The 61072-nt window shown below is 45.2% G+C and overlaps 1 protein-coding gene across 1 annotated transcript; it reads right to left on the bottom strand.

Annotated features, from left to right (window-relative positions):
• Nucleotides 1–28167: 28167 nt before the first annotated feature.
• Nucleotides 28168–54674, bottom strand: LOC144149157 (peptidase M20 domain-containing protein 2-like). Its single transcript, XM_077680696.1, has 6 exons — nucleotides 54346–54674; nucleotides 51679–51824; nucleotides 50034–50183; nucleotides 39264–39405; nucleotides 35565–35807; nucleotides 28168–28570 (listed from the first exon to the last, which is right to left on the bottom strand). Exons 1-6 carry the CDS (start codon nucleotides 54578–54580, stop codon nucleotides 28239–28241), a joined length of 1248 nt encoding a protein of 415 aa, XP_077536822.1. The 5' UTR covers nucleotides 54581–54674; the 3' UTR covers nucleotides 28168–28238.
• Nucleotides 54675–61072: the final 6398 nt, after the last annotated feature.

The following is a 61072-nucleotide window of genomic DNA, read 5'->3' as shown; positions in this document are numbered from 1 at the left end:
AGGAGGAGAGTGGCGCATGCGCAGTGAGCGTGTGGACGGAGCCGCCATCAACTACGCAGGACAAGGCGAGCCTAAGAAATGCTCCACATTTCAAACTTGAGTTCCTCGTACGCGAAGCGGCACTTTCCAGGCTTCAGCGTTAACCCCGACGTACGGGTGGGCTCGAGTACAGACTGCAACCTTGCAAGGTGTTCGTCGAAAGTCCGGGAGAATACCACAACATCGTCGCGGTATACGAGGCAGGTGTACCACTTCAGGCCAGCTAGCACCGTGTCCATGACTCGTTGAAACGTTGCTGGCGCCATGCACAACCCGAACGGCATCACCTTGAACTCGTATAGGCCGTCCGGGGATATAAATGCAGTCTTCTCTCGGTCTTTGTCGTCTACTTCAATTTGCCAGTAGCCGATCTTCAGATCCATCGATGAAAAGTACTTCGCGTGGCAGAAGCGGTCGAGGGCGTCGTCGATTCGGGGGAGGGGGTACACGTCCTTTTTGGTTATTTTGTTCAGTCGCCGGTAGTCAACGTAAAACCCTAATGTGCAGTCTTCTTTCTTCACGAGTACGACCGGAGCAGCCCAGGGGCTTTTCGACGGCTGCATAATGTCGTCGCTGAGCATATCGTCGACTTGGGTCGGGATGGCTCCCCGCTCGTGTGAAGAGACGCGGTAGGGTGACTATCGGGTAGGTCCGGCTCCGCCTTCAATTATAATTCGGTGCTTCGGCAGAGGTGTCTGAAGTAGTTTTGAGTTCGACGAAAAACACTCTCTGTAGCGATGCAGCAAATGAAATAATTTGTTCTCGTTCTTCTTGCGGTAACGCCGGATTCACGTCGAAGGGATTCTGAAGCTTGAAGGTCTCTTCGCGTGCGCGTTCAAAGTCGGCAACCGCGATCACGTCACTTGCTTCTTGCGTTTCTTCGATGTACGCAATTGCAGCGCCCTGTTTAAATGCTGGTATTCATCGCAGAAATTAGTGACCAAAACTTGGGATTGGCGTTGCGCAAAGCGCGCAATGCCTCTTCCAACAGAGACACCGCGGTCGAGGAACAACCTTTGGTCACTCTCCACGATAGCGTCGACGTCAGGAACAGCATTTTCACAGTAGACGGTGATCATCAAGCTTGCGCGGGGTGGCAGTGTGACATGATCATCGGCGATCCTTAAAGCAGCACAGTGTTCGTGGTTCGGTTCTGGCGTCATAGAGTGATCGGAAGAAAAAGTTATGGACTTTGTCTGTAGATCAATTATTGCACCGTTGTCATCAAAAAGTCCATTCCAAGAATTACGTCGCGGGAACACTTAGGCAAATTCACGAACGTCGCAGGGTACGTTGTGCCGTCTATGGTGACGCGCGATGTGCACGTTCCACTTGCCGTCACCAGGTGGTCTCCTGCTGTGCGAATGTCCTTACCGTCCCATCTGGTAATAACTTTCTTCAACTTAGACGCAAAAGGTCCGCTCATGACCGAGTAGTCGGCGCCCGTGTCTATGAGGGCGACTACTTCAAAGCCGTCGATGGACAGTTGAACGTCTCACGCTGCCTTCTTCGAGTTCCGGGTGCGTCGTGGCGTCGTATCTCGGCTTCTGCGTGTTGACGGTCGGGCACTGTGCGTCATGGTCTTCGTTGTATTCTCATAGGCAGGTTCGGTCATGTCGGGTACACGTCGCGCCGTTTTGCTGTCGTCGTGGTCGGGAGTCACGTCAGGGTTAGAGTGGGTCGTCGGGGTCGGGGCATGTCTTGAATCATGGTCTTCAGCGAGTCGCTGCGTCGTTGGAGGGTTTTCATTTTTCCACCGTTGTACAACTTCACCTCCCGAAGTTGCTGCTTTTAGTTTCCCCCGCGTGGGCTGGGGGACCTTCCACGTGAGAAGTCAGCAGTGCTGTGGCGGTTCGGTGACTGATACGGGTAGGGCGACGGTGAACGGTTGAAGCGGGCTGGTCCTCGGTTCGTGTTGGAGAGGTATTCTTCGATCTGAGCAGGGCGCTAGCAGTATCGGGGGCGTGGGGCGCCGATGGAGAACCCTCGCAAACCGAGCCTCTTGTAGGGACAGCGACTGGAGATGTGGTAGGCCTCTCCGCAGTGGTAGCACAGCGGGCGATAATCGTTCGTTCGGCACACGTCGGTCTTCCTTGGCGTCTGGTATTGGTCTACAGGGCGTTGGGAGGGCGGCATTGGACGGCAGTATGGCTCGGCCTCTTGATGACGGGTTGGAGCAGGGCGAGGTTGACGAACAGCCGAGGAGTAGGTCATGGCTTGTGGTTCGCGGGGTGCTTCCGACGGCGTAGAAGTTCCCAGTGCGTTTTGGACTTCTCGGATTACGTCGGTCAGGGAAGCCACTTGAGGTTGCGGCGTTGTTGGAAAAAGCTTCCGAAGCTGCTCCCTGACTACTGCTCGGATGGTCTCTCGCAATGTATCGGAGCTTCCATTTGCTGCACCGATGGTCTCCGAGAACAGCGCGTTGACAGGGCGGTCGTACTGCCTTGTTCGAATTTCTAGCGTCTTCTCCATCGCGGCCGCCTTATCTGAATGTGATAGCCCGTGAGACATAAAAGTAAAGAATGTTAGACGCGCTTTGTTTGGAACGCAGATAACACAGCCGGGCGTGGCCGGCAGTTTAAACAAACAATAAATAAACACACCCATACATGGTTCCCCGCAATATACTCAATATTCATCGTTGGCCTTTGTTAGTTTTTCTCAGATGTATTTGCGCTCCTAGATAATATTCCTAATTTGGTAAGCTTAGCATGCAATAATATCACAGCGTATTTTTTTAGGTATCAAGATGAACGTGTGTTTTTTAGAACGTTGTAACTGGAACTGTTTTCGTTTTATGGGGTTTCACATCTTTCGAGTGTGTTTTACACTGAATAATGAACCTGCCAATGGTTTACAAAACTCGGTACCTTTGCTCTCCTATAAAACAAGCTTGAATTGTTGTACGCTGGTTATAGCGAACAATTGGATCTTAAGCGCGAACTTGTGTCTTTTCCTAATAAGATGGGTTTTGTAGTGAAGTCAAGATAATTTACGGCGGTCAGCCACAGATTCTTCACCAAGTTTTTTTATGTTCGCTTTCTTTTTAAGAGTTTTGAGCTATGGTTGTTTTTGTACTTCAAAATCTTTATGGGTGAATGTTACAATATATTGGTACAAAGAGCATCCGTATTTATTCGGTACAGGATTCGTCCACAGAGCTTTGTGAACCAAGGCACTGCACTGCTGAGCCCATCGATGCGGGATCGATCCCTGTCGCGGCGGCCAGTTTTCTGAGGGTGGGGGGGGGGGGGAAGGGAAAACACCTATATGTTGTAGATTTCTGCGCACGTTAGAGATCCCCAATTGATCATATTAATAACGACCCCTCGACAACGGCGCCCCTCAGCGCCTGTGTTGTCGGAGCGTTACACACCAGAATCAATCAATCAATCAATCAATCAATCAATCAATCAATCAATCAATCAATCAATCAATCAATCAATCAATCAATCAATCAATCAATCAATCAATCAATCAATCAATCAATCAATGAATCAATCAATCAATCAATCAATCAATTGCTTTTTAAAGCATTCGAAATGTACACTTGCTCCGGAACCGCTATAGTCAGTAGCTTTGAAATGCCACGCCAGTCTCACCACGGTAATTGATAATCTGCCCAAGGTATTTTCAGGTTCTTTGCTGCTGGGGTTGTCTGTTGAAGTATACTTATGACTGTGTTAATACTCTTTAGCTTTAACGGGTGATTGCAATTCAACCTTAAGTTTACAGAACTATGCGAAGCTAAATGAAAAAATGTATAATATTTAGGTTTTGACGCATTTGGCAACATTTACCCGTAAGTTCTTTTCATTTTTACTTGTTTTCTGAATTAGACCCTTTTGTAATTGAACAACATGCTCTATTTGAAATTGTTTATTTATCTTTCATGGTATGCTTAATTTTCCCGTAGTTGCATTAACGTTGCGAAAAATATCCGTAATAAATGTTTGCGACAGTAGGCGCTGCCCATGAAATAATGATGATGATGGTTGGGTTTTTATGGCGCAAGGCCGACTAAGGGCCAAGAGCGCCAGAGGAAAGTTTATTTAATGAAGTGGTTACAAAAAAAATGTCAACCGAACATAGTAAAATCAATTACAGATAATGGTAATGGCTGGTGTATAGGGACATATTTGATTATGCGTGATAGGAAATGAGGTTTAAAAACTTAACGTCTGACAAATACTCAAACACACGTTTAACAGAAACAATGGCTTCGTCACCTAGAAACTGCGATGGATGTAGTGGGATATGTTGTCTGTAGAGTTCCCTGAAGTGTTTGTGTCGTGTTGTGTGAAGTGCCTTGCATGTGAGTAGTATGTGCACTACGAATAGGGCCTCTCCGCACCTGCTGCACTGGGGTCTAGAAGATCCCGTCAGCAGATACGAGTGCGTTGCATGGGTGTGCCCTATCCGTAATCTCGCCAAGGCGACTTCAGAGTATCTATTGCGTGTGTCGGTGGTGTATGGTCCCTATTGAGGTTTTATTACGTGTAACTTGTCTGTTTGTTCACTCCAGTGTGTTTGCCATGTTTTGCGAAGGTGTTGTCTGATGTGTGGTTTCACGTCGGTGTAGGGTAATGTGGTTATGTCTACTCTATTCGAGAGTGTAGCAACAGCAGCCATTCGGTCCGCTGCTTCGTTCCCGGCAATACCACAGTGGCCAGGGACCCAGCAAAGAACCAGTTCAAATTTGCGTACATACACAGACATAATACCCTTGACAATCAGATTGACAACGTGGTTTTTCGAAGGCACTGTTGACGACAGTGCCCGCACAACACTTAGGGAATCTGTATTGATAATGGATTGTGGGATGTGGTTTTGAAGTATATGATTGACAACAAGAAGTACACCATAAGCCTCTGCCGTAAAGATACTAGTATGACTATTCAGAGTTCGAGTGACACTAAGGCCGGGCCCATGCGCCGCGCAGGACACAGAGGTGGCAGATCTAGAAGCGTCCATATAAAATTCAGAGCACTCATACTACTGCTGCAAATACAAGAAATGCTGCAGAATTGCACATGTGGGAGCTCGGTTTTTATCTAGATGTGTAAAAGATGTGTCGCATGATACAGGGTGGAGATGCCATGGTGCTATAAAATCCGTTAGAGAACTTTGGATTGTATCTAAAAAGGAGACAGCAAGCTCTGACGCCTCCTCTCTAACTCTGTAAGAGAAGGGCCCAGAGAACTATGGTCGATTTAAAAGGAGTTCAGTCAAGGACGTATCATGAAAAACTGATTTAAAAGGATGGTGAGGCATGGAAGAAATTTTAAAAGCATGAAGGACATCTGTGTAAGCTCGCTGACGTTGTAGGTTCCATTTGTTGCACTCCACATAGAGGCTTTCGACCGGTCTAGTGCGGAAGGCGCCACACGCCAGGCGGAGCCCGAAATGGAGCACTGGGTCCAGCATTTTGAGGGATGTTTTACTTGCTGACCCATAAACAATGCTACCATAGTCCAATCGTGAACCTATCAAGCTGGTAAAAACACGTAAGAGAAGTTGTTTGTCAGCACCAAAAGAGATGTGCGACAGAACCTTCAGGATATTCATTGTTTTTAAGCATTTATGTTTCAGTTGTTTTATGTGTGGGATGAATGTCAGCTTTTCGTCAAAGATAATACCCAAGAACTTGTGTTCCTTTTTTACAGGAATAGAGACACCGTGGAGTTGAATGTCTGGATTCGGCCGGATACCACGCCTCTTGGAAAACAAAATACAAGTGCACTTCGCGGGATTAAATTTAAAACCATTGCTATCTGCCCAGCCAGCTAGCTTGTTAACACCAAGCTGGACCTGGCGCTCACAGACAGACAAGTTACAGGATTTAAAGGAGAGTTGAATGTCGTCTACATAGACTGAACAGGAAATCGACGGTGGCAGCGCGTTCCTAAGGGAATTCATTTTCACAATAAAAAGGGTGCAACTTAAAACTCCACCTTGCGGCACTCCATTTTCCTGCACATGAACCCTAGAGAGTGCAGTTCCAACTCGCACAAGAAAGGTTCTTTGAGACAAGTAGCTGGCAAGTGTGTTTATCATGTTACCTAACATGCCGAAGGACTTGAGGTCGCTTAGGATGCCATACCGCCACGCGGCATCGTACGCTTTTTCCAGATCAAAGAATACCGTCATACAATATTGTTTGTGGAGGAAAGCATCCTTTATATAGGACTCGAGCGCGACGAGTTGGTCGTTCGTGGACCGCCCCGCCCTGAAGCCTGCCTGGCAGCCCTCGAGAAGACCATTGTACTCAAGAAAGTACACGAGTCTCCTGTTTATCATCTTCTCGAGGAGCTTGTGAGGGCGATGGGCCGATAGCTAGCAGGAGAGGAAGGGTCGTTTCCTTCCTTCAGGAAAGCCACTACTATGGCCTCCCTCCAAAAGCGAGGAATGTGACCCGAAAGCCATATGTTGTTGTATAGATGTAGGAGTGTTTCCAGAGTGTCTGGCTGTAGGTGTGGTATCATGGTGTATGTGATTTTGTCTGCACCTGGAGCTGAAGGCTTACATGTGCTCAGAGCAACCTTCAGCTCATGAATAGAAAAAGGAGAATTGTAAGCAGTGTGCGACTTGTTGTTATCAAGAAGGGACTTTTTTTCTACAGATGTTTTGTGTTTCATGAAAGTGTTTGTGTATTGTGCTGAACTGGACACGTGTTCGAAGTGTTGTGCAAGTGTGTTAGCCTGGTCTTCCAGTGTGTCCCCTGTCGTACTAACCAGGGGCAGGCTGTGTGTCTGTTGTCTTTTTAGTTTTCGTATTCGTGTCCAGACTTTGTGTGCGTCAGTGTATGAGTTGATGGAAGTGAGGAAGGTGCGCCAACTCTCCCTTTTCGCCTCACGACGCACTCGCTTCCCAAAAGCCTTTGCCCGTTTAAAAGAAATAAGGTTATCTGACGTGGGGTACCGGCGAAGGACACCCCACGCCTTGTTCTGGGCCTCTCGCGCCCGCTTGCAGTCCTCGTTCCACCAGGGCCTCCTTGTGGTGCGGGACCCACTGGAGGCCTGGGGAATGGACTTTTCGGCAGCGTCGAGGATGTGCGCCGTGACGAGTTGGGCGGCTTCCTCACCGTCTAGGTGTTTTACGGATGTGTGGTGTACTTTAGATGTTTCTGTGAATGTACTCCAGTTTGCTTTTGATTCATTAAACCTGTTATGGGAATGATGGACTGCATGGGCCTTCACCTATGTACGTTAGGGAAGTGGGGAAATGGTGACTACCATATGGGTCTGTGCCCACACCCCACTCAAGACATGGAAAGAGAACTGCGGAACCAACCGCCAAGTCAAGATGCGAGTATGTATTGTGTCCTAAGTTATGGTATGTAGGCTGTTTTTTGTTGAAAAGGCATGCTCCGGAGGATGTAAGAAACTTCTCTATCAGGCGACCTCGGGCATCCATGCGAGAAGAGCCCCAAAGAGAGTTGTGAGCATTAAGGTCGCCTGTTAGTATGTATGGTTCGGGCAGCTGGTCGACCAGCGCCTCGAAATCAGAGCTCGAAAGTGCATGCTCAGGAGGAATGTAGATGGAGCATACCGTTATCAACCTATTAAATAATATTGTTCGCATTGCTACAGCCTCAAGGGCAGTGTTCAGAGTGACAGGGTGGCAGGCTAAGGATTTCCGGGCAATTATGGCCACACCGCCAGAAGAGTGTGTGCAGCCATCCCTGTCCTTTCTGAAGACTATTCAAGAAATTTGTGTGCTTGGAATTCAAATGTGTTTCCTGAACACACATTACACTTGTCTGATTAGCATGCAGTATTTCGTATACATCGTCAAGATTTTTAAGAAGGCCTCTACAGTTCCATTGAATTATGTTTTCTCTTCCCATTATTTAGTGTGAGAGCTACTGGAGTGTGTGTGTTTGTTTATGTGTCGTCTTTCGGGGCTGTGACTCTCTTCTTTTTTGGCTCGTCGGGAGGCTTTGGCGTCGGGACGCGTTCCTTGCGCTGCGTTGCAGGCAGGAACGGCCCGACATTCATCTCTTCGTCGGATGTCCGAGGGGTGCCCGACTTACCGGGCCCCCCCGGACTTGGCCCCCCTCGGGAGCCCTTCGTTTGAGCCGCCACCGCCGAGGGCGTCCGGGGCGCCAGAGGTGGCACGGGCGATGCGGTGGCGGTGGGAACCGGTGCGGGGCCCGTGGTGTCCATCACCTCGGTACCCTCCAACACACTGGAGGACGGGGAGACAGAGGCAGGAGCGGCACCGGTCCCGACGGAAGAGGTTGCCACCACAACCGCTGCTGCCTCAGCAAGCGGCGTGGTGGTGGGTTGGGCTGCCAGAGGCAACCCAGGGGGGGGGGGCGGAGGAAGGACCAGGTCAGACTCGCTGAACTGGGTCCCTGTGGAAACGAGACGCCGCTCCGCCCCCCGGCGAGCTGCGTCGGCGTACCTCCCCAGGGGGAAAGGTGATGTTCTCCGTTACCTTGATGTTTCTTATCTTTTTTTCAGTTTGAAATTTTTCGCACTTGCGGGAGTAGGCTGCATGCGCCCCCCCGCAGTTCACAGAAGAGAGGGGGTCGGATGTATAGTTGTCACTCAGGTGGTCATGCGACGCGCATTTTGCACACGTCGTTCGGCCACGGCAGGAGTTTGTACCGTGCCCGAACCGCTGGTACTTAAAACAGCGCGGCGGGTTCGGGATGTAGGCACGGATGGAGCAACGGATAAAACCTGGGTTGATGTGTTGTGGAAGAACTGCGCGGTCAAACGTCAAGATAATGTGCTTGGTGGGAATCTCCTTGTCGTCTCTGCGGATAGTGATGCGTCTCACGGCAGTGACGCCCTGATCCTTCAAGCCGGCAAGGAGATCCACATCTGTTTCGTTCAAGAGATCCGTCTCGGATATCACACCTTGCGAGCTGTTGAGGCTCCGATGTGGTGTGACCCTGATGTATATATCAGCCAGTCTCGTCTGAGCTAGAAGCTTCGTGGACTGCAGTTTTTCATTTACCTCGATTAGCAGTTCACCAGTCCTTTGTTTTTTGCACTTATATGATTTTCCTATTATGGCTTCAAGAGATTTTGCGATCAAGAAGACTGACTGCGATAGAAGAGGTTGGGTTGGATTGAGCGATTCCATCACAAGAAATCGAGAAAAATTATCTGGTTCAGGAAATGTTAAAGATGGCAATGAAGGAAAAGATACTTCGGTGCGGCCCCTTTTCAGGGACCGATCACGTTTGGGGGGGTTGTTTGTAAGTACCATAGGGCATACTATAACAGCAGGGAGACTGGGGTACTTTCTCCTTTGACCTTGCCCTGTTAGTCAAAGAGGTCCCGGAGCTCCGTGCCTGGTAGACAGGCAGGGAGTCCATCGGCCGGAGCTTGACCAAGGCTCCGACGGCCACCGTTCGTGGTTTCTAACCCTCCACCTATAAACACATCGCCACGGTTGGATCCAGCTTATGTTTGGGGGCTCGGGGTCCGCGGTATCGCCAGTACCGTCACCAAGAGTGCTCAAGGTGCCCCGTGCGGGGGCCCATAGAATATGTCTCAATGCTATGGTAAAACAATTGACGAATACTTTATACTTTGCTTTGTAGCCGAAGGAAGCAATTTTTGTCTGCACCGAATCAACTTAAAAAAAACTTTTTTTTTTGTAAAAGTACGCAGATTGGGCACTAATTGTTTGAAGTGATGTTGTGGCTGCACTTTTATTTTACGTCAGCCAGAAACTTATATCTGTCGCACCGTTGCATATGCTTCTAAATTAGTCCTCGAGGAACCGTTTTCCATATTACTTGTACCGACGGTGTTCTGTCTTGTGCTTTATATGAATGACGCGGGTACATTACGGACGCTGGCATTTCGGGCTACAGGCGCGAAGAGCATACTGCTTTATAGTTTGCGCACTTTTCTTCCCTTTTAAGGTTTACCTTTCTCGATTTTATGCCTCGTTATTCTTCATTATCTGAGAAAGATATTTTGCTGTCATAAAGTTCTGTGTCAGCGCTTTACATTTGGGTGGTTATTCTCAATTGAGCTTTTCATGTAGCGAAGTTCCCTGGTTGCAGTGAACCTCCACCTTTCTTCTTCTTTCGTGAGTAATTGCTGGTAGAAACCGCAGCACTTTGTGCCTCTTTCAGGTGTTTATGTCGCAGAAAACTGCATCTCTCGTCCTCAGCATTTCTTCGTATTAGTGAAGGGGTTAGTGGGTAGGGTTATCTGAGTTTGTGGACCAATTTTAGAACGGGGGGGGGGGGGGCGGCACAAGATCAGGGAATATTCTAGTGGCATGCAAAGGTAGTCAACCAGCGATTACGCCCCCCTCCCCATGTTTTCACTCCCTCCAACGTGAATTTCTTTGCATGGCGACACATCTACTGAACAACACGTGACTCAACGCGCTGCTGACACTTAAAAGGAGTACTCACACCAATTTTCGGCCTTAATATTATTGCACAGTTCACTTCCTTTACTCAAAAGAATACCCTGGGTTAAATATGAGCGGCCTGCGACGCGAAAAACATAGTTCAATTGGACCTCATTTATCGCGCCGATCAAGCAGCGTGCGGAGTGGCGCTCAGGAAATGGACATCAGCCTGACATCAAACCGTGAAACCCAAAAGAAGTGACGCGACAGCGCTTGTCAAAAACTCATGACGTCACTTCACGCGCGTGGCCCCGCGAGTGGGTAGCGCGTTCAGCTCTGACGGCGGCATGGTCGAAATAACGCCCCATCATCCTCCGCACTGTTTTGACGTCCGCACATAGCGGTGAGGTTATGCCGGGATCCTGTCATATGCGTCTTTCGGGATGAAAGCGCGGGAATTTGAAGTAAACGGTTTTCAGGTTGTTCAATGTAATTATTTATCGCGTGCTGATATATTTGAAATGATGTTTCGGGTTCGCCAGGCCATTAGGCATCCATAAAAGCAATAAAAGTGGAACATCAAACTTTCGTGTCAGTAAGCGCGAGCTCAAGTGAGAATAACACCATCATCCTTGTTGTGGTGGGTACGGTATGCCACAGTGTTGCTTTTTTGCGACGAATAATCCGATGCCTAGTAGAATGTAAGCCCCAATCTCGACCGAAGAGACTGGAGTCCAATATAACTGCCAGAAAACTTTCGAAATGGGAACTCAAGCCTTCGTTTTGCGGCGCTTCCCACATACTAGTGCGAACAGACGAAGTTTTCTTTTCACTTCTTTTTTCGCTTGGATGACAGGCGTTTTCAAGACACCATTTTTGGTCCTATGTTTAGAAATTACAATTTTGAGCCATAATGTCAGGCTTAAAGGCTTGCTGAGGAACGCCAAACTATTTCTGTTTCAAAAAGAAAGTAGGACATTGACGAAATTAGTGCAACCTATCCAATTCCCAAAAAAGGGCACGCCATAACCACGCACGTCACTATATATCAATGCCTAAACTGATTGATTGATTGATTGATTGATTGATTGATTGATTGATTGATTGATTGATTGATTGATTGATTGATTGATTGCAGCGTTTTAGCGCGCTGACGCATCGCAGGCAATGAGTGGCGCCGTAATGGAGGCTCAGGATTAATATTGACCAACTGGATACCTTTAACGTGCGCCGAAATCTTGTAACCATGGGCTTTTTGCTTCCTACCTTATTCAAAAAAGCGGTTGTCGCGTTCTGTAATCGAACCCGCGACCTTGTGCTCAGTCAATACGTGCACTGCGGCAAAATTCCGACCAACGGCTCATGGTGTGGGCTTGTAATACCAGTAAGGAAATATGTTATTTACGAGCGAGGTATAAAAAAACATGCTATGCACTGTTAAAAGTTTTAGTTTTTGAGGAAGACAATACTGTTTGCACAGTTATGTACTGAGTTGTGATTCAGCAATCATCCTGCTGTTTTTTCTTGTTTGTTCTTCGGTGTGCACTATTGGTATATCCACAAACCATTAGTAACTCGCCAAGTTGTTCATTATGGTGCCGAAATAGCTTTCAAAAGGAAGCCGAAGGATGGTGTGCGCATAACTATGTTTGTTGAGCGGCTGAGGATAAGGTTGAGAAGTGGCCCTTTCCTTCGTATCATAAGACTTTTTGTGTTTTATTCGATGCAATGCTACATTGCTATGTCCAGACGCGCACTGAGGAGGAAGCACTTCAGGGTAATTGCCTTCAGGTGATATCGTCGGATTGTGTTGCGATTATTTGAAGGTCCCGATTTAGTTCGTACAAATGTTTCGACAAACAGGGCAAGGAATTACATTCACAACACCTGAATACTTCTGCTCGGCTGTTTTCTTCACTTCTGTTTGTTCCTGCCTTATTGGGATTTAAGACACGTGCGCGAACTTCACTTTACACAAGGATAGTAAGGGTTAGAGTGCCCTCTCTCTCTCTTTCTGTCTCGCCATCCATCCATCCATCCATCCATCCATCCATCCATCCATCCATCCATCCATCCATCCATCCATCCATCCATCCATCCATCCATCCATCCATCCATCCATCCATCCATCCATCCATCCATCCATCCATCCATCCATCCATCCATCCATCCATCCATCCATTCATCCATCCATCCATCCATCCATCCATCCTTCCATCTCTCTCTCTCTCTCTCTCCCTCTCTCTCTCTCTCTTTATAAAAACTCCTGTAAAAAGCGACTCGATAAGTGGGCAGGCAGAGTTTCGCCGTGGCTTTACGCATTTGAACACGACCGCTGAGGTGGCGCCGGGTGCACTAAATCATGTAGCTTCAGAATACATACGGTATGTTTCAAATACTTTTGGTGAAGAAGGAGAACCATTGCTTTCACAGGATGTTCGCATAGCTTTATTTTTTTATTTTATTTATTTCAATGTACTGCAGGCCCTTCAGGGCCCATGCAGGAGTGGTTACAATGAATTTAAGTTTTCATCCTAAGGATAACATAGGTATTCAAAAGGCAAGAAACACGAACAATATAGAATACACATGGACAGAAGCATGCTATACAATGTAAACATTTATTCCACAAAAAGAAATTATATAAACACTAAATATGCAAATTTAACCTTTCATCACCCGTTAAAATTCTAGATTTTTATGGCTCTTAGAAAACACTACAGATGTGCTGTTGACGGCGTCCGCCGGTAATTTGTTCCACGGTGCGATGGCTGATGGAAATAAAGAGTACTTATGTGTGTTTAGTGTTCTATTAGTTTTCCTGATAGTCTTATGATTTGTCCTCGAAGAATGCCTGAAGGGAGTATGGAGGCAGTTAATTCGGTTTTTTTTTGTAATGGTCGTGGAACAAAAGATAAAGGAACTGTAATCTAGACAACATTCTGCAGTGATAGAAAGTTTGGAGGTCTGCCCGTTTTCCTAAAGCAGAAACACTAGTGAAGCAGCAGTAGTTGGAGAAGATAAAACGCCAAGCCAAGTTGTGTACGTGTTCATATTTGTGTAATAAATATTTTTTGTGGGGGTTCACTATTATGTCGGCGTACTTTACTGTTGGCTTAATCACAGGCTTATAGGCATTATATTTAACCATTAGGAGGCCAGGCGCAGGCGCGTTCTTAAGACGTTAAGCTTACCTAATGCTTTACTACATATGTTGTCAATATGGCTTTCCCAGGATAAATTACTAGAAAAGGTGACACCTATATATTTTACCTGGCCAACCTTGACCACTTCGGTATCCTGAATTTTATTCTGGAGATTTAAAGGAGTTTCTTATTGGTGAAATTGATGCTCAACGTTTGGGTTTTTTTGCAGTTTTATGCCCTAGTTTTTGAACCACGCCTGGATTGAAGTTAACGATTTGTTAAGTTTTAGCTGAACTTCTATTTTGTTAACTGCTGTATACATCACACAGTCATGTGCGAACAGTCTAGTTGTAATTTGATGAGTCAACAGAGAATTGGATATGGTTGATGTAAAATAAAAATAAAATTAGGGCAAGCACTGAGCCTTGCGGCACACCAGAAAACAACATCCAGAGTCTTCGACTTGTGTTTATTGAAAACAACATATTGTTTTCTGTTTTTTTAAATAGCACTGAATCCATGAGACAACTTTCGTTTCAACTCTCATGGCATTTAGTTTTGTTATAATACCCTGATGGGGAACGACATCATATGCTTTAAAAATTCTAAAAAGATTGCTAGTAATTTTCCTTTTTCATGTAGTGCGTCGGCAATATTGTTAGTAAATTCAGAAAGTTCGGTAACCGTTGACAGACCAGCTCTAAAACCATGTTGACGCTCGTAAAGCAGAGAATTCGATTCTAAAGGGTCATAATTGCTTTGAAGATAATATGTTCAAGCATTTTAGAGCGTGTGCTTGTCAATGAAATTGGCCTATAATTATTACAATCTTGATTTAAGCCTTATTTTTGAATCGGTTTTATTTTTGCACAGCGCCAATCATCTGGAATTGTGGAGGTGTTAAGCGAGGCTGTGTAAATATTGCACAGGTATTTTGAAGCCCACTCAGCGTATTTAAATAGAAAGGTTTTTGTTATGCTATCAGGGCCAGGAGATTTTTTAAAGTCGAGATTGCGTAAAAGGCTGAGGACACCTTTCTCGCTTATATTTATTTCAGGCAATGGGTATTAACAGTATAATGTTTTAAGGCTACTTGTGAGCAAGAAAGTGTAAATACTGATTGGAAAAAGCTATTAACCCTTTCGGCTATGGTGCAGGATCAGGCACCGTAGCGTTAGGCGATTTTATTTCTTGGACTGAGGACTTTTCAGCTGATAGGACACGCCAAAACGTATGCGGCTCATCGCTTATAAACGAAGGAAGTGTTTCCGTGAGGAAATGCTCCTTTGCAGCGCGCACTTTATCTCGCATCTCAGTGATAAGCATTCCAAGCTGGGTCGTGTCGCCACGCTTGCATCGCCTTTTAATCTTTCTTCTGATGTGGATTATTCCTCTTGTCACGCAAGAGTATTCGCGGTTAGCACGTTGCTTTTTTGATTGATTGCAGGGTCAAACGCGCCGACGCAACGCAGGCGATGAGGCGCGCCGTAGTGGAGGGCTCCGGATTAATTTTGACCACCTGGGGATCTTTATCGTGCACCGAATTCTGGCACACACGGGCGTTTTTGCTTTTCGCCTCCATCAGAAAAGCGGCCGGGCAGAAATATTTATTCGTGACACATGTATACACGATGGGTATGGAAAGACACGGGATGGCGTTAGCGCCTCCTTGAGCGTCCATGTTGCATCGACAGGGCTGGATTGCCCCGCTATAAGAAATGAAAAGCGGCCGCCGCGGCCGGGAATCGAACCCGCGACCTCGTGCTCAGCAGCGCAACGCCTTAGCCACTGAGCCACCGCGGAGGGTCACGTTGCTTTTTTAGTGGTATAAAGTGTGTTTCTCAAAACGAGACAATGGCCTTCAAGCGGGACCACACCATTCATACATCACTAATATAATCGAATTGGGCGAAGCAGGATTCTAAGTATTTCAGGATAGCCGCGGCGTTTGCACTGGTGTAGTCTTTAAAAAGGTGGTTTTGGGATTGTTTTCTTTATCCCGAAGTTGAAAATGGGCAGGTTAGGTTTATCATCATGTGATCAGAACTACCGTTCTCTACTCTATTCATACAATCTTCTAAAGAACTGCTAACAACTCCATGAATTTGTTCTATGGAGGCTATGTGGATACCTAATATGTCTTTACAAATGTCTTTCTTCACTTTTTGTTCCAATTACTGCGTATCCACCCTCGGACCATCACTAACTCCGTAAATGACACGATTATTCCACCGGCTCCGGTTCTCTAAGTCGTCTTTTTTTGTAACTGCATCTTGAACCTGCTTACTAGTTGACTGACAGGTTTCCTCGCATTTAAGTAGTTCTTCACACTTTGTCAAACGCAATCGCGGTAATTCTTTCGTGGATGTTAGCAACAGTTGTCTCATCATGCTTTAAATTTTTTGTTAGTTGCTTCAAAGTCTGGGTAGTCTTGGTTTGTTCCTTCAATATTTGTTCTAGCATTTGCTTCGTAGTCATTGCTTCAGAATCAGACTCGGAGGCCGAGTGCGGCTCCGGGTACAGTTCAACATCATCCGACGTTCGCAACAATAATTTGATAACACTCATACAATCAACATCATGGTAACAAGAAAGTGTGGGCTTGGTAGCACTATCAACCTAACGGAATTGTCTCTTATAGAACATGCTTGGTATTTTACACCAACCTGGATCACGTAGAAAGAGTTGATTAGCATCCGTCCGGTTTCGCTGCAACCAAGCCCACTGAAGGACACGTCCGGATGGCTGCGGTACTTATAGTCGAGCCGAGGTAGTTCTGGTTATGTCACGGTGTGGACGTGTAGGTATCGGCTCGCCACTCTGGGGAAGGGATCCGACGATAACCGCCGTGAATAGCCGTTGACCACGCTGGCTTCGTTTGAAATGGCATCCGAGTGCAATCCATTTTGCTAACAGGGATCAGTTTTTATAAATATAGCCGATTTATGGAACGGTACATAGATGTAATAAAAACCTGCACCGTAAAATAAATAAAAAAAGCACTGAACAAGGCAACTGGCAATGCTTCACTGTTTCCTTCTGTATGTGTCTTGCTGGAGCTTGTCATTCTGGTTATGTCAAATTAGGCGTTATTTACGACAATATTGACTTTTCATTTGGTTGTAGTTCACAAATGGTGAAGTCATCACTTCACTTGATGCATCAGAATACCCCACCCTTGAAATGCCTTCATTTCTTCTTTAGTTCCTCTATGATGATATTCAGTATTCCCTCGTTAACACGAAGATGCAAAACTAGATGAAAATTTTAAGATAAGCGTAGCTCCGTGTGCAGCGAAATCCCAGAACATTTGGTCAGTTCCCTGAAACACGAGCAAGTGCTGGCAACAAACGCTCCCTGAAAGAGTGATGATTTCGTAATAAAGGTCAAACAACTCGTTAAGAAAACCTTGTTTTTTATTATGGTTGAAATTAAACTGAGTGATGCTCGTCTGCTTCGCTTTCGCATCAGGTCTAAGAAATGCTGTCTCGAGCCGCTCAATGCATTTGTCAAATATTGGTCGGGGCCGCTACATTCCATTCGGTTGCGAAGCAGCCGCAGCATGTTTCTTGTTTTTCCCGTTGAAGGCACTTCCGTAGGGTGCTCGTCGTCCGTATCCTTAGCTGCGTCGCCGACAGCTATCTCAATAACGTCGGTGTCGGACAGCATTCCAGTTACGGTGACACCGGCCTTGTACAGTGAGTACTCCGCAGACATTCGCCGCTGACGACCGCTTTCGGGGTTTAGTTTGGAACCAAGAGCAAGAACCGTACGTTAGGAGCTGCGTGTAGCGGATTTTGTAGTGTGTCCTCTCTGTACACATTCGGAGATAACCGGAGTCACCGTACGAAGCATTTACTGATAAATTGGGACAAGCACACAGTGCCCATGGGAGGTAAATGCACGGTGAGGAAAAGTTTCGGCTTAACCTATATTTCGCGATATCCGAGTATTATTTAACGAGGAATTTCGACACGTCATTATGTGTATCGAGCAATTCACATATAGCTTTCTCATCGAACTTCTAGGCGTTGCGCTGCTGAGCAGGAGGTTGCGGGTTCGATTCCCGGCCGCGGCGGCTGCTTATCTGATGGAGGCGAAAAGCAAAAACGCCCGTCTGCAGATTTCGGCGCACGCTAAAGATCCCCATGTGGTCCAAATTAATCCAGTGCCCCCCACTACGGTGCGCCTCTTCGCCTGTGTTGCATCGGCGCGTTAAACCGTACAATCAATCAATCAATCAATCAATCAATCAATCAATCAATCAATCAATCAATCAATCAATCAATCAATCAATCAATCAATCAATCAATCAATCAATCATCGAACTTCTGCAATCGGCAGCATTGATGACGATGATCAAAGTTTAGTGTTCTAAGCCGAGAAGCTGGAATTAGGGCAATCTGCTGTGGGAGGCTTCTGTAGTTCAAATGCCGTGGATGGTAGTGAAAATTATGCCCTCAACCAGACACCGCTGGTCTGAGAGTTAGGAATCTTATTAGCAGCTTTAGTTACTGCTCATAGTAGGGTTGTGGTTGGACGTGCGGTTTCTGGATTGCTCGCAGTCATATACCAGGTGTTTTAGGATGCCTAGTTACAGGCACAAATAACATGCGTCGGCATATAGGGATGGATACGTTACACGCAGAAGGGTGTTAAGTAGTTACTAATAAGTTTGCAGTCAACAGAAGGTGGCGTATTCGTCTAGGGAGAGATATGTTGGGAAATAAAGTGTTTGCGGGACCGGTGCTTTACTGGGCGAGTCTTTAAGCCTATGTTTAAAGGGGCATGACCTTCGGAGTCACTTTAAATGGGAGGTCCTGCCCCTCATTAGGAACAGCTAGGTGCAAGGGCTAGAAGTTAAGTTATAGCATATATCGCCACCCGATATTTCCAGTGACCCATTTACGGCGAATAAGGGAACACCCTGGTAGGCCAGTCTTAAATTTTCACCGTCATAAGAATCTAATAAGAACATATAGTTGATTGTCTGGTTTGATGATCTGGGGATTTATTCCAAATCCTCTTTTTGCATTTATGGAGGTCGACTAGTTTCACTGTTTGCATAGTCGTGTCACCTTTATTGGTGCTCAAAAAGTTTGCATAGGATGCACCTGCTACCAAGTTTACACAATCAGTCGAAAATATTCTCCCGTATAAAATTTCAAGTTTTTGCTATAAGCACAGCTTTGTCAGTGTTTTGCCTCAGCCGCTGAGCGATTTCATCGCTGCCGCGGCGCTTCCGTAACGAGAGGTGCCTAACAGCCACCCCTGTAACTTGGTATGCAACTGCCCACAAATACATTTTTACAGTCGGTCATTCCCAGCATTTGTGACCACATTTCTGTGTGTTGTGCAGTAAGTGAAACTTGTGAATGGGTTTAGTAAGCAGGGCAGGTTTGCGGTTGCTTGAACACTTAACGCAAGCTCTTAACAGAGGAAGGTACCCGAACCGTCAAGGGCAGAACGCACTTTTTCAAGCTAGGAAACCAGACTGTTTATGCGTATCCGCTTGCATCAAGCGCAGCGGTTCGATACGATCGTGACAGACTAGCGAAATTGTGCGATTTCGTTGCTATTACAAATAATTACAATAAAAACTTTAGGTTTATGGTCTCAAATTGAACCATAAACCATGCTGATCAAGTTTGCATTCTTGAATATCTAATATATGGGGCATGAGGTTCCCGTTATTGCTAAGGAGCAACGCTTCATGGTATTCGTCCTAATCTAGTAAATTTCATTTCTGACCTCATATTTCGTATTGCTGGAGTCGTTTTGATAATAAATATGCTATCGCTACCTTAAGCAAAATACTTGCTTTGCAAATCAAAGATTTACAAATACTCTGGATGGCCAGAAATGGCCAAGTTGCTTGAGGATGCATTGGATTCTGAAAGGATAGGTTCAACCACAGTTCTCGACAAATGTTGTCCTTGGAATGTTTGCGAATGAGCACTTTGATAGAAATCACTATAACATCGAAATATTATAAAGGCTACATTGTCTGCCATCGAATCTACATCTTCCTACTGCGTTCAAATAATATGGAATCACCCGGCTGCTCGCAAGTTTCGTTAATTTCTCAGAGTTTTAAGCATGCTCCTCCAGATTCCATGTAAAGACAGTATAGGGATAAGAAAAAAATTGGCGCTATCGCAAAAAGCGCGGTTGTCATTATTTTGGTAGATGCTGCCACGCACCAGTAGAACATTACCGTGCCGCAACAACAGTTTTAGATTATTGGTGCTTTTACCAAGTTCATCCTGGGAAAATGTCCTAAGAATATAGGCCGAACACCGTTTTTCTGTCACCACGAGTAGCTGAAATTTTCAGCCTTTACAGTTACAGTGCAGGCACCCAATATTTTTATGTTCGCTCCTAACATAGAATTTGGAATGGTTTTATTTCTTGATTGAACTTTTTCGCAGCTGTTTGATACAAAATTTATCCAATCCAATTTCCATCGTTCTCCATGCCTGGTTCTTTTCGTTTGTGCTTGGGATCGTAGTTTAAAACCCGAAATTTCTTAATAATAGCGTCCGTTAATTTCTTATTTTACGGCTGTATGATACAAAATATACTCAATATGCATAAGTCTCCATTCTTAGTTCTTCCCAGATGTATTTGTGCTCTAGTTAATGTTCCTAAAGTGGTAAGCGAAGCGTGCATTAATTTCACTGGGTAAATTTTTTCAGGTATTAGGATAAACGAGTGTGTTTTTTAGAACGTTGTAGCCGGAACTGTTTCCGTTTTAGGGGGACATTTCACTTCTTTCCAGTGGTATAACACTGAATTTTGAACCTGTCAGTAGTTTACAAAACTCTGTGCCTTTGCTTACCCCGTAAAACAAGCTTGAATTGTACGCTGTGTTATTGAGTACAATTGGTTATTAAGAGCGAACTTGTGTCTTTTTCTCAGAAGATTGGTTTCGTACTGAAGTAAAGATAGTTAACGGCGTTTAGCCTGAGCTTCTTCACCAAGTTTTTTTTTTACGTTCGCTTACTTTTTGAGAGTTTTGAGCCATGGTTGTTTCTCTCCTTCGTAATCTTCATTGGTGAATGTTAGATGGTATCGCTACAAACAACATTCGTATCTATTCTGTACAGGCTTCATGCACACACCTTTGTTAACTAAGGCACTGTACTGCAGAGCCCATCGATGCGGTCTCGATTCCCTGTCACGGCGGCAGCTTTTCTGATGTAGGGGAAAAGCGAAAACGCCTGTGTCCGAGATTTCAGCGCACATTAAGGATCCCCAAGTGAGTAAAATTATTCCCGACCCCACAACCACGGCGCCCCTCGGCGCCTGTGTACCATAGGAGCATTAAATATCTCAATCAATCAATCAATCAATCAATCAATCAATCAATCAATCAATCAATCAATCAATCAATCAATCAATCAATCAATCAATCAATCAATAATATTCAATTAATCAATAATCAATTAATCAAATATTTATTCAATCAAACAAGCAAGCAATCAATCAACTGCTTTTTAAAGCATTCCAAATTTACACGTGCTCCGGAGCCACCATAATCAGTAACTTTGAAATGCCACGCTAGTCTCATCACAATAATTGATAATCTCCCCAAACTGTTTTCAGGTTCTTCCCTGTGTTGTGTGTGTATTAAAGCATACACATGAGGTCTTTAATAGATTGTGTCTTTATTGGCTTCAAAAATATCAACTTTAAGTGTACAGATACATGAGAAGATAAATGTGAAAATATTCGCTTAACATGTTTTAACGCATGTGGTAATGACTACGCCTAGGTTTTTTGTTTTTTCTGTGCTGTTTGAACTAAAACGTTCACGTACTTTTACAACATGCATTATTCCAAATCAGCAACACATCATTCCGTAAATCCCCACCCTTTACTTAGTCTAGGTGATGAGCCGTCGTAAGGAATATCAGTAATAATTGCTAGATAAGGCGCTCCTGAAAGAATATATCTAAATGCGCTGATGAAACCACTACCGAATATTTTATACTTTCTTTCGTTGCAGACGTGAGCAATTTTAGTCTGCACCGAACACACTTAAACAAAACTGTTTTGTTTAAAACGGCACAATACTTGAATAAATACTTTTGTTTTGTAAAAGTACGCAGAAACGCACAGTCCGAAGTGGTTTTGTGGCTGCACCTATTTTTTCACATAAGACCGAAACTTCTATCTGCCGCAGCCTTGCATCTGCTTCTAAATTAGTCCTCGAGGAACCGTTTGCCAAATTACTTGTACGGACGGTGTTCTGTCTCGTACTTTATATGAATGACGCGGGTACTTTACGGACGCTCGGATTTCGGGCTACAGGCGCGAAGAACATACACTTTACTGTTTGAGCACTTTTTTCCCCTTTTACGGTCGACCTTTTCCGATTTTATGTCTCGTTATTCTTCCTTATCTAAGAAAGGCCTTTTTCCTTTGATGATGTTCTGTGTCAGCGCTTGATATTTGGGTGGTTATTCCCCAGTGACCTTTCCATGTAGCGTCGTTCCCTGGCCGCGGTGGGCCTTCACCTTTTTTCTACTTTCGTGAGGCCTCGCTGGTGGAAACCGCGGCACTTTGTGCCTCTTTCAGGTCTTTCTGTCGCAGAAAACTTATGCTCACCTCCTCAGCATTTTTGCGTGTTTGTGAAGGGGTTAGTGTGTAGGGTTCTCGGCGCTCATGCACCAATAATCGGACGGGTGGTGGCACAGCATTGGGAATAATCTAGTAGCGTGCCAAAGTAGTCAACCGGGGGTTACGCCCCCATCCCTCCTACGTGAATTCCTTGGCATGGCGACACATGTACTGAAGAACACTTGACTGAGCCCGCTGCTGACACTTAAGCGCGAGCTCAAGTGAGAACACCATCATCCTTGTTGTTGTGGCTGAGGTATGCGATAGTGTTGCTTTTTTTCGACGAATAATCCGAAGCCTACACTCTTAGCCAAAATGGGAGAAAATAAGACTAACTGCAGCATTTACGCCTCGCGAGGAACATTTAGTCCCCAAAAGACCAAACGCTCCAAGACTAGGGCCGTGTGCAAAATGAAGGGACCAAACGTTGGTCCCTCGACGCGAATGGGACCAACGAAAAGACTAACAGCGCCCCTTGCTCCCGCAACGTTGCTGTTGCTCCCCCTGGCGGGGGCCCTCCGACTTGTTTCTACTTGTTCGGCGGCCAGCGGGGACGGACGTGCGGAAGGTGAGCTGCGGCGGCGACGGCTTTTCCCCATTCGCCCTTTTTTTGAAGTACGTGAGCTTGCATCTAAGTGTCAGAGTGTCAGCTATTTTTTTAAAACCAACGCCAGTCGATTCGCTGTGCGTTACTGCCGACGGCGACCTAATTTTTATTTGTTTCGGTCAATATTTACCCAATTTTTTGCTTAACCCTAGAATAGTAAAAATGCAATTTCTCTTTAAACAAGCGGCCCAACCGCATAAATAACCGTCCCAGCAGGAGCAGCGTACAAAAAGGAAGATAACCGCTAACTTCTTTTCTTTTGAAATTGCAGTTTTAATACATTTATAGCCAGAAATGTCAAAGCGTGGTTAACACGTGGCCCAGAATCTTGAAGGGCTCTAACTTTTTAGGCAAACATATGAACACTAAAATAACAACATGGTGCTGTTAGGATACAAGAACTACTCGCAGGCATATTAAATTTTAAATGAAAACGTGATATTTTAAGCAGGAAAATTACAAGAAGTCTGGCAGAACGCCGGAACTGCAACGGACGCGTACACTCTGAGGCTGAGTAGGGCAAAAATAGTTGCACCCTCGTAACCGCAACTAGGTCCAGAATAAAACTAGACAAAAACGGTTAGAATCTGATGTAGATTGGCTAGCTGAGTAAGGCATTTTTTTCCACATTTTGCGGAACCCGAACTTGTAATATGCCAGACCACAGCAGAACGGCAAAATGAAGTCTTCCCCGAAGGCGCGGTCTGACCGCCGTAATAAACATCCTCTTACAAAATCGTAGTATCTCTATGTATCTCACGGCAAGTTTTTTTTGTTTGTTTGAGAATACAGTGTCATCTAGTGGCGCCTTTTCCAGTACCGGCCCTCCTTGTGGCCGCCACGGCGAACCTAACTGGCAGTAACGCGCCCCCCCCCCCCCCCCAAAATTGTTTGGCTTTCGGGGAACTCGTTCACGAAACATTCTCGTCCTGCAGTCCTTCCCGCACCCACCCGTCACCCGTGCCTTTCACATGAATTTCACAGTAGCAGGCGCACGCTCGCGTGACTCATCTAACGTGGCCGAAAGCTTCCTTCACTTTGTTTCATTTTCGTTGCTCCCTCACTGGTAGCCACGCGCTCGCAGCGTGGTCAGCCTCAAACATTTTTGCCCCTTTTCTTTGAAAGCCTTTTTTTGTGTGCACGTACGAACTCACTGTGAACTGTCCGCAAAGAGGAAATAAAAACGTGCAGCCATAGCCACTCCCCATGCAGAAAGCTGAGAGGACGCCGTTTTGTTTGTTTCGCCCGAGGCTATTTCTTAAACATTGTTAAATTTATTAAACATTGAGAAAATTGGGCTCTTAATAGAATTTTGAAATAAAAACGCATTCTTCGACACCGACATCACAGCCAGAAATCAATAATGACCTTGTTCTATACAAACCCGCACCATCAGCGCAGGAAAGCAGGTTTTCTTCCAATAATTAAATATTTCTTCTTGTTTTCTTTTTATTTTTGATTGCAGTCAAACCATTTTGATTTAGAGCTGGTGCTGACAGGAAGCGTCTCTTTCCCTACATGTCTTGTGAAAGGGAGGGAAGAGGCCCTTGTTTCGTGCTACGTAAGCCTCTGAGAATGATAGCGAACCTGCATGCGAGAAATGAGCAATCTTTCTATTTTCTGTTGCCCTTAAGCATGAGTCCCCAGGTTCTATTGCTGGTTTGAGTGGCGTCTTTCCTGCTGGAGTCGGAAAAACAACAATGTCTGAGTTTCGCTTGTTAACTACCGTGGCCATGGTCTTAATTAATCCGTAGTCTTATACTCAGTGCAATTCACAGGCCACATTTGGCTGCACTACATAAAGCGTTGATTTTGCTTCTTTTTGCTTTTTGAGGTACTTTTTACGGATGCTTGTTAGGGCTGCTGGAAACTGCATTTTTCTCAATTTTGCGTCCTACCATGAATAACACTTGTTTCGTTGCCCTATTTATTTCCTGCAGGAGCGTGACGACATACGCCCATTGCCGACAGCGTCACGGAGGATGGCTGTCTCCTCTCAACGGTCCAGTACCTCAAGACAAGCGGAGCACGCTTGCGCCAAGGACAGCAGCCATGTATACCCGGAATAGCCCAATACTGGGCGCATCGCCTCAACAAGGTGTGCCGTACAGGCCTTCGAAATAGAGACTCCAACGTCAAGAGTAGAGTACGGTTTACTTTGGTTGTGTATGTTGCTTACACAGTGTTGCAATAAAAAGCTTGAAAGTAACATTTTCTTTGTCGTTAGTACTTTGTCGTGAACAAGTGGCCAAGAAATACTGCTTCTGGTCTCTTGTGTTTACTCCTGTTTTCTGAATTGTCGGTCTAAGGGAACGGCAGTCACTCATGGAGTACTTGCACGAGCCAGCACGTCGTCTTTTAGTACGTACGGTTAATCAAGAGGGGAGCATTTGCAGGGATGAACATTTAGTCTTGAAAGCATCAACTGGTCTAGGGGGAGTAATGGGAAAGATTAACGATTGATACTCAGAGGACCAACGGTTGGTGTCCAGTCGACTAACAGGGTTGACTAACAGTTGATCTGCAAGGGACCAACAGTCAGTCTTTATGGCGGACCAACAGTTGAACCATCAAGGGACTAAGTGTAGAGGGACTAACTGTTGGTACCCTTGCCGTTAGTCCCAAAAAGGACTAATTCTAGTGGCAACACAGTTAGTCCCCAAAAGGACTAACGCCGATTCCCCGTTAGTCCTTTTTGGCTAAGAGTGTAGTAGAATACAGGCCACAATCTCGACCGGACATACCGCAGTGCCCCAGACCTTCCAGTTTCAAGTTGGGCGTGAAGTACGAAATTCGAATTGATGAACACAGAATTTTCCAAAAATATGAGGTTGGGAGAAATGTGAAGCGCGAGTCAGGAATCGATTGCAAGAGAACGGAAATATCAGTGCGGGAAAGATATTACAAGATGACGTTGAGAAGTGGCGACACTGCTTGTGCCGGGAATAAGAACGAGAACAAGGATGGTACCTCTACTATTTTTGTAATACGAACCGTTTGGGAGGGAAAGATGCCGACAAGGATGAACAGGAGGTTTCTGGCGGCGGTGAAAGGTCGGAACGAAGCTTGCAGTGTGCTATTCTCGGTGCTCGTCAGGTGGAGAAGGGCCAGTCTGTGAACTTATTCAGAAAGTTAAAAGGCAGATCCACACAAGAGCATTGAGGCTTTGGCCCTAACACTTTTCGAAAGTTGAAATCTTTCCGGGATTTTTTTATAAAGCGCGATGATAGGTGGTGAAACTGGGGAACACATAGCGTTACAGAAGGAGAGGATACTTTTCTCCATCATCCTACGCCGATGACCTTCGCTTCACCTGTATGAATAATGTTCTAGTTATCCATGCTCGGGATTAGCGGTTAAGAAAAAGGAGAAGCGGGCGCCCTCGGAGTCGTAACTGCCCGTCCACGTGCGACTGATTTAGTCAGTGAGCTATATGTACAGAGTAATGGGGATACCGAATAGCGGATGCTGTCGGCAGAGTCCACGCACCTGCCACGAAGAACAGAAGCTCAACCAAATACCAACGCCATACATGCGGGCTCTTTGAGATTTGTTTTATGCAGCAGCCACTTCTCTGTTTTTTTTTTCAAGTCGCTTAAGGCGTGTGTTGTGGTTCTTGAGAAAATTAGCCTGAAGAAAGTGTTGTGTTCAGACATCGGTAAGGCCGTAATGTTTGAGCTGGAGCTCGCGCCCATTCTAGTGGTCCGGCTGGAGTTCCGCTCCTGACGCGTCTCGAACACCGCTGGGCTCACGTGATGCTCCACCTTGAATTAGCAAATCTTTCACATATTAGTGGACAGCGCGTAGGCCATTCGTTTCGCCGAGTACCTCGTAACGCTGCTGTTGTGCTTGGCGTTGCTCTGCCCCTGCTGTCAACGGCAAGATGAATCCCGTTTCATTTCGTCATAGTCTTCAGTCCCCACACTGTGTCCTCCAGTTTCAGTTTGCTCGTCGTACAGCATCCATCACAGCTCGTGTATATTGTCTTGATCGATAGGTGAAATGACAATGTTGGAAACGTTCATATCACCGTCAAAAACTCTCTCTTTACACCCTTTGCACGGTTCACGTCCAACCGCTTTCCACAATATGCCGTGACGGCCGCCGTGAGATTGTATTAAAGGTGTTACCATGTGTTGCTACTCGGTAGCTTGATGTTGCGTTGCGGTGACGTGTGTGGCTCGGATGAACACGTTTGCTGGCCGGAATACTCGATAAATCCGATAGAATCAGACGACTTGTCCAGTGTTCTACCTTTTCACTTAAAATACTGGTTTCAGAATAAGGCATGTGCTTGTAAATCTAATATTTTGTTTGTTGTGCTTAGTGAACATTATTGGAACGGTTAATACCTTCAGATTTCTAGATGTTCATTGGTCTGCGCGCAGGATAGTGTGTGCAGGAGTACCTTAACAATAAAGAGGCTTACGAACAACGTGGCGTTACTGCAACTGAGACGGTATTATTTAGTTGCTAGCGAGATCCTTGTTTCCAGCCGTCTGAAACATTGACCCGATTACTTGAACACATTATCGTAGGCGTGTTTTCAAGTAGGACACTGAAACCGCATTTGCGTTGGCGGGGGTTTGTTATCGCGTTTTTTGGCTGGCAACACAGTATGCCCGAGATCTGGTGGGCAACACGAATCATTTGATAATCACCTTACTCGCAAACAGAATTGCAGATGTAGGACTAGTAACCTAGTAGGCTCGACGCGGACAACGGGGTACACATTGAAAGGGAAAAGACAGGTAGCTAGAAAGAGAAATGAGGAATGTGGTCATGATTGTGTATTAACCACACCAGTGGCATGTGGTAGGGTCAGTTGGGTCTCGGTATTAAATGTTTCTGGTATGTACTGACATCGAAATTAATCCTATTTTGATGTCTCTATTACCCGCCTCTTCTTGTTCAATCACATTGTGATACTGTACTGATTATAAACTTTAATCCCTCATAAATACTATTGGAAACCTACGTAACTGTCATTCAGGACCCATTTAAGTCACGCATAAGGAATGACTTCGCGGTGTTCTAAAATTTGTTGGTGTTGAGGAAAGGTGTTGTAAAATGCTTGTTTGGGCTAACCCTTGCAGTAATCCTTCTACACCAAACGGCGTTCTTAAGAGTAAAATTTAAATGTACACTATTTGACATATTCTAAGGATACGAAACGAAGTTGCATTCTGAATTTATGTCAGTTTCTTTCAATTTATACATCTCACCTCAATTATTCCAAGAAACCATTTGCTCGGGAGGTATGGCTTCGGTACGATACCTTTATCAGATTTGCACTACGGCAGAAGAAATTTAAGTTGTCCGAAGGAAAAGCCAAACATTGCATTTTTCCAAAGAATCACTACTTTATATTTTCAGTAAAACACAGAACTAGGCTCCGTCATATAACAAACATCTTCTCGGAAAGCTTTCTGGAAATATCGGGTTAAAGTGACAGAACGAATTTCATTCCAGCTGGAGATTTCATAATATTAGGACACTAGCGTTTGCAGCTCCTTTTCTGACGGAATACTCAGCGAAGAAAATTCTTCTTTAGCTTTGATCAGAAGGTCGTGGTCAGTGAATAAGTCAAGCACCGTTAGGGCCATTATCTTGGCAGCCCTCAGAGTAGGCGCCTGTGACTCTGCCAACCCCGCCCATTCGGTGAACTCCCGGGTGTGGTTCGTTGGTACTCTTGCCGCTGCTGTTTTTCCCAAGCCGAACATGGGGTGCACGGCAGGGATGCGGTGAGACACGTTGCCACAATCAGTTGATGCGCCCGAGGTTGGCATGTTCTTAACGACGTCGTCCACGAAAGAAACACCTACGAGAGGAAAAGATGTAAGGCGTTCACCCGCGTCTCGCACGTCTTCTGCCTATGAACTCAACTGGGCTAGAAATTGCTTCAAAAAATAAGTAAGCTTAGTCGATAACGAAATGGGTACTATAGCGAACTTTGAACTTTGTCCATGCTTCAGCATTTGCGTAAACCAATTTGTATGTTCAATGCAAAGAGCAATTATAACAATCGAAGCCATTTTGCGGAAACCCTGTACTACTCATATTTTGATTATATCTCACTATTAACTTTGTAGCAAAAGGTACGCTCGGTAGAAATATATATATATATATATATATATATATATATATATATATAAATAAGGGTTAGCAGACAAAAAAACCTCGGAAAGCAGAGGAGCGGATGTAGTAGGTCATTGAAACAGATAAAGAATTTGGAAATACAGAAAGAAAGTGGAGAAAAAATGCGCGCTGGGTAGGATCCGAACCCACGGCCTCCAGAATACCGGTCTGGTGCAATGACCACTACGCTACCGGTGGGGCTATTTTCCCCTCCACTTTCTGGCGTATTCATGTTAAAGTATTTTTGTTGCCTGCGCTTGGGGGTGGTAGTCAGCGCCACTCGGCCTATTCGGGGTGAAGGGGACCTTCTTTTTAACCCCCGGTCCGTGACTCGAGTGTGTAGGACATGTCGAGAGTGTTCGACCAGCGTTGACCCCTCTTAAGCTCCCTATGGCACCAAAACTGCCAGAAGAGAGGCCCTCGCTATGCATGTAGCGAATCAAAATTGGAAATGATAGGCTCGTTGAAATAAGATAGAAATAAGGGTTGGCAGTCAAAAAAACCTCGGAGAGCAAAGGGGAGAATGTGGTATGTCATTGAAACAGATAAAGAATTTTGAGATACAGATAGAAAGTGGAGAAATCATTTCCGCCGGGTGGGATCCCAACCGACCTCACCAGGGGGATCCAATCCGAATGTATATATATATATATATATATATATATATATATATATATTGTACTGGAGATAGTAGTCTCCGACACGACGACATACCTTACCGGAGGAAGGACTACTATGGGCCGCATGATGATGGCAGGTGCAAGGTGCTGCGCGAGAGAAGAAGAGGCACGGTCAGCATCGCGTGGCTCGCTCTAAGAGAACGCACCGAGACATCGGTCTGCGCTGCCTTACCCGTCTCTGGTCTCTGCTTCTTTCCAAGCGTCTTGCCGGTCCCCAGCTATAATCCCGCTTACAGTGTGGTGGAGGTGCAGTTCCCCTTTGCCTTTCCAGCCTGGAACTACGGAGCAAGCGCATAATTCGACCAGTATTACAAGAAATCCATCGTGAAATGGCGCCTCCGCAGCATGAACCCATCATGTGCTCCGGATCTCTTCCTCGACGCGACCCTGCCAAGTTCTCCGGCGCCGACGATCATGACGCAGAAGACTGGCTGTCATCTTTCGAAAGAGTGAGTGCCTACAACCGCTGGGACGACCCGACGAAGCGTGCTAACGTCGGCTATAGCCTTACTCAAATAGCCGAACGGTGGTTCCTCAACAACGATGCCGACATGACAACCTGGTCTGCCTTCAAAACGAGATTCTTAGAAGTGTTCGGTCGCCCCGCCGTCCGCAAGCTTAAGGCTGAACAGAGCTTACGTGGGCGCGTGCAGCTTGCCGACGAAACTTACACGAGCTATATTGAGGTCGTTGTCGACCTCTGTAGGCGCGTGAATCCTGCTATGCCCGAGTCCGAGAAGATCAAGCACGTCTTGAAAGGCATCGAAGACGGCGCGTTCCAGATGTTGCTCAGCAAGGACCCCCAGTCGGTTGGAGACATAATCAAATGGTGTCTTAGCTACGACGAGCTCAGGAAGCAGGGCATTTCTACCCGCCAGTGCTTCCCGAATGACGAACCGCATCGGGCCTCACTTTCAGCACTTGCAGTGTCATCTGATCTTGCGCCTCTTCTTCCACACATTGAACAATTCGTGCGCGAGGAGGTTGCGCGTCAACTTAACCTTCAGCCATTGGCATCCACGCCCTCATGCCCGTTACCTACGACAGTACGCCGCGTAATTCAAGACCGAGTCGCCGAAGCGCTCCCGTTAGACCACCAGCCTACATCCTCGAGTGCGCACCTGGTCCCGGCCGTTACTGCTCACCTCGACTCGCCCATGGCTGCGCCCGCAGCCGCACCTGTGGCGGCGCTTCTCTTTTCGGCTGTGGCAGCACCTATTCCTTCCACCATGGCGGCACCCTTCGCTACCCCTGTGGCAGGGCCTTACACGTATGCTACGATTTGTGCGCAGCCACCGCCCGCAACATTTCAGCCGCTGCAGTATGCCACAAGTCAGCGGGTGCTCCCATATCCTCGTGCGGCAGCTCAAGCCCCCAACCCATGGCGCACGCCCGATAATCGCCCCATATGTTTCGCGTGTAACGTTCCCGGACATGTTGCACGTTTCTGCCGATGCCGACCGCTTCAGACGAGTGACGTTCCTCGAGCGCCCGCCTTTGGCTCTCCGCCCCACTCAGCGTCCGTTCCTTCTGGCTCAACGCCTGCTTCGTATTCACCCGACGGGTTTCCCTTTTCTGGCCGCCGTTCTGCTTCCCCACGCCGCCGTTCCATTTCCCCGATGCGCCCCCGTGTGAACCCTGCAGCCGAGGGAAACTAGCACCCGCAGTTCCTGAGGCACGAGCTGCGAAACTGTCGAACGTGCTAAGTCCTCATATTTCGCCTTGTAATGTCATTGATGTGATTGTGGATGGTAACCCGGCCCTCGCGCTTATTGACACTGGAGCAGCCGTATCTGTGATCCATGAGACTTTTTGCCGCAAAATTCGCAAAGTGATGACGCCGCTTTCAGGATTTACTCTTCGTATTGCCAACGCACAGCCCGTTCAACCGCTAGCCATGTGCACTGCTCGCGTTACCATTCAAGCCATTCCCCACATTGTTGAACTGGTCGTCCTACGCTCATGCTCTCACGACGTCATCCTCGGCTGGGATTTTTTGTCACGTAACCGCGCTGTCATCGACTGCTTCCGTGCAGAAGTTGAACTGTTTTCACCTAATGATGGTGCGGCGGAAACTAGAAGCGTGAAATTGGTTGCTGCCGAAGATGCTTCCATTCCCCCATCCTCTTCCGTTGTTGTACCTGTATCGTCAGCTGATGTTCCGGACGCCACCGTTCTCTTCACACCATCCAGTCTGTTTTCGTCGCGCACAAACCTACTCTTGCCGTTCGCTGTCCTGGACATCAAATGCGGTTCGAGCATCATGTCAATTTCTAACCCGTCTCCTTGTCCGTCTCGAGTGCTTCGCGGCGAATGTCTTGGGTACGTCGAAGTTGTTGCACCACACCTCGTTGTCGACATCCCGAACGAGTCAGCCACAGGCCATCTCGACGCGCTAAGCCCCGACACCACTTTCGATCCGGCAGTTTTTCTGCCTTCCATAGATACTGGCCTCACCGCGGAGCAAACAGACCAGCTCCTGGTTCTTCTACAACGATTCCGCACGTCCTTCGACTCCCACCAAACAACCGTAGGGCGCACGTCAACTGTGTGTCATCAGGTTGACACCGGGAACCACGCACCACTGCGCCAGCGACCATACCGCGTGTCACCCAAGGAACGCCGCGTTATCGAGGAGCATGTAGGCGATATGCTGTCCCGGGACGTTATTAGACCCTCCACGAGTCCCTGGGCTTCCCCAGACGTGCTTGTCAGCAAGAAGGATGGGTCCATTAGATTTTGCGTGGACTATAGACGTCTTAAAAAGATTACACGGAAGGACGTGTACCCGCTACCTCGAATAGATGACGCGCTGGACTGCTTGCAAGGTGCCGAGTTCTTTTCTTCATTAGATCTGCGCTCGGGTTACTGGCAAGTACCCATGGCTGAGGCTGACCGACCGAAAACAGCGTTTGTGACACCGGATGGGCTCTACGAATTCAACGTCATGCCCTTTGGACTGTGTAATGCGCCAGCGACATTCGAACGAATGATGGACAATGTTCTGCGTGGGCTGAAGTGGCGTATCTGTTTATGCTACTTGGACGACATTGTCGTGTTTTCACCGGACTTTACGACCCACCTCCAGCGACTTGACCAAGTCCTTACGTGCCTTACTTCGGCTGGCCTGCAAATGAACCTTAAGAAATGCCGTTTTGCTGCCCGCAGACTTACTATATTAGGTCATGTGGTATCTAAAGACGGCAGCCTACCAGATCCAGCCAAGCTGCGTGCGGTTCGCGAGTTCCCTAAACCGACCACAATGAAGGAGCTTCGAAACTTTATTGGGCTTTGCTCCTACTTTCGGCGATTTGTCCGGAACTTCGCGTCTATCATCGCACCATTGACGCAGCTTATCGGTGACGCCAAAGAAGTTTTAAACTGGTCAACGGCTTCCGAGAGAGCGTTCGAGACCTTACGAAGGCTTCTGACATCACCGCCGATATTGCGCCATTTTGATCCTACCGCGCCCACTGAACTTCACACGGACGCCAGTGGTACCGGTCTCGGCGCTGTCCTGGCTCAACGCAAGGCTGGTTTTGACGAGTATGTCGTGGCGTACGCAAGTCGCGCCCTGATAAAAGCCGAGTACAACTACTCCGTCACAGAAAAAGAGTGCCTTGCAATCGTTTGGGCAATTAGTAAATTTCGACCCTACCTCTATGGCCGCCCTTTCGAAGTAGTCACGGACCACCATGCTTTATGCTGGTTGGCATCGCTGAAGGACCCGTCTGGACGTCTGGCCCGCTGGTCACTTCGGCTCCAGGAGTACGACGTTCGTGTTGTTTACCGCTCAGGAAGAAGACACACCGACGCAGACGCCCTTTCTCGTTCGCCATTGCCATCGGAAGCCACTACGTCAGCGCTGGTGTCGAACATCGACGTGTCGTCGCTACAAATTGACGACATGGCAACCGAGCAGCGGAAGGACCCTTGGATAGCTTCGGTACTAGACTTCCTTGCAAACCCTACAACGCCTTCCGCATCTTGCACACTGCGGCGCCAAGCAGCGCATTTTGCCATTCGAGAGGAGCTCCTATACCGGCGTAACTATTCCGCAGAAGGCCGCAAATGGTTGCTAGTAATACCGCGTCACTTGCGCTCCCAGATATGCGCATTGTTTCATGCTGACGCCCAGTGTGGGCATGCTGGCACACTAAAGACATATCAGCGCCTACGCCTACGCTACTACTGGCGAGGCATGTACACGTTCGTCGCGAAGTACATTCGCTCCCGCACTGACTGCCAGCGTCGTAAGACCCCTTCACGACACCCCACTGGAGAGCTGCAGCGGCTACCATGCCCGGAACGGCCTTTCGATCGGTTGGGATTGAGATCTACGGACCCCTTCCAAGCACTCCATCAGGCAACCGTTGGATCATCGTCGTGGTGGATCACCTGACTCGATACGCCGAAACAGCCGCCCTGGCCACCGCAACAGCACGCGACGTCGCCATTTTTCTACTCCGGCGTTTCGTCTTACGCCACGGTGCGCCCCGAGAGCTGCTTAGCGACCGAGGCCGCGTATTTCTCTCTGACGTCGTGGAGGCGCTGCTAAAGCAATGCCAGATTGTCCACAGAACCACGACTTCATACCACCCCCAGACAAATGGCCTTACTGAAAGGTTCAACCGCACCCTTGGAGATATGCTCTCCATGTACATATCGTCCGACCATTCAAATTGGGACATGGTGCTACCTTTCGTCACGTACGCATATAACACCGCCACGCAAGCGACCACAAGCTTTTCACCGTTTTTTCTTCTATATGGACGTGAGCCGTCTTGCCTGATCTACACTATTTTGCCCTACCGCCCCGACGCCTCTGAATGTGCCCCTGTTTCCGAGATGGCGAGGTACGCGGAGGAATGTCGACAGCTCGCTCGCAAGTTCACATCAGACGACCAAGGACGCCAGAAGTCTCGACATGACAGCTCCGCCGCTGCACCAACGTTTGAACCTGGATCCCTTGCATTGCTTCGTGTGCAATGCCCCAATCCTGGTCTTTCGGGGAAATTCCTTGCTAAGTACCACGGCCCATATAGGATTCTCGAACAAACATCGCCCGTGAACTACCTCGTCGAGCCCGTGACTCCCACCTCAGACCTTCGTCGTCGAGGTCGTGACATAGTGCACGTTGAACGTTTGAAGCCCTACTACGATCCCCTCGTGGTTTCGTCCCCTTAAGTCGCCAGGATGGCTCCTCTTTTCGGCGGGGGGTTATTGTACTGGAGATAGTAGTCTCCGACACGACGACATACCTTGCGGTTAGTGTGCGCCAATCTCCCCTGTACAACCGACGGGGTATGTACCGGAGGAAGGACTACTATGGGCCGCATGATGATGGCAGGTGCAAGGTGCTGCGCGAGAGAAGAAGAGGCACGGTCAGTATCGCGTGGCTCGCTCTAAGAGAACGCACCGAGACATCGGTCTGCGCTGCCTTACCCGTCTCTGGTCTCTGCTTCTTTCCAAGCGTCTTGCCGGTCCCCAGCTATAATCCCCCTTACAATATATATATATATAAATATATATATATATATATATATATATATATATATATATATATATATATATATATATATATATATATATATATATATAAATATATATATATATATATATATATATATATATATATATATATATATATATATATATATATATATATTGAAAGGCGATTTAATGGCTAACAAGCAGTAAAAGCGAGAGGCGGGAAGCAGCGCCGTCTGTTCCAGGTGAACCGGATAGGGAATCGCTGATCTGACCACGAGGGCGCACAGAGAGGATGCCAGCTTGATGCTTCCGGCACATACCCGAACATGGATCGGACGATCGAGGTCCGTTAGTCCTTTCACTTCTCTTCATTACAATATATATAATCAATTAGTCGTAAACGGGCGTACCAGGACCTTTTCTAGTGAGCCAGTTCAATGTCGAAGGCACGTTTGCACAGGACAGCTACAAGCAGCCACTTTTTCCAAAGGCACTAATACCTACCTAGTGAATGTGCGTGCTTTCGGTAGGCATTGCTAATGATGGCGTTGTGGATGACGGGCAAGTAGGTCCCCAATTTCTCGACGCTCACAGTGCACCCGGCTGCCTCGGCAGCCCCACGGAAGCAGGCTTCAACCTTGCCCAAGCACTCGATTAGGTCCTCAGTCGATGATGAGTGCACGAATAAGCGCATCTCAGTCGCCTCAGGAATGATGTTCGGGTACTTGCCACCTTCAGAAATTACACCTGTGAAAGAGCGTGGGATGTCGTTAACCGTGAAAAGTCATTTTTCACAATTTGCCTTTCACTACCACAAGAAAACGTTATTTTTTCTTTGTATTTCTTCATAGAGTAGACCTTTAGGCAAATCTAATCGGAAAGCTTGATGGAGTCGCTTTAAAGCGGGGTGATCTATGTAGATTTTAAGTTCTAGCGAAAAAATGCTAATTTGTAACAGCGTATTGGCGCTGGCGTGCAGGCTTCTGCGGGTATAAACACGTTTGGGCATTTGGCTGCAGTGGGATTTTTATTTGGACGCGGGGATATTTCCCGTGTGGAATTATTTCCATTGCTGATATCATGAGGGGCAGGGGCACATGCACAATATTCATAGGGCAGCGGCGTAGCGTGATGTCATGATCCTACTGCATAAATGTACGGTGATGCCGTAGTTGAAATTAAGAAAAAAATGTCTTGGCCTGGGCATGTTGTGAGACGAACCACAAACAGGTGGACCACGAGAAAAACAGAAGTGGAATTGAGAGACGTGCCCTCAGAAGATGGGTTGAGACATGGAAATCCGAAATAAGAATCATCAGGATAAAAGAGTCTCCTCGGGAAGCGCAGTACGGGAGCAGGTGAAGGTCAAAAGGGGAGACCTTCCAATTGCAGGGGACATAAATTGGCTGTTCATGATAATAATGATGATACAGAGAGTTCAATTTCTTTTCAATCTATATGATAATAAAAGAAGTAAGACCTAAGGTAATCGCAAGAGCTATTGTGCGCCACGCAGTATTCATTAGTTCCAAACGTGGTACATAGCAATCGCGTCCTTGTTGAAGCATGGTTACGGTAAGCACAGCGTTGTGATGGTAAGAATAATCACACGGAAGCTGCGCTTGACCAATTAGCTGAGCCACAGTAGAGAGTTAGGGATTAATTTTGACCAGCTTGGAATTTTTAACGTGCGTAGAATACTCGAAACACGGGGTTTTGTTATGCGCCTTTGTGACGTAAGCAGCCACCAAGGCCAGGACTAATCCCGTACATTCGGCTCAGCAGGCCAACGCCTTATCCGCTGACCCGGGGACCGAATATGCACCGAGTTCTCCACATCATTAGGTTATTAGTAACCAGTAAAAACCCCAATTTGTAATACCTAGATACGCTATAAATTAAAGATAGCACGCTGCGGGAAATTTTATTAAAAAAAAAGGGCAATAAAGTTAAGTTTCCGGGCTAGTGTTTCCGCTCCACCGATATTACGCTTACATTATTTTACTAGCGAAGTTCTTTTGTCACCGTTGATGAAAGTGTACTTTGTGTCAAAGATGCTTCAAACTTCGACAGGCGTAAATGCTTAAACAGGCGGTTGTACCGCTTCGGAAAATGTAATCTAATTTAAGCATCTATTTTCCCAAAAACCCATGTGTTCCAAACGAATAGCTTATAAAATTGAAGCTTTGGACTCTTTGTGGACGCAAACTGTCCGCGCCATACGGAAGCATAAATACTCGTGGCAGACAAAAAAGAGGCACACCTAAAAGCGTATACATGGGATGTACACGCATATAATACAATATTTTCAGTGCCCCTTATGCTACAATTTTTTGACGTTACGGCGTAGCAAATTTGTATTGCGCGCATATTTTTATCTTGAATACGCAAATTATTTAGGGTAGCAATGTGGTAGTTGATTTTCTATAAACAGGCAAAGTGGCGCAATGGCTATTTTCAAGTCAACTTGTGCAAAATATGCTGCGAAGTGTTTTCTTACGGCTTTTGTTATCCGCCTTTTCTGAAGGGAAATAGTAACTAGAATTCAAAATTTGATTACGTGAATACTTATACCGAACGCACCGTTATGTTCACCTCAAGTCTTCAAAGCATTCACATAACTGGTAGTGGCCGTAAGGGTGGAATTTCTTTAAAATAAATGGTGACTATGCATTTTTAGCAGTGTTTGTTTTGTTTTCCTGCGTCACTCACCTCACGTATAGGATGTTGGCTGCAGTGGGCACACGTCATACCAAATAATGTCGCGCATGTCTAGAAAACCGTGTTCTTTACGTTGATATAGGCTGTGCCAGATAAATACGAATAACCTAACACGACATGCATGTCATTGACTCACCTAGGTATACCTTTAACAAGATGGCAAGTTGGGCGAGTTGGTGCTGATTCATATCGACAACAGGCGCGGAAAGACGTAGACTAAGAAAGAAATACACGTCGTCCTGTGTATTTCTTTCTTAGTCTACGTCTTTCCGCGCCTGTTGTCGATATGATAGGTATACCTATTACGCCCGACTTCACAACAATTGCTTTGCACAAAAAGTAGGTTAATATGCACGTAGGATATAAAATTTTTGGGGCGAATCATTTCTATAATAGGAGATAACAGCGCGAACCTGTTTTGGCTGGGGTGGGTTGAACGTTTTCCCAGAACAATACTTCCAAGGCTCTATGAACACTTTGATGAGTTTTGGATGCGGAAACGTTTGAATGACCTATTGCAGGTGTAAGGAACATTGCTTTTATTATTGCGTTCTTGAAAGTCTTTGTAATCTTCCGATTTTAGACGTTTTGCCTTGCAATCCACATCACCGGTTTAGATATCTTTGGCTGGTATATTACTTGTTTCACCTCTCCGTGTTCTTTTTACTATGCTATGGGTGACGGGCTACGATGATGCAGGTCGGGGCTTGTCTGCTTGTTTAGATCCCTTTTTTTTCATTCGCTTCATGCGCGTTGTAGTGGCTCGACAGGGAGGCACAGGGAGGCAATCCCTTCACCTTTCTCAGGGCATCTGCTGCTGAAGTGCTGAGCCCTTCTTTGTACGGGCTGAATTTCATGCCTCTTGTGGGCTTTGAATGAGCGCTCGCGGGGAATTATTAAGGTCCCACAGGTAAATTGCTGCGCTATAGACATGTATCTGATGAAGATTTAGCAGCAGAGAGGAAGGGGTATTCTTTAACGCAAAGTAGTGGTGCGAGGAAGGCAGCCACTAGCTCCTCTGTCTCACATAACGACCGCTTAAAAATACAACCTTGCTTTAGATTTTAGTAGCGGTGACCTCTAATGGTCGTACTTTTTACAACAAACTATTTGCTTTTAAGCATTAGGCCTCAGAATTTTTGGGTTTTAGAATGCTATGTGGAATTTTGATGCATGTGATTCTCTCGCGCATCCTGTATCCACCGGACGTACCACAGGTAGAGTAGGATGCTATACCGTTATACTTGGAGGGCTTTTACGAAAGATCCCCAAGTTATTGAATTTTTTTTGTTGACAGAGCTTGTGTACGCCGTACAATTATTATAATAGAAAAAGTGCGCGTAAATATTTGTCATTCACAGAATAGCCATGCCCTAGCCAATGTTTGCCACTGACAACATCAGAAAAACTCCATAAACATCTCGACCATACAAAGCCTGACTAAATCGTTTGACAGAAGAAATAGTGGGAATAAGCGTGTACCATGAATACTTGAAGACGGCTTAATTTGCTGTCGGAGAAGGCCAATGTTGTTGTAGGCGGATACGGCGGCGTCTAGGGCGTTCAGGCCGTCCCACGGTGAAGCTGCAGCGTGTGCGGCTCTTCCCCTAAAGCGCACCGTCAACTGCAACGGGTATTATAAAATTATGCAGTACCCTTAGTGCAGTTGGGTATTCAAAGTTGCAAAAATATATCGAACAAATCACCTCCTGGCGGTGATGGTGCGCGTTCAGGGTAAATGAGGGAGAAACGGTAGCATGTCTGAATAAAAAGAGAGTTTACACTTCGTAAACTAAAGTCTGGTCTTACTTATGGAGCTAGTTTTGGGCACAGCGGAACGAAATGCAAGTTATTTACGAAGCTAACGGAAGCGTGTTTTTGGGAACAAAAGAGTCATTATTTCGAAATTACTTTCCCACTCGCCATTTACCGCGCTAACCCAACTACCATCCTAAAGTACGCTCACGGTTGCTCTATTTTTATTCATTTATTATTAGATTTACGACGCCCATGCTATACGGCGATGAGGCGCTCAGTAGTGAACGGCTCCGGAATATTTTTTTCAACGCATGGGGATTTTTGACCTGCAGCGAAATCTCCAACACACAGGCGTTTTTTTTTCTTTTCGCCTCCATCTGTGATTTTTTCAGGAGTAGTAGTAAGCACAAATATTCCGTGCAGCCATTTCACCCGAACGCGCTCACCAAAATAATCTAATACTCCAGGAAATAGCAAAGCTACTCATCAATGCAACCAGGAACCAAAGCACAGGTTTTTGTGTATTGGTTTTCTTGCACTGTTTGATGCAAAATGCCAAAGAAATATTCACAGCAAAACGTTTTGTGCATTTTTAAAAATTTCCTCAATGACACATGACCTGGAAAGCCTGAAACAGAGCTATAATAATTGAACACACGATATTCAATTACATTGAACGGCGTGAAAATCGTTCGTTGTGGTTTCCCGCGCCTCCACACTGGAGGGCGCGCATGATGAAATTACGCCCTTAGATCCCCGTTTTTTGCTAACATAAAAACCCTGCTAAGGCCGGAGCTGGCGTTGTTTTGACCGCCCCGCCGCCGAAGCTGAGCGGCTGAAGGACCGAAAGTAGTTAGGCGTCGAATTCCGCCGTATAATTGATTACCCCTTTCAGAAAAAAGTCCTGATGCCGGGTTCTCTTGCGATTCTGGGCTTTGTTATCGATTCACTTCCCGCGTGTGGAACTTTATATCTGCAAGAAAGCCTTGCTGGGCAGCGGATATGCCTTTCAGCTCGGGCTATGACCACCTCTTCGTGAACACAGCAGCGCCAGGTCACCGCTTGCCATGCCGCGCGTTCAAATTGAAGTCACGAGTTTTGAGGGGCGTTGTTGGTGCCCGGGAACGTCACTTCTTTATCCTACCTGGAGTGATCGCCATTTGCACAGTTGCAGTGCGCCTGTACTTGTGCTGCTCCGTCGGCACGGTAACTTAGATGAAATTTAAATATGCTCGGCGCGTCTGCGAGCACTCATATTTCAACCAGGGTATTCTGTTGAGTAATGAAAGGGAGCTGTACAGTAATATTAACACCAAAAATGAGTGTCAGCACCCCTTTAACACACCTTTGCTCGTTATAATTTCTCTTAAACCCCCAAAATATTGTCACACTTTTATATTGTCTCACAGAGAAGAAGAACTTCAGGTGGTTTTACTAAGTACTGTTTTTTGGAACAATCATATTAGGATAAACGAAACAAAAAATATCAAGCGTCGAAGCATTACTGAATAGCGCTTAGTCCACTGCCAAGCGTCGATGTATTGAACACCACGAAATCTGATGTGTCTTATGTCACCAAAAAGTACGCTTTCCTTACATTTTCCGCGGTAGGGCTAAGATGGCGACACGAGGAATATTGCACGGCCTACTCACCCGTAACTGATATAATTGATATCCATTTGTACTCATATATACAAGTCAGTGCGACTATAAGCGACTAGATAACCTGATTTAAGAAGTAACTAAGTTGACGAGTGGTGATGGACGTGACTGCAGTACTCGTGAGAACATTGCTCGGGAGCACAGTACTCGATATGTGTAAAGTACTCATCAGCAAAGACGCTCGCAGGTACAGTACTTCTGGGTAGTGTGTTGATGAGTACTTCACTCGCGAGTACACTAGAGTTCTGCAATGACAGGTAATATGCTAACATGGTAGTGCACTTATGAGTAATGTACTCACGTGTAACCGTTCATTGTAACTTGCGACTTAAACTAAGTGATGCAGGCGTAACTCTAAAGATGGGGCTACCGGTGCCGTAAATTTAAAGCTTTTACAGGAGGAAGAGCTCAGTGAATTTTATTTTGATAATCAAGGTTTTTCATAACAATTGCGTTCTTAATTTAGGTTCAGTTTTTTTCTGCTAGGACGAAATATAAATTTGATTTTCTGGCGTGGAACTTAATGGAAAACGGCTCGTTCACCATGCTGCACCTCCACGACGGCCGGTTAATTAGTGGCAGTTGTAGTCGACCCTGCTTTTATGTGAGCGTGTGTCTGCGGGTCTGGCAGCCCTCCCTTGGACAAATATTGTGTCGAGGGGTTTGAACGACACTTTACTGTTGTTCAACTGATGATACTTCAAATGATGCTTGATCTGTTATTACTTTGAGAGTGCAGCGTTACAATTACATTAAAATGCCGCGATCGAAATCCCGCCGTCTTGTCCTAATAACCCACTTTTCCGCACAGTAGGTGCACAATCTGTACACTTTGCCCTTGTGTTAATTTGCGGAGTTTATTTACGTAGTTCGGCGGGGAATACAAGTGGTTGGTGGCTAGCACAAATAATTAGAAACCCTTAATATACAAGTAAATATCAGTGCAGAATGTTTACGAGTACACGCGAGTGCACGTTAGTACGTGTACAAGTAGGTTCACAAATGAGCTCAGTACTTATGAGATAGGATTGAGCACAAGTACTCGTAAGTACAACAAAATTACGAGAAGTGAGTACAGATAACTTAAGTACGAGTGAGTACAATTTAGGTGTGAATGAGTACACATTGAGTGCTAACACTCGCGAGGAAGAAGAGTTTGTGTACAAGTGAGCACGGTTAAACAAGTGCATACAACATGAAAGCGAGTGATGTTGGCTCCCGAGAAGATTTTTGAATATGAGCTTTATTGAGTGTAAAGTAAAAAAATTGTGACTGAGATTTAGTTCCTTTCGTTTCGCCTTTCAATGGCGATAAATGCCTTGTTTGCATGCATTCTAGAGTTTTCGCTCTAAGGCGTCCTTGAAAGCTCCAAAGTGAGCCCAATATGTATCATTTGCCTAATTGTCTGAATGATTTTGGCCGGACTGATAGGCTGGCAGGAATATTTGGGAGCTTTAAAAATGGCTGTAACAGGGTGAATGAAATGAATTCTAAATTTTTTTCGCAAACTTCAGCAGTGTGTGATACACAAATGGCAAATTGAAAAATCTGGCTTTCGCACTGTATTATCCGTGTATTTATTTGCTTTGGCATTCATGTATTACCAACACGCTACATTTTACGTGACACACTAGCATCAGGTAAAGGTATTGGTAGGCGTTGTTTAATCTCGCAATCCAGTCCCGCTGGTAGTTCAGCATGGTGTGACCAGGGATGGCCGAAAAAGTGGCTGGTGATTCTACACTGTTCAATCTGTTTGTTATAATGCAGAAAACAATTTAAAATTTCTAATAACCGCGGCATAAAATTTATGAGACGAACACCCTAGGTACGTAGCTAGATGTATTTGCTGTCAGCATGGTTTCTTTGAATATGATCGTTTGAATATTTGGATACGCTCGCCCAGAACTGTTAGCTATATACTCGCAGAAGTTTAGAAGGCGTGCAGACCTTTCTTCCATGTCGTTCTTGAAATGTTGGCCGTGTATTAGAGCAGCGGCCATTAGCGTAGACACGGGAACAAACACATACACTTTTTAAGCGCTTCCATGGACTCAAGCGGATCCGAACCCACTCACTCAAGCGGAAACACAGGTTTGCCATATTTGCCAATATTACCCAAGCTGCTGAATGCTTTCCACATAACGCCAGTATGGATAGATGAACTGCGCCTTTAGTTTCACTTTTACTTGTCATGGGTGGTTTTTTTTACCCTCAAATAAATTCGTCGCAATGTAAATTGTGTTGGTGTGTCTTTGTTGTGGATTTTAAAAGACTAAACGGGGTCATTTCAGATAAGATCGAACAAAGCATGGCTGGTCGACCTCTTCAATTCGCTTGAAATTTTTTTACCTCATTCCCGCATGTATGTAATGTGCGGATTCACAAATATTTTCGGCGGAAAAAATTTTGGCCGACTGAAAAAAAATTTGGAACCCTCCCGCGTGGACCCCGGCCGCTACCTGCCCCTGCGCCTCGGCCAAGTTTAGCGACGTCTACCAACAAATATACTAATCAGGCGGGGATGGTAATTTTTATGCGTAATCTACGCCTGGTGTACATGTCGCTCCCAAAATATCGTTGGCTAGAAATACATATATTTTTTGTAATAAATTTCCAAATCTTGCTCAGAGCGCATTTTGTTCTGTACTTTGCGGGTCAGTATTTTCGTAAGTAATGGAGCTAGAGCGTTCAAATTTGCGTGAGGGCTGCTCCTGGCAAGCACTAATAAGGGTTGTAAATATCGTGTCTATGCACACTACAGTTAAAACGTAAATGGCGCACAAGTGTGAAGAAAAAACTAAAACACTCCCAGTTCAGAGGCTTATTAAAAAAAAACACTTCTTCGATTTTGCTGAAATTCTCCCCAGATGTTAATCTGGGAATGTACTTCAACGATCATTAAAAACATGTTGCATCATTTTGTTCCTGACGCGCCTACACAGCGAGAAAAAAGCCTGGTCGGCCAGGTCTTCACAAGATCCTGAGACACGAAACAGTGAAAGCAACTTCCAGTGAATATGCAGAAATTTGATAATTTTTTGTACCAAAGGCAAACGATTACTTATTGATAGTATTACCGAGAATTCAGAAGCGAAACTGAAGTTTTTATGTGAATTTTGGAACGAAAATAAACAATGTGCGCACCGCCAAACGTGTACTCTTCGAAGAAAAAACGGAGGAACTCCAGATTCGCGCGCAAAAAAAAAATGCTTCTGCGAGTTTTATGAAGCTTTCCACAGATATTTTCCTGCTAATTTACTTGCGTGAGCCCTAGAAATATCGTGCGTCATTCTAAGCACAGCGCGGATACAGTCGTGCGGTGGCGAAACCGCTGCAATGTATGGTGGCAAAACGCGCAATTTGAAGGTCTTCGGGTCTATTTTTATAGCTTCGGGTCTATTTTTATAGCTTCCTCTAGATTTCCCCACCGCGGTCACTCTTTGTCTTACATTATCAATGCCCTTTTTTTGTGCGCACTGTTGCCGTGATTTGGTTCATATTTGGTTCATAAGATCAGCTATTTGACAAGGTTCACGCAGTCTTGTTTTTTAACTAGCCTGGACGTAACTTTCGTTCGCCTGAAATCAAAGGTTCAACGGAAGCCCGTCCGGTCGGCAGCACACATGGCAAGTATTAAAAACGGACATCGGCCACACACGACCTCGGCGCGGGTAACGTCTCCAGGTAGGGCGCCCCTCTTCGGTCCTTCTCCGGACACACTGGTTCAATTACCGAATTAGCGACCAAACAGGAAGGCAAATGCCCTTGAGCCCGATGGGGTCCGGGACGACACATGTGGGATCTTCATTTTTTTGTTTGAGTCGAGTATTTTCTGGGCTTATTAAACCGTATGCGGGGGCGGGGACTTGGCTGACAGAAAGAGCGAAAGAGGGGACTGGAAGAAGAGGGGCTGCATGTGTTGGAACTGTTACAAGTTTTCAGTTCTGTCACACCGGGAGAGTGCCTTGCGCTGCCTCCCCACTATTTGACTACGGTCGCATTTTAATCTTCATTTTATCACTTCTTATTATTCCTTTTAAGTATTCTGATTTTATTATTATTTTTGTATATATTTAGCTTGTTACTCAGTCTCTTTTGTGTTTCATCTTGTTCGTTATTTTCCTGCTCAATGGCTGCGAAGACTAGCTTTCATCGAGTGCATTGTGCGGACTATCTCGACAAGCATCGACGGAGGATACCGCAGAAACCAAACTTTCGCAGTGCTAAAGACCTGGACATCAGCGCCCTGAAACGCCTTTTGGGCCCGGACAACTTCAAGAAAGTGAGTGAAGATGATTACTTGTGTCAGCACTGCTTCATGCAGTTTACTAAAGAGATTTCTCTGCAAACGTCTGAGCCTGACGCCGACATTTTTGTGACTGCCGAGGAAGCTGTGGAGCACCTGAACCTTGGCGTACTTCTTCCTGAAGTGTCTCCACTGAAACCGCCAAGTGCAGTGAGAAAACGGGACAGGCCAACTTATGCCAAACGAAAGCAAAGGGAATTGGAGCAAGCTGTGACCAAAAAAGTGCGCTCGAGCCTGGACGCCGCATATAACGCGCAGACTGCATCTGGCTCAACAGAGAAAAAGTGCTTCACCTGCGCCGAGTTCAACCACAACTTTCGACAAGCTTTTGTAACTGCTACATCCTCCAGGGAGCGTTGCCAGCTGCTCACGTTGCTGCCGTCATCCCTCAAGAAGAACGAAGTACAAAAGATCATTCCGGAAGCTTCTATGTACCTGATCAACAAGTCCCGGAAGTTGAGGGAAAAGCACGGCGTATGGTATCAGCCGGACCCGTACACAAGGCAAAGGGTGAGTCAGGACTGCATATCCACGGCATGTGAATACTTCACGAAAGATGAGCTGGAGTGTTCGAGACAAAGTCCGAATAAGAAAGACGTCATCTCGGTTGTGCGTGACGGAGAAAAAACTCTTGTAACGAAACGCTTCATGACACGATCAGTTCGAGAAGCGTTCCGCATTTACAAGGAACGAAATCCTGACTCGAGCATTGGGCTAACGAAGTTTTACTCGTTGCGTCCTCGTTGTGTCAAATGTAGTCCTCAGCAAGAAGTGTGTGTCTGCGTCTACTGCGCCAACTACGAACTCTATGTTGCCGCTGTGGAAAACGCTAGCAACTCAATAATAGATGCCAGTGGATTGATCGCTGCATTCCTCTGCACTCCGGCATCAGACAACTGCTTCTTAGGGGAGTGCGACAAGTGCCCAAAAGGAGAGTCCCTGACGCTCGAAACACTAAATATCCCCGAAGAAGAAGACATTGTGGTTGCCACGTGGGAGTCCGGCGACCTTGTGAAGAAGACTCTTGACCCTTCAGCATTCCTGAGGGGACTCCGAGTATCACTGGCCACATGGATCGTGCACAATCACATCCGAAAGACCCAGGGAGCTGCCATCCACAATGAAAAGAAATGCGAACAGCGCGGAAGCGTGGTGTTTCACTTTGATTTTGCCGAAAATTGGACTGTCATCCTTCCCGACGAGGTACAAAGCTACCACTGGCATAAAACCCAAGTATCGATATTCACATGTGTGGTGACGACCCGAAAAAACAGTCATAGTTTTGTCGTTGCAAGCGATGACGTCTGCCATGACTCTGCGCATGCTTGCTTGGCTTTAGAAAAAATCAGGCTGTGGGTAGACGACAATCTCCCACTGTACTCCAAGGTGACTTATGTGAGTGACGGAGCTGCCAGTCACTTTAAAAACAGGTACCAGCTTCATGAGTTGGGAAAGAGCGACGTGCCTGAAACGCAATGGATATTCTCCCGCAACAGGGCACGGAAAAAATGCCTGCGACGGAGTTGGGGGAATCGTCAAACACCAGGCGACACTTTACAACCTAAGAGAACCACTAAGAAATGCGATTCAGACGGCAAAAGACATGGTAACTGTGTTGTCTGAGAAGATCAAGGGCGTTCACTTCTTATACCTCGAAGGGAACGAAGTTTCCAGCTATCGCGAAACAAAAAAGGAAGAATGGCGAACAGTGCGTGCCTTTCCCGGCATACAGTCCTGGCACGTGTGGCGTTTAAGGAAGTCATCAGAAGCAGATATATGCGAACTATACGCAGCGCGGACTGTTTGTGCCCCTTTGAGGAAACTGTGAACATTGATGCAGCAAGCAACGTGTAAATAAACAGCTAGTAGCTGCACGGTATTAATGGAGTGCCGATGGAGCGCTGTCATGTCAAACGTTGACTTCGTTATTGTCACTTGGCTATTTCTATACTCCTTATCTCAGAAGATATTCTGCCCTTTATACAAAATAAATAAAGGAAATCTGCAGAAAGTCACAATCGTCGTTTTATGTCTCAGCTCCTTGTGACGAGCATGCTTGACAAGGCTCTTTGGCTTTTCGGTGGTCAAAATAATGCGAGTTTTTTTAATGGCTCACGCAAGTAAATTAGGAGGAAAATATCTGTGGAAAGCTTCATATAACTCGAGGAAGCGCTTTTTTTTAATGCGCATGAATCTGGATTGATTTCCTCCGGTTTTTCTTCGAAGAGTACACGTTTGGCGGTGCGCAGATTGTTTATTTTTGTTCCAAAATTCACATACAAATTTCAGTTTCGCTTCTGAATTCTCTGTAATACTATCAATAAGTAATCATTTGCCTTTAGTACAAACAAATTATCAAGTGTCTGCACATTCACTGGAAGTTGCTCTCACTGTTTCGTGTCTCAGGATATTGTGAAGACCTGGCCGACCAGGCTTTTTTCTCGCGCTGTAGGCGCGTCAGGAACAAAATGATGCAACATGTTTTTAATGATCATTGAAGTACATTCGCAGGTTAACATCTTGGGAGAATTTCAGCAAAATCGAAGAACTGTTTTTTTTTAATAAGCCTCTGAACTCGGAGTGTTTTAGTTTTTTCTTCACACTTGTGCGCCATTTACTTTTTAACCGTAGTGTGCATAGACACCATATTTACAGCCCTCATTTGTGCTTGCCAGGAGCAGCCCTCACTCAAATTTGAACGCTCTAGCTCCATTACTTACGATAATACTGGCCCTCAAAGTACAGAACAAAATGCGCTCTGAGCAAGATTTGGAAATTTATTACAAAAAATATATGTATTTCTAGCCAACGATATTTTGGGCGCGAAATGTACACCAGGCGTAGATTACACATACAAATTACCATCCCCGCCTGATTAGCATATTTTTTGGTAGACGTCGCTAAACTTGGCCGCGGCGCAGGGGCAGGTAGCGGCCGGGGTCCACGCGGGTGGGTTCCAAATTTTTTTTCAGTCGGCCAAAATTTTTTCCGCCGAAAATATTTGTGAATCCGCACATTACATACATGCAGGAATGAGGTAAAAAATTTCAAGCGAATTGAAGAGGTCGACCAGCCATGCTTTGTTCGATCTTATCTGAAATGACCCAACGTTTTCTTTTTGCCGTCGAATAACCTCAAGCGGTTGCCAGCCTTTTTCTTTGATATTGACTGGTCTTCCTCCTTCATCGCTGTCCTGATCTTCCAGGAAAAGGTGAACAAAAGGACGTTAATGTCATGTAATCCTATGACACTGCACAGAATACTGGGTTCGCGAAGGATTCGAAAAATACGGGTTTCTTCATCTAGGGAATCTTTCGAAAAAAAAACAATGTTGGCAGTGGTTGGGGCCATAGGCTGAAAAACAGAAAGCATTCACTCAAACTCACTCATATGTTTTTTCTTGGCACTATATTCGCTCAAACTCAAACTCTCAAAGATCCTCGGCACACAAAAACAATCATACTGGCTCATTCCAGACTCATTTATAATCTTCCTCACTTGTACTCAAACATCCGAATGCTCACGGGTACTCCTAAACAATCTTTAGTGATTCGTATTCAGTCTGTACTCACGTGTAATCATATTCGATTTGTACTCAGGAGTACTCGTAGTCGATCTGTACTCGGTCGTACTCAACACGAGTTTACTCACCCGTACTCGCAAGCAACGTGTAGTCAACCGTACTCTTCTGCACTCACTTAAATTCAATATGTACTGCCGTTTACTTCTGCTGACAAGAGTTTCTACTAGTTTGTTCCCTAAATCCACCGCTTGCGTTGATATGCTGTACTAGTTGTATGAACTCGACTAAGCGAGAACACGAAACCGGCTTCCACTCCGTGCACATTGCTTCTTCTGGTTCTAAACAGGCTAAAGTTCTTTTTTTAAACCAATATTGAAGACGGAGAAAAAGTGGCTCCAGCGTGCATTGCACAAGCTAGCAGCCTCGCGTTACCCCTTCCGGAAAATAGTTTGAATGAAGAAAGTGCAGCGAAACCACCAATTCTGGCACGGGCCGTCACTATGACAACGCCGTGACGACCGGATACCGAGAGCGGAAGCACCGCGGAAGAAGGAAGGGCGGGAGCCGCAGATTTCCTCTTTATAACCCCAATTTATTCTACTTAAAGGGACGTAGCGCAATGCGTAAAGCTCACACCCGCACGACGCGACCAGAGGGGGTGATAAAATTTAAAAGTTTCTACTCGCGAAAACAGTATCATTAAGTATTACTCGTGAGTACTACCTTTACGGGTACATGTGCTCGTGAGATCTGTACTCATGAGTACTGCACTAGCTAGTGTGGAATTCTCCATGACATGTACTCTCGTCTGCCCGCACATGTCATCGTACCCACTATTTCTTGGTATTTATTCACTCACCATCGTGTGTAATTTTTTTTTCTGCATATGCACTCACTCATTCTCGTGCTCACTGGGTCGTTTGAGGTTTGAGTACATACCAGGACAAATATGTGTGTGCTCAAGAATGAGTACGGCGGCATAATATTGAGACTACCTTACCTGCTGGCACGCTGAGAAACCAACTGCTAAGACATCCTTTGGTGACGGGTGCGCCATAATTGCGGCGTCTATTCCGATGAAAGCCCCTTTCTGGATGAGAATCTCTTTTCCGCAAAAGCTTTCTTCGGCTGGCGTACCAAGTACGACGACCTGAAAATAACACTAAGCATGCACATTACGAAAAAAAAAATTCCCTTGTGTTGAGGAAAAGAACGCCCAGGCGGAGCAGATTTTACGGCCTATATTTACTCCCTTCCAAGCATTTTCTTTTAATTTAAAATTTCAGATAGGCGGGAAATAATTTATTATATCGCGTGAATTCCACGCACTTATGAGAAGCATTTGGGTTTTAGGTAATCTGTAAAATGACCGCCCGCGAATAGAGGATGTGACCTCCATTCGCAGTGCGGATGCGCACAAAATGTTCTGATATGTGCGCACCTGTTTTATATTCTGAATAAATTGTTGCCTTAATAACAGATAGGCTCAAAAGTGTTGACCAATTATTTTAGCAATACATCACGGAAAAGTAACCGATTGGGAGGCGGGCTCTATTGCTTAGGTGTTTTATGCATGTAAGGGGAAACGCGAACAACATTATAGAAAAAATACAGTTACTTTATTGCTTTATTTTAAACCTGAGTTTTTGAAGTATGCCATTTTTCTTAAAACTACACATGTGAACAGTGTCTTCTGCCCAAGAAGGCTCCTAAAAATTGCATTTTAATGGGTGAAACATGCTTTTTGACTAATTGTTTGTTGATGGGTAACCTAGTGTACTTTTATTTACAGCGCGGCGTTTTTATTTTAAATAATAAAACAGCACATGCACTTAGTTCTATTTTTGCGTTTAGTCAAATTGCATTTCTGTTTTTAATACAGAAGCGCTAACTAAAATACAACTTCTAATGTTAAGAAGACAGCTGATTTCGTTGACATAGGATGTTGGCCGCGAATGCCATGTTGCAGTTGTAATAGCTTTTTTGGGGGGTGTTTTGTGAGATAAAGCGCAGACTCTTTTAAACATCATTTATTAGATACAAACTGCATTACCTAGCAATTTTAAGTAATATCACAACTTCACGAAGGCGCAAAACTGAAAGTAATGGGAATTTGGAGCAGCGGTGCTGCTTCGTGAAGCCGTATTGAAAAAAAAAATTCCTGTTAGCGTTTTTGTAATCAAATAACTAAAGAGGAATGCAAGGAATACAACTCCGCAGTTATTCTGCCGAATTTTTCGAAGCGCACATGAACCGACGTAAATCGTTCCAAGAATTCAAAACTATTCTGTGTGCGAGATGAATCGTTGCAAAAAACTACCATTGGGCACAACTCTCGGTTTTCGCCATTTCATATTTTTCAAAGGGACGTTTTGGGCGTGCTTTGATTTGCTGTAAATAGGCGACACAGATCTCAAACAGCACAAACACTGCGGTGTGTCGGTCTCCATGAATGGCTTCTGTGTATTTCATTGGTCAGAGTCATTGAAATTACATATACATCACAATGGCAATGGCAGAAAAAGGGGTATTTTTGAGACGCACACAAAGCAAAAGTCTGCCCTTTGACATGTTTAATAATACAAAACAAAGCCTCACCAAGTCACCCACCCCATTCATCAATGCTAAACGTTTTTTTAGCTCACCTTCCCCTTTATATGCTTGTATTTCGTCATTGCGTCTTTTACCGCCAGAGCGGCTCCTATACACGCCTCGGCGATCAGGTTGTGACCGCAGGCGTGCCCTATGTCCTCCAGAGCATCATATTCACACAGCAAGGCAATAGAGGGTCCTGCATGGATTCAGCAGAACAAAGCACGAAATAGTATTCTTACAAAAAAGACGTGAAGAAAACTATCTATTAGTGACTCGCGTTTAAAATTTCACTACTTCTACGGGACACAATGAATGTAACACTGTTGGTAAAGCTATTGTAATAAATTTTATTGAGGGTATGACAGGGTAGGAGTTCCATATTCCATATACCGGTTTCGCGTTTATATATTCACATTAATGTTGTGTCCTAAATCACGTGTCGGGCGAAAGCCAGTCTGGTCGGGAAAACACATGATACAAATTAAAAACATAAAAACGACACCTACCATGAGTGTTTAAAAAACGAAAAACAAACAAGGCTTCCGTACGGTAGCCGAAACGTCTTTTTTCGTTTTATAAACAGTCCTGTTCTGCGTCTGGTTTTAATTTGTATCAATGTTGTGATCGGTTATTCTTTCGCTGAAGTCGCGCGGCCACATGAAAACTGCAAACTATAGCTGGGATGTTGCCTTTTAATGGTGTGATTTGCGAAATTTCTGCTTCAAAATTAGGATGACAAGGGTATACTGTCCTCTTAGCTCAATGATGAAAAGCTTGCAATATTTTCCAAAAGGGGACTTTTTATTCACTCCGCTTTACTGATTGCAAAGTACCTTTATGTAAAATTTAACAATAGTCACGATTTTGTCTTTTACAGCATATTCCTGATCCTGCTACGGAGCTGCCAAAAAAGGACGTGTATGCTCTGCACTTAGCGGCACGTTCGTTTCAGCACGGCACGCCTTGATACACCGAAGAAATTTCCTGCTAGTATGGAATAATATAAACACTGGTTTCCAGGTGCTGCATGCGCCCAAGGTGCAAATTGTCAGTAATACAAGTGCTGTAAAAGTTACAATGAAGATCCCACTGGTCCCGCTTCAACAACGGCGTTGCTCGAAGCGACGAGAATATATAAACATTCACATAAACGTGACAATGCTGCAAGCCAGAAATTATTGCAATTAATCCACCAAAGTCACGGTATTGACTAATACATTTCAACAGCCGTAAGGAAGAGCTGGCTTTGTTACTTGGTACTGACAAACGCAGCGTAGAAATGTAGGAGCGATATGGTATGCCGCAAGACAATCTAGGCGTAACATGCAAGTGGTACAAAGACCTGCTAAAAAAGGGGGAATATTTGGGCTAAACATCGCCTTATGTACTTGTTTCCATGTTTTAAAGTTGATGACGTCGTTGTTTGAATTTAGTGACAAATGAATGTTTTTGTTTCAATGGTAGGAGGTTTTAATCAAGTCTAGCTTTCCTCTGGCATGAATGGGATTTCTACATAAAGTATTTTCTCAATGATGGAGTCTGCCGCTTTTTTTCTTCTGTCTATTGTAGAAGAGTCACAATAAATAGCTGCTGCAAAGAATCTACTTATGAGGGCAGCGTCAAAACTCTCAATAAACATTACAAATTAGGGCTAAATGTTCGGATTTCCTTTGAGAAAATTCTTCAGCATAAAACTGTCAAAAGTGTGATTATGCACCTGCATTACTGGTACAACATTCAGAACCTGCTCACCTGCTTTGACGACATCAGATCATGACAGAGATTTATATCGCTATGTTGGCAGTGGAAAACGGCGCTGTTTCTGCAATTCTTTTTTCAAATGGTGGTGATTAAAACCACTGACTCATTGGTTCGGTACTTCTGAAGTTATATAATGCCTTAGGGAAAATTTTGACAGGGTTCAGGGCTTATTACCTCGAAAAATGAATGTATTATCTGGCCTACTAACACAAAAGGGCCGGATTGGTTGTGCTCAACCGATGCACTTGCGATAAACTGCCGAAGTATATTTTGCTTAAAATATCTCCTAATTGCATCTGCTTAAAATGAAATTTTTGAGCGTGTAATGAGTTTCTGCGAAAGTATACTCAGGAAAAACGTTGGTTATGTATTCATTTATTTATTATTTCTTTATTTTTGACCCATCCAAGTCCCTTAGGAGAAAATGGAAATCACGTGTGGTGTAAATAGAATACTTGCAAATATATCCAAGTTTTCTTCTTACTTACCAATAGTTAAAAGATCCTTTTCCGAAGTATAGTAGGTGCAGTTACGGCATACTCAAAAAATGCTAAATTATAGGCGAATAGTCATCGCCTAAAGTTGAGTGATATGTCGGTCGTTTTGTTTTTCATCTTTGTTAAAAATGCAATACATTATACATAAAAACACAGATCGTCGCGAACCGCATAGCATAGAAACGTTTGTTTCGATGCCGGTGGCGGGTTCTGCGGGTGTTTTGGAAGAGTTGCTATCCTGATTTTTTGTGCCTGCACTGTTTCACAAAAGGTTTTAAACATAAGAAAAACAATATTGGTAATGTATAATTTTTAATGTGTTATATTGTATTGCTGTATTTCTATTGTATTGTTATAGTTGTATTGTTGTACATATATTGTTAATGCATTATAACTCTAGGTAGCATTATTCACGTTGGTGTATCAGGCGTTAGATTAATTACATAGCGTTGCACGTACCGTCAGATCTCCCGGGTGGGTGAAACTCCGCCTTGAATGCCGTTTCGAGAAGGTACCCACGCTCCACTGTGAAGCCACGTCCCTCTAGAAAGGTTGTCAGCACCTCGTGTGCTTGTTTCTCTTGTAGGGCAAGCTCCGGATGCGACCACAAGAAGGAACTCAACTCTGACAGGGCCCCAGAGTTCTGCTCAATAACCTCATTGACGACCTCTTTAAGTTCGGGAGACATAGCCATTCAAGAGAGAAACGTTGCGCGCAGTTACCCAGCCCTTGTTGTGGTTGGAGGGCGTAGCACTTTTTATCGCTGGTGCTTCTTTAGCACACTACAAGAAAATCTGTTGAAACGTAGAAAAATGGAAAGCGTGGGAACATATGTAAATCTTCATATAGCCTTTAAGCGATATGTTTAGGGCAGGCGCGAAAAACGAAAGACAGTTTACTGTGTTTATTATAGAACTCAAGTAATAAAAAAAAAATTCCCCCGCATTTCCCCGAGGGGGAGAATGTGAAAGTGCGAATGCACGGTTGTCGGCCCGCTTGCGGCGCTTGCGCTCGGCCCCCGCAGTCCACCGCCTCGCCGCCTTCTCTTCCATCTCTTCCATCGGGTTTGTAGTATCACGTGTACACCACGCAGTTATCAAGCCGCTATAACGCCGCTGAGTCGCCAACGCACGCCGCTGACGACGTAGTTTGAATGCGTTAAAGATATAAGGCGCGTCAACACTGATATCACCGTCGCGTCCGCGGCTTGGTCGGTAGAGCGTCGCGCTGCGGCCGCAAAGTCCGCGGATCGAAACCTGGCGCCGGATGCCGTTTCTTTATAGAGGAGCACTGCGGACGCCGACGCCGCCGCCGGCGGTGGATGGTTTGGGGTCGCTTATAAAGTGTATTCACACTTAAAACTGTTTCCTCGAAAAGCTGTGTTTGTGGTGATTGCCTTATGTTATTTGTTTTCTGAAAGTAAATTACTTCGCGTCCAACACTGTACCTAACCGACGCAACGACACAATTATTGCCACATTGGCGGTACTTTTGTAATGCCGCAACTCGTAGCTGTATTAAGCGTCAGTCCTTAGCCGAGTTGCGACTGACAATTTACAAAAGTAACTATGTGCGCTGGCCCGATTGTTCCAGATCTGGAGAATATTTGAAATAAAATAGCTGCGTTACAAGCGGTCACTGTAACTTTTACCCTGCTGTTTTTATGGAACGACGAGCTCTGTGTCTAAAAGTGGAACAGCCAGCCAGACGGGATGGAAAGTTTGAGATAAAAATTCCAAAACAGTGGTACATTTGGCGAAAAAAAATAACGATTTTCGACTCAGAGGCAAGATACACAAAGATAACAGACGATCGGATTTTCGTGGAGCTGCGTAGATGGTGTGGACAATTTTTTGGTGTGATGGAGTTACAAAGCTGCCTTTGCTGAGTGTTCAATCTGTTTGTAACAATCAATTTTCGAGTGGTGAATGTTAATACCGACATTACGATAACTAGGTCTCCGGCAAGATAGCTCCACTAAATTTTCAAAAGATATGATCCGCGTTGTCCCGTTTAATCAATTATCCACGTTTTAAAAATATTACTTTCTATTGCCGTTGTAGTGGGTCCATATAATTTGCGTTATTCTGGGGTAAAACCATTTCGTCCTTCAGCTCATCAGCAAGGGGATGCGCCTGACGACCTAGGTTGTTTGCATACGGCTAATTTGGGCTGAAGTTTCCAAGCGAAACATCCGCTGTTTAGAAAGAGAAAATCTAGCAGAGGAGGTGAATTAAAACTACGCCATTTGTTGCGAGCCCTCTTTAGCAGAAAAACGTTCTGTTTGCTGAATCAATTTTATTCCGTGCACCGCAAATGCAGAACGGCCCTTGTGTACAATATGCCACAGTGGTTGCCTTGTGGTGCTCCCGATAGTTCTAATGTAACATTTCTCACACTTTGTCCTCACACCCCAATCCTCCAAATGCTAAATTACTGCTCTCGAAAAATGCTCCAGGCCTTTTTTGTGATACTTCAACGTGAATAGTTACATGGCTGTTTTTCCTGTAAAACTGCGCCACTTACTACCAGCAAACAGTTGGACACCAAATGCTGCCATAAAAAAGGTCTAAAAATGGAGCAAATTCAGCTCAAAAATACTTCATAAGAAGTAAAAAAGACATTTCAGCCGTAACAATTACACGCTAGTGCACAGTATTAAAATGTCCAAGAAGGAACAATTTCTGCTAAATTCAAGTCAATGTAAACATTGCGGATATTTGCACCTTCGTGCTGCTGAAAATAGCCTTGTGCTTATTCTCCCTACGAACATGTGATTTAAATTTTTGTGGCACGTTCAAGGGGCGGCGACGGAATTGTGAATGGTAGCAGCACGCTGAATGGTTAACTCTGCAACAAATACATACGGGTATTATAAAGCGACAATTCTACAAACAGCCAACCAAACAAGGCACCGAGCATCTGGGGAATTTACGCACATCAGACAGGTGTACGTTCACATGGAGGTAAATGGCGTTGGCACGGTGCAAATGTATTTGGTGACCCCATTCACGCGAAATAAGAACGGTTTCATTTAAATTTGGCAAGGACAACTGTTGACGTGGTAATAAAACTTTCTCGGCGAATGCTTGCACTCGTGGGTGAAAGCGTGGATCACTTTTTCCCGCCGTTCTTAAGAATGCCACTATTACAGCCATTTGTCTGAATTTGGGGAATATAAAAACAACGTCATAGGTTGCACTTTCGTATTTGTTACTGCCTAATATTTATTACATACAGGGTGTCCCGGCTGTCATAAACCAGGATTAAAAAAAAAAAAGCAGTGGCGTTACTCGAACAAAACCTACCGCATAGTGTTTCCAGTAGCAAGGAGTATAGGCCAATAATTTGTTCGTTAATGATATTATTTAAACTTCTTTATGAAAGAAGTACCGCGTTAATTATTTATTGTCAATGAGACGCTTGTAGCCACCCACGAAACTTATCAAACTGCGGTATATAAAGCGACGAACTAATTCCATACTCACTTATCCTGGCTGATAAACGAACCCGACAAATATAGAAAATGTCAAGTGATGGTGCTCCCTCGCGCACCGTAACGCAATGCCCTCGAACTGGCGGCGTCTGAGTTAGCCAAAATGAATGAAAGAAAAGAAAGGAGAAATCGCGACCTTGTTTGTGTGCTGTGTCCTACACGCGCCCCGCGAAACTTGTTTCTGCTCTTTCTATGCATGCCTTTACCGAGGTGATGCGCTGTGTTTTCGGACGTCTGACGAACAAACTAATTTCTTTCAAGACGCCTATTTGAGGGCGCTGGTTTATGATGCTCCCGTGAGTGCCATCACGTGGTATTTTTCGTATTTCCCGGGGTTTCTTTACCACTTAAAAGAAATGAGTAGGCAATTAGTTCGTCACTGAAAATGCCGCAGTATGATTCCTCCAATTGGTACCTACAACACCATGTAAAAATAGTTTAGGTGGTGACATTCCGTCGTCCACTCGCCAGTCGGCGCAACCTGAACGTGTTCGTAGCTAGACCAATTGTGCAATTGTAGGTGGCACGGCGGCATGAGGGCGGAAGTGATCTGCGAGCGCGGCTCGGCGCAGCGGCTCGTGCCGCGTAGCACTGTTGCCCTATGGCCGCTGTTAGCAGCGCAATGTTGTAAAGTAAGCTGTGGCGCTGAATTATTTCGGCTAAGGGAAAGAAGTGCTTTCTTTCAAACTGAACTCTGGCAGCAGAAGGTATGACGTACCAGTACCGCTATCACGCGTTCTTATCTACAAAGCACGCTCCACAAGTCCACACTATTCATTCCTTTCCATGATCCCAAGCAAGTGATCGTGCAACTGCTGCAATACTATGTTACTATCTGATTGCGGCAGTATTGTCATGAGGCCAACATTCCTTTGAAGAAGCAGTTACAGAAGGGAGCTCGAAACGCTGTGCTCATCATAGGCATCGAGAAAATGACTGATGAGGAGTTTTGTGTAGGTCAGCACTTTGTAAAGACGAATTAAAAAGTAGTTGAATGTGTGCAACAAGCTTGCACATCCTCAGAGTAAAGATTTACAACTTCTTATTGCTTAATTATAATAGTGCTTGCAGAGTTTTTTCCCAGCTGCTTGGCTGTCGGTATTTTAAGTGCGAATGCACTTTATAAGCGACCCCAAACCATCCACCGCCGGCGGCGGCGGCGTCCGCAGTGCTCCTCTATATTTAAAAAAGAAACAGCATCCGGCGCCAGGTTTCGATCCGAGGACTTTGCGGCCGCAGTGCGACGCTCTACCGACCAAGCCACGGACGCGACGCTGATATCAGTGTTAGTGACGCGCCTTATATCTTTAACGCATTCAAACTACGTCGTCAGCGGTGTGCGTTGGCGACTCAGCGGCGTTATAGCGGCTTGATAACTGCGTGGTGTACACGTGATACTACAAACCCGATGGAAGAGATGGAAGAGAAGGCGGCGAGGCGGTGGGCTGCGGGGGCCGAGCGCAAGCGCCGCAAGCGGGCCGACAACCGTGCATTCGCACTTTCACATTCTCCCCCTCGGGGAAATGCGGGGGAATTTTTTTGCGGGTTGTGTCAATACAGGCGTTTTTCGCATGTACAATGTTGTACGTACGTTGTAGGAGGCGCCTTGCAAAGTATTTCTAGTCGTGTATGCGTATATGTATGTATGTATGTATGTATGTATGTATGTATGTATGTATGTATGTTTGTATGTATGTATGTATGTATGTATGTATGTATGTATGTATGTATGTATGTATGTATGTATGTATGTATGTGTGAACGCATACACAATTCTTTGCATGAGGAAACCTATTTTCAGAAGTTTAGTTGTCAGAAAACAGTGATGAAAAGGATTAGAGGGAAAATAGGTTTTTTTGTAGTATGTATGCCTTTTTACAGACACGTGTCGTCCAAGCTAAAGAGTAATCAACCTTACTCCTATTTTTCATCGATATTTTTCACTTCAAGTACGGCTGCAAAATTCTTCGTTTGTCATGCGCGTTTATACACTGTAATGGTCGTAATTTTCTTTCCATTATTTTTTGAATTCAGAGGGAATCGAAGGTTTTGTTTAAAATTATTTGTTCAAATATCCCGCCCAAATGGCGCAAATTAGTGTTAAATGAGAATAGTTTTGAGTGTTTTATTTTATAAAAGTAAAATATTGACTAAAAAATTTGAATTGAAATGTATTTGTGAACGTAAAGTTCGGCATTCGGAGAGAAAAGCAGTTCCCGTATTATATTGATGTGACGCAGACGTGTCTGACGTTGCGGAAGTATGAGTGGGGGGTCCGAACTTGCCCGTTTGCTGTGAAACTCCCACTACTGTTTTCGCCGCCCTTTTTTCTATGCTGCAGAAGCGTGATACTCAAGATTTTATTTGTGCGCCATTACATTTCACTCTCGATACACATCAGGTGGGCCGTCGGAACAGGCTGTTCGGATGTGACGATGAGCAATTGCCAATTTAAGGCAGTTAAGATTTACCATATTGTGGCCGCTGACTACAGTGGCGAGATGTTCATCGAAGAAGTGACATATCAGTCGGACTTGTGAGATTAAATTTATGTGAGCATGTCCTTTCATCACAGGAAGTTATTTCGCGCCTGAAAGGTAAATAAAATTACAGGTGTACCTGGAAGAATCTTTATATATATGAGGCTTCTGAAGATCTGAGCAAGACTGCATGAAAGGCACTGCTTTATGCTTTCATTACAGGATTTTACCTCCATTTTTATTGGTGAAAATTGGTTGAGTGATTGCAATGCATTATTTGGTACCCACTTTACTACTGCTTCGGAAAAATGCAATATTGACGCTGGCTCTTACTGGGATTTTATCGGTACCAGTGGTTTTATATAATTACAACTGCAAAACAATCACGATTTTTATCGACAGCAACAATCAAAAAGAACCCCATTTTAATCCCGGAAGCATACCAAAAAACTCACGCGGATTGCACCTTTCTCCGTATTCTTATTGGTACATAGAATTAAAACTCCTCACATCACAATGATTACAAGTTGCGTGAAAACCGCATAGCAAGAAAGGCCTACTTTCGCTGACGAGGACAAGGATTCTGAGGAAAGTGCAATAAAAAAAAAGCTTGCAAGGCGTAAATCGAACCTGGGTTCCCCGCGTTATGAAGTCGACGTCATTGCAGTAACGCCATGCCCAGTTGGAAATGGCTGCACGGACGTGCAATATCAGACAGGTAAATCAAGCACACGTCCATCCTTCTGTACATGTCCCTTGGTTCAACGTTCAGCCTTCTTTGTTCGAAATGAAATGGCGAAAGTGAAACCCAAAGCAGCTTTTATCAAAAGGCCGAACTTCGTGCTAGTGCGATTAAAGCTCCACGAACCGAAGTCTGAGGTGTCTGGGATATAAATCCAAACTTATAACGACAAGCATGGAATCACTTCAGAGGTAGCTTGGTGTTCTTCAAACGTTGCCGTTACATGGAAGGTTGCGTGGTTTATTAGTAAAATTTTTCTGTAATTACTACCTACAAAAAGCTTATAAAATGCCGCATCATTTTCCTGAGCTGAAGGCTTCAACTCATTCGAAACAAATTTACATGAGGAGAATGAAGGTACTTACGATTGATCTGTGTCCTGAACAATGCGGTCGTGGGGATCGTTTGAGTTTTTTTCAGGAGAAAGAATGAGCCAAAGGCGGTTCGTAAGTATCTTTGCGGCATGCG

This window comes from Haemaphysalis longicornis, unplaced genomic scaffold, assembly GCF_048455015.1.
Source record: "Haemaphysalis longicornis isolate Haplotype H1 unplaced genomic scaffold, Haemaphysalis longicornis Haplotype H1 scaffold_8, whole genome shotgun sequence".
Taxonomy (NCBI): domain Eukaryota; kingdom Metazoa; phylum Arthropoda; class Arachnida; order Ixodida; family Ixodidae; genus Haemaphysalis; species Haemaphysalis longicornis.
The sequence above is the reverse complement of the archived record's forward strand: the minus strand, read 5'-3'. Positions and strand labels throughout refer to the sequence as shown.

Bases quoted from the DNA above. Each gene is read 5' to 3' on its own strand.
- LOC144149157 (XM_077680696.1), bottom strand. From the start codon at position 54,580: ATGGCTATGTCTCCCGAACTTAAAGAGGTCGTCAATGAGGTTATTGAG. The intron at 39,406-50,033 runs GTAAGGTAGTCT...TACCCGTTGCAG, and splicing joins GTTTCTCAGCGTGCCAGCAG to TTGACGGTGCGCTTTAGGGG. The intron at 35,808-39,263 runs GTACACGCTTAT...GCTCTTTCACAG, and splicing joins GCCGTCTTCAAGTATTCATG to GTGTAATTTCTGAAGGTGGC.